This window comes from Lathyrus oleraceus, chromosome 4 (genome assembly GCF_024323335.1).
Source record: "Lathyrus oleraceus cultivar Zhongwan6 chromosome 4, CAAS_Psat_ZW6_1.0, whole genome shotgun sequence".
In the NCBI taxonomy this organism is placed as follows: Eukaryota; Viridiplantae; Streptophyta; class Magnoliopsida; order Fabales; family Fabaceae; genus Lathyrus; species Lathyrus oleraceus.
The window spans coordinates 80,310,713-80,382,801 of record NC_066582.1 but is presented as its reverse complement, the minus strand read 5'-3'; the positions used below and the strand labels follow the sequence as shown (position 1 = coordinate 80,382,801).

The window sequence follows — 72,089 nt, the reverse complement described above, 5'->3', positions numbered from 1 at the left end:
ACGACTTCCGTTGGCCTCTGCCAAAGTCTAAGGTGACACATGAACAGAAGATAATCCTAAGGACCTCATCCTGGATATAATCTTCAACTCCAATCTCTATTTGGACCCCGTTCTCCAGAAAATGTCTCAACACTTCCTTTTCTCCAGTTGAACCCCAAAATCGCGCTGATCACGTAATATCCTTAGATTTCATTTCCATCTCCATCCGACGGAAAAATCTCCTCCAGTATCGCACTACTGAGGAACATTGCTGATCTGACATCATGATGCTAAACTCCTCAGAGTAACATCTTCACCATCCGGCGGAACAAAACTTCAAGCGGTAACCACGGCTTGAATTGCGCTGATCGCATAACCTTTCCATCTCTGTCCGACGGAAAAACTTCCTCCAGTATCGCACTACTGGGGAATACCTTTGATAAAAAAAATCATGATGCTGAACTCCTCAGAGTAACACCTCTTCACCTTTGGGCAAAACCACTTCTCAAACGATAACCACGGCTTGAGACTAGCTTATGCTTGCAATGATGAATGACTTTTTCTGCGTAATGCTCCATAATTATGGAAATGCTACGCGATTTATTTTTCTATGCAACATGCTATGCTTATTCTACATGATGAATGCATAAAAAGCGTCCCCCTCAAGGGATTCTACTGGGGAGCACGAGACACTCCGTTGAGGAACTCGTCAATCTCCGATTCCACCCTGCTGGGGAATAGCACTGCTGCTGGGAAAAGGTAACCCTTGCTGGGGAAGAACCTTCTTTGTACCCAATCCGCTCGGGAAACTGCTGTGGATAAGAACCACCAACACTCTGTGGGGATACAACAGTCTTCGACTTGCTAGGGATGTCAATCCCGACTCTGCTCTGGGAAACCCTCACAGATACCTGGCGACTTCACTGAGGAAATGCTCACAGATAAATCTGCTGGGGAAACAGCAACCTCCAGGCCTGGCGACTGGGGAAGCATTGATTTGACACATGCTGGGGATAACCATCCTGACCCTGCTAGGGGAAACAAATGCTACTCCGCTGGGGACGACCCCTCCAATCCACACATAGGATACACTACTAGAGATATATTTCATTGAAACCCGCTCCACTCGGGGATAGCAACCTTCGGGCCTGGCTGCTGAGGAAACACCGTTTTCAACCTGCCAGGGATAACCATCCTGACCCTGCTAGGGGAACCATAGACCTTGGATCTGCTGGGGAGTTAGCCCTCACAACTCTGCTTGGGGACCTAGCTGGGGAAATGAGAAAAGTTGGTACAGAACACCCGTCGACTCGTCGAACCATGGTATCCGCCTCCCAATCTCGTATCAGCTTTCCACTTTTGAGAACTCCCAGACTCGTCTGGACCTTTTCTGCTCCATCATCTTGTATTCCCAACCGCTCCGCGCTCGACGGAGAGCGAACTCCCGGGGATTATACAGACTTTTCAATTTTCTGACTTTGAAGAGTCTTCTTGATTAATTCCAAAGGTCATCGTACGTCTCAACGTCTCTTCGTCGCTTCTCTACCCATTCATTCGTCCCTGATTGGACCCTGCGGGGAATTTCTACAGACTTTCCAATCTTCCGATTTTGAAGAGTCTTCTTGATTATCATTCAAGGATCATCGCACGTCTCAACGCCGCTTCATCATCCCTTCATATTCATTCGTCCCTGATTGGACCCCATGGGGATTTGTTTTACAACAGCTTCCACACCACAACCTGCAAGCGAGTGAAAAATATCTAACAGTTCCTGCAAAACAGACCGTCAGATAAAACCGTGCCCCAGGCGTGTCAAGATTTCAACACTTGGGTCACTTCCACCTTCCGAATAAGATTTCGAGATTTCAATCTTATAAACATGCATTGGAAGGGACCTGTATGTCTTAAAATGCAAAGATTCTTTATCAAAATAATCGGATGTTTTTGCAATCAAAGCGGTAATGAAAAACAAAAACAAAAATTATTTGACTGAATATGCATTTTATTGATTGAAAATTGTGTGGCTCAAATTGAGCAATACAAAGGAAGCAATTCCTGAAAAGAGGTAATTGCGCACAAAAGGAAAAATCTATCCTAATGGCAATGTGAAACCCGTGATCTCATCGAGTTCCAACTCGGTTACACCCCATATGTCCTCAAATCTCCGTGCTTTCTGCCTTCTGAACAAGACGATTCTGATTGATCCCTACCGGGTATTGCCCTGATCCTCATACCAGATGAGATACGTAGGCAGGAGGTCGCACGAGATCTCTCTGGGCACCCCTTTTTCTTTTTGTGTGTGTTTGCTTGACAGTTGCTAGGCTCGAGTTCCCGACTCCTTAGTAACTTGTTGCTTGTTTCTTCTGGTGTGTGTAGGAGATGGATGTAAGCCCAGCAATTGGCATTCCGTATCCTCTTGTTGTGTGCTTGGAGTCCGGTATAAGTCCAGCAAGTGGCGTCTGGTTTCCAGTGTGGATTTTGTTTGGTTCGGAAGCTGATGTAAGTCCAGCGATTGGCGTTCGGGTTCTATGTTTGCCTTTTTGTGCGTATGTTTGTTTCGGCGTGCATGAGCCGAACTACGGTAGCTCTGATTCTCATTCCAGATGAGATACGTAGGCATAGGATGCGATATCCTAGCGAGCCCTCTCCCCTCTTCTCCCACCTGTGGTGTGTGTGTGTGATGTTTATTTTAGCAACCTTTTTCTATTGTTTGAGCGTGGATCCCGTCGAGTACGACGGATGCGTAGGGGTGCTAATACCTTCCCTTCGCATAACCGACTCCCGATCCCATTCTCTTTGGTCGCGAGACCATGCTTTTCCCAGGTTTACTTCGAGCGTTTCCTTTCCCTCTTTTGGGATAAATAACGCACGGTGGCGGCTCTGTGTTGTTTTTGTTTCAGCCCGCCGGTTGTTTTTCGCGGATGCGACACACAAGCATAAATGGGTTACTTTTAAGGTTGAGATCTAGTTTTTATGTTTGTGTCAATTCAAAGCTTGTATTTGCAATTTCCTGTGTACTTATACTTCTATTATTCCCTATAATGGATGAATGAAGCTTCATTATGATTCACTTTGTGTGTACTTCTTTATTCTTGATTGCAACAATAAATTTTTAAGTGTTTCTCACAATAAAAAACACGATAACTAAGAGATTTGCAATAATAAAACTTAAAACAAAACAAAAATTCATGCATCATTTGCATTTTCCAAAACCAAAAACAAAAACTCATCATTCACCTTTTCTTCCATAGAAACCACTGCAATAAGCTGACTTCCCGACATAACTACTACACACGCAACAATCAGCGACCTATTATGGATCAGTTAGAGAAAAACCAAGCTGCCCTACGTGAAAAGGTATCCTAAGTGCAACTGCAAATGGGACAGTTGATGGAGACTATTCAAGCCGTCACCCATGGGGAAGAAATAATGGTCAAGATCCAAGAGGAGATGAACCAAAGTTCCCATGTCGTTATTGCCACTCCTACTGCCATTCCTATCATGGAGAATCATGTGCCTCCCCAAGGAAAATTCCAGTCCATATTCCTGTAGGAGCACCCGATGGTGTTCCTCCACCTGTTACTAACCCTCTAGTCATTCAGATCGACGATCAACAAGATGCCTTCTTTAGTCCACGAGTTGATTTTGTGTATAACACCTTTAGTCCCCCGGCCAATGAAGTAGAAAAGAAGGTCTGAGCTATTTAGGAGAAGTTGAAAGCAATAGAAAGCTTTGATGCTTTAGGTCTCGACGCCGTTGAAATGTGTCTTGTCCCCGGTGTAGTCATACCTATTGAAAAATACAAGGGAGCTAGTGACCCTGTAACACATATCAGAGCCTATTGTCGAAAGATGGTTGCTTACTTCAATGATGACAGACTATTTATGCACTTCTTTCAATATTCTTTGAATGGGGCGTCTCTAGACTGGTATATGCATTTGGAAGTAACTCATATTTGGACATGGAGGGAAATGGCCGAGGCTTTCCTGAAACACTACCAATCTAACACTGATATGGCGCCTAATCGCACCCAACTGCAAAATCTGACTCAAAAGTCCGAAGAGAATTTCAAAGAGTATGCACAACGTTTGAGAGAAATTTTCGCAAGGGTACAACCTCCATTGTTGGAGCATGAATTGGTACACATGTTCATGGGTAACCTCCAAGGCGCCAATTTGGACAGAATGGTATGAGGCATGTCCTCTTGTTTTTCTGACTTGGTCCTAGCCGGCAAAAGGATAGAAAACATGACCAATATGGATAAAATTCAAAGCTCTACTAGCACATCAGGTGTTGTGAAGAAGCCATTTGTAGGTTATAGGAATAAGTGAGAGGGTGAAACAAAGCAACTGCTTTAGTTAGAGGAAGGGCGCTAACATACCATGCACCCTACCAACAAATAATTGTCATGGCACCAATTCAGAATCAACAACCGTATACCATTCCAGTTGATCAACGGGTACAACAACAACCTGCTCCATATATATCACAATAACAACAACAACAACATTATCATCAATAACAATAACAACAAAGGCAACGATGACCCAAACTAAGGTTCGATCCAGTTCCCATGCCATACAGTCGTATACTACCTTATTTGTTACATGGCTCATTAATGCAGTTAAGGGAGTTAGGACCTCCACCTACAGTCCTTCCTCCTGGCTACGATGCAAATGCCCGATGCGAGTTTCACTCTGGAGATCCCGGTCATTCAATAACAAACTGCAAGGCTTTATAATACAAAGTTCAAGATTTGATAGACTCAAAGGCAATCACGTATGTGCCAAACAGCCTGAATGTGAACAACAATCCAATGTCTCCATATAATAAGTCGACTGTGAATATGATAGAAGTATAAGAGAATAATAAGTTGGTGTCCTGGGTGGACGGATTGAAGACCCCCCTTATTTATATTAAGAATCTTTTGATGAAGAGTAACTTATTTCTCGTATATGATTCTAATTGTGAGCATTGTTTAATCAACCCTCAAGAATGTGAAGTTTTGAAGACTGTGAGCATTTCATATGTTAGAATCATTAACTTCGGGTCCCAACAGGTCGACCCATGAGTCGACTCTTCGTTACTCAAAGTCCACTCATCTGCGTTTTTAAACAGGTATATGTCGACTCATTTCAAATTCATTTTTCTTCACTTGCATAATCAACCTCCTAGTTCTTATCTTCTCTCTCTCTCTCTCTTCCTCACACTAAACCTAAAAACCCATTACCTCAAATCTCTTCAAAACAACACTCAAATGGCTTCATCAAGAACTTCTGGAAGAAGAATCGCAAGGGGACCCTCTTCTCATATTGGTACTGCACAATCTCGCTCAAATATGTCGGTAACTACTCTCTCTTTACTCTCTGATGGTCTTACTGAATCTTTTGAAAAGAAGTTCAAAAAGAGAACAATTATGAAGCAGTATGTATACTCTTCATTAGTGGCTACTAAAGTGTACTACTAAGTGCAATGAAGTGGCTACTAAAGTGTAATGTTAAGCAGATGTTGTTAAGCGGTTAAATGTTCAAGTAATTGACTTATTCTTAAAGTGTACTACTAAGTACAATGAAGATTTGGTTAAACTATATTATACAGGTGTTGTTGGAAAATTAGAGGGTTATGAGTTTAAATATAATATTGGTAATAGGGTTCTTGAGGTTAATGATGATGTTTGGAAATCTCTATTTGAAATTTCTCCATTGTCGTCTCCTAATGATCATAAGATAACCGATAATGTATTTTCTACAAACTATGAGTTCAGGTCTGCCTTAAACTCAATGCTGAAGAGACCTTATTCTGACAATGTTGTCGCGAGTAACTCGTTCCCTACTAATGTGCCTACTGGACTTTTAAAGCCTGTCGACAGGATCTTACATTGGGTCCTTACGCATGTTATCCACACTAAGAATGGAGGTTACTCTAGAACTGACAAGGAGGAAGTACACTTGATTTATGTGTTGAAACATAAGCTGAAGGTTAATTGGCCATACTACATTGCAAGTAGGATTTTTCCCTAGAGGAGTCAGGCTGAGGCACTGCTCTTTGCTATGCTTCGTTTATTCAAAGTATTCTTAATCGGGCTGAAGTTTTTGTTGCAGGAATTCAATACACCTTTGTGTCTACTAATCAAGAATTATGTCAAAAATCACTAAGTTTAATGGGCTATATTTGGGATCCTATAGCGCGAGTATACAAGGTTCATACTCAAGCTTCAAGTTCTAGCATTCAGCATTTGGAAGATGATGATGATGATTATGATGATGATGATGATGCTGATGATGATGATGATGATGATGCTGATGATGATGATGATGATGATGAAGCGGATGAAAATGAATAAGAGAATGATGATGATGATACTCACCCCATAAAGGATGATCAATAAGTTGATGACCATGGAGATTGGCTAGGTGCTACACCTGGACAAAATCCATCTGATAACCAAGGTTGGGGAGAATGGAAACACACCGGCTGGACCAGCCAACGATCTTCCTATATGCCTCCACATCCTTCTCAACCTGATAATTCTGAAGAAATGGAACTATTGATAAAAATTCAAATTCATCATCAAAATTTCTCCACACTTCAAGAGGAGAGATTTACGGCTTTGCGGGATCAGCTTCAGATTCAAAGTGACAACTTTGCCTATTTTGCAACTCTCCAAGAGGAACGGTACTTAGCCTTAAGGGGTCAAATTCAAACCCAAAGTGACAATTTTAATTCATTTGCCTCCACAATCACGCAACGGATTGATGCTATGGGTTCCAATCATCTCTCTCTCACTGGATCTTTTAATACTCTTAACCGGAACTTCATTGAATTCACTCACCTCTATGAACAAGACAGACCTCCACGTCACCCTTTTGTTTATAGAAGCAGAAGTGACCCGTCACGGGAGAGAATAACTTATAAGATTTCTTCATTTAGCTTTCGTCCATGTAGTGCATTTCCTCTTCTTCATGTTTGCATGTTATTGTGTTTAATTTGTATGTCTTGGAACTTATGTTGAACAAATATGGCTATGTAGTGTACTAAATTTATTTTTCTAGTTTCACGTCTTATTTATGATTATATTTCTTACATTAACTTCATTTTATGTGAATGGTTGTTGATGCTAATATGTTGCAAAGTGGTTGATTCCGTTATTATGAATATATTTTGTTTTCGGTTGACCTTGTCCTTGTCTCTTTTTGATGTTGTCAAAGGGGGAGAAGCAATGGAAACACATCTTATAATTATGATAGCAGATTTTTTTAAAGGAATGCACAAAATCAGGAGGAGGATGTCTATCAAAGTACGCGATATATGAAAGATTGTGCTACGATTTGCCATCATCAAAAAGGGGGAGTATGTGAGGGCAAAGGTTCTTAGTCCTTGTTTTAATGATGTCAAACCTTTTAGTAGCTTATACTGTGTACTTTGGACGATGTCATCATATCGTAGAGTGCATTCATTCTTTAACATGCTCAAAGTATAAATTCAATGTGTCTATGCATATAGGAGCATCTCATATATGTCAATATTGCGCTTGATCATTGTTGGTACCTTAGGTCCATAAGAGAATGTTTTTTATTGACCAAAATACATCTTAAAAACTCATTTTTGACCATTTAAAAACTTTGAGTCGACTCATGCCTTGGAGCGGTCGACTCATTCATGCATGACATTTTCTGTGTAACTCACGGATCTGATCAGGTCGAGTCATAGGTCGACTCATTTCTGGAAAAACAAGATGAGTTGACTCATCTCCCTGTTGCGGTTGACTCATAACCTGTTTTATTTGAATTGTGTTGTTGTGGGTCTGAACAGGTCGAGTCATAGGTTGGATCATTTCTGGAAAAACAAGATGAGTCGACTCATCTCCTATTTGAGTCGACTCTTCGCCTAATTTATTTGAATTGTTTTGCTGCGGGTCTGAACAGGTTGAGTCTCCAATGTGAACAGGTCGAGTGGTCACTGATTTCACTCATTTTTATACTGTATATATATATATATATATATATATATATATATATATATATATATATATATATATATATATATATATATATATATATATATATATATATATATATATATATATATATATTCTAGAGTCTCTTTTTCAGCAAATCACAAGAAAAGTGAAAGATATACACTAAAGTTCCTCTTCATCTTCATTCTTCATTGCATGTTTCAACAACTACACATAATAATTTGTGTTGATCATAGTGCATTGTTGTGGTGATAAAATCCAAATAGGATTGTGTATCTTGGTTTAGGTAGAGATTTTTAGTGGGTTTTTCTTGAATAAAATCTTAGGGTTTTGTCCTCCAAGATTTGGGGGGTTTTGCACAAATCTTTGCTTCATAAATTCAGCCGAGTGAAAGGTTTGAAGAACGATAGGTTCATTCGAACGAGTTACGGTAACCGGAGGATTGGGAAGAAAGGTTTGGGTTCAAGCCTGTCTCGATAGAAATCATCCGAGCTAGAGTTTTGGAGAACTTGGAGTTCTTGCAATAACGTAGCTACAATTGGAGGTTTATTCAGAACATTTGAAGCACCTGGTTCAACTCGAACCAAGGAGAGAGAAGTGAATAGGATCTACAACAACACTTAGTTTTGCTTGGTGGTGATCATTTTTTCTCTTGTATAAACTTTGCAATTGATAATAAATATCTCAATTCTAGTTTTAGAATTTGGGGCAGACGTACCCTAAGCGAGGACGAAAGGGGAACTGCCTAAACAAATTTGGTGTTGTTCTCTCTTTCTCTAACTCTTTGATTTATGCATAAATTGAATCTTGTGTGAAACTAGTTGGTAACTTCGTCTCGCTTAATTGTTGTGCATTAAAGTTGTTCGATAAATTGTTGCAATCACTTTGGTTGTAACTAAGGAAAATTCTGCACAATCAATTCTAGTGAATTTAAGACTTGGTGTAGTGTGCACACCAAGTGTTTGATAAAATTAACTTCATACAAGTTTATCAATATCTTGCTTATTTTCTCATTGTTTTAATTCATCATTGGTGGTAGCCATATCAAGGATTTGTGTATTTGATTGATTAATTAAGATTGTTGTTGATTTGCTTTAAATTAGTCATTCCATTAGGTTTCACGCATATCTGATCTTTCCAGTAACTGATCGTTTAGACGATCGTGGTCTAGGGAGATTTCGCAACCTTTAAAAACAATTTTAAAAAGCGCTAAATTTTTAAATACCTGATCTATTCAACCCCCCCCCCCCCTTCTAGATCAGTATTATCGTCTAACATAAACCTTAAAAGTAGGAAGCGTTAAGGGCAATGAAGTACATGAAAGCTAAGGAATATGACGTTCTGGCCATCGACAACATGTTAAATGCTGATTAGCCTAAACCTATCATAGAGTATTTAGAGAATCCTACATTGGAAACAGATCATAAATTCAAATATAAGGCACTAAGTTACACTATCATGGGTAACAAATTATTCAAGAAACCCCTAGAGGGGATCCTTTTGAAATTCCTTCATGAGGATGAAGCATATTTGGAAGTTTTCGACGTCCAACATGGATCTTATGGTGCACATTAGGCACACCACAAGAGGAAGTGGCTTCTGTTTTGAGAGTGGGTCTATTGGCCAACCATGTTAAAGAATTGTATAGAGTTCGCCAATGGGTGTCAAGAATGACAAAAGCATGTCAGAATCTAACATATCCATGCTAGAGAGTTGCATTCAGTGGTAAAACCTTGGCCCTTCAGAGGATGAGCATTAGACCTGGTTGGTGAGATTTGACCATCATCTTCCAAGGGTCACAAATACATTCTTAAGGGTATTTATTACTTTACCAAGTGGATCTAAGCAATCCCGTTGGCAAAAGTCGACCAAGACAAAGTGATAAAATTCATACATAGTCATATCATTTTCATGTTTGGACTATATGAAACTTTGACCACTGACCAAGGCTTTTTGTTTACTAGGCGAAAGATGGTTGAATTCGCTTCTGAACTGGGGATAAAACTTATCACATCTAGACCTTACTATACTTAGGAGAATGGATAGGTTGAAGCAGCCAATAAAATAATAATATAATTAATTAAAAAGCATGTGGGATAGAAGCCCAAAAACCGGCACATGACATTAAATCATGCATTATGGGCTTGTTGTACGTCTCCCAAGGAAGCAATGAACACAACTCCTTTTCGAATTACCTTTGGACACGATGATGTGTTGCCTGCCAAAATATATTTGCAGTCATCAATAATCCAAAGGTATAACGAGATACCCTCTAAAAATTTATGGGATATGATGTTAGATGAGTTGGTCAATTCGGATGAAGAAAGGTTGATTGTGTTGGACATGCTCATAAGGAAAAAGGAAAGGATGGATGAAACCTACAACAAAAAGGTAAAACCTAAGGTCTTTTTTGTTAATGACCTTGTCTAAAAGGTTATTTTTCCTAAGGACAAAAAGGATAGGACCTTTGGGAAGTGATCACTTAACTGGGAAGGTCCTTTTCAAATCATTCAGGTATTCTCAAACAACTCCTATGAGATCGAAGAAACCAACCCTGAGCGTCGAACTCTGAAAATAAATCAAAAGTACTTAAAAGAGTACAAACCTATGTTGCAAGAGATTCATAATAGAGTAATCAATTTTTATATGAATTCAAATCCAATATAGTATTCATTAAAAGGGATGCCAAAATGGAAAAATGTCATTACATCAAAAGTTGAGAAAATCACATAAAAATTCATGCAAATCGAATAAAAATAAATGGCCTAAGTAAAAGTTTTCTTGAAATTTTGGAGGCGTGCTTTCAAAAGGATGACCTTATCGTCTAGCCGAGAATCATCTAACTTATCATGATCAAGTTGGATGATAGCTTCCACATATTGAATGAAAGCATCGAGACTTCCAGCTTCACTTCCTTTTTCTTAAGGTCTTCGACCTGCTAGGTCAGCTGAGTAATTTGCGCCTCGTATATAACAATTTGTCCTCTATAGGCTGACAACTGGTCTTGGTTCTTTTCAACTTTCTCCTCTAGAGAATCCACCTTTTGTTGTGATGCCACAATAAAGTCCCATTGTGTGGTCGACTTGTCATCTTTCTGGCAAAGACCATTTGGATTGTCACTTCTCTATAATAGTCTGGAAGATCTGATTGAAAAGTGGTTCGAAGTCCAACATAAAGGGAGAACTATAGACTCAAACAATTTTTGACTACTGAGTTTCTACAGTAACTTTCTGATGTCGGACTCTGCAGAGGAATCTTGTTCAAGGATTTGGAAAAGGGCATCCCTAAGGTCGTAAGCTATCAGTTGTTCAACCAAGAGGCACATGCAGTCTTCATTTAGACTACTGTCAGCACCAGAGGAGCTTGAGGAGTGATTGTCAGCACTCATGCCACGACTCTTGACCAGCCTTCTTAAAGCCTTAGCAGGGTTATGCACTATAATAGCAATGATCTCTTCTCAACTGAAGGAGGTGTTAGAAGAAGAGTCTTTGACATGTTGGTGAGTGATAGTCTCAGCCTCAAGTGACGTGGACGTGTCAGGTGGTGATTTGGAACCTAAAGCATTTGTTGCATCATTGGTTTCTCCCTGAAAACAAGAAAGAAATACACTAAGTTAAGATGGCTGAAAAGTTAAAGTAAAATTTCATCAAGGAACCATGTACTTACCATGGTTCAAACAAAAGAATCATCGAAATATAGTTTCTCTAAGACAAGTTTCCCCATTGGCGTAGGGAGGACGTTGGGTTGAACTTTGACACTCCCTCATTCAGTAGGAACAACACCCTTATCTTGAACTTTTGGCTTGGAGACAGTGCCAAAACTCAAAGAGAAGGTTTTTTTGAGTTTCCCCTTCTTCTTCTCAGTTGGTATGGTTTCAGTTTCGACAACAGGAGAAGGTTGGGATGTGAGAGTCTCTGGTGGATTTTTTTTCAAAGGCGACTTAACGTCATCCTTTTCTTCCATGATTGGGGTTTCCTGGTAGGAGGATATAAATAAGTTGAAGATCATCTTAGATAAGCCATAATTAAAGGAATATTATAGAATTCAGTCTCAAACTTGGGGATTCTTCAACGTTTTTTAGTCTTCTTTGATGGAGGAGGAGAAACTGTAATTGATGCATGCTTCCGACCTTGGAAGGGGAAATGGTAAATCAAATCACATATATAATTTTTGACAGTATAAAGGGAAAATATGAAGCATACTTGTGGTGATGCATCCTCTTCAACATTGGCACCTATTTCCTACCTTGCTTTCCCTTTGGGGGCAGCAGTAGTCGAAGCGGTCTCTTCCTTTTGACCATGTGAAAAGAAAATATATAAACTCACATTGCTTTGTCATCAAGCGAAGAAATAAGAAGTGAGCTTGACATTACTTGGGATGTCAGACCAGCTTGGTCGCTGACAGTAGCGTCCTTAGGGTTCTTCTTGAAAGGGATATCTACAAAGAAAAGTAAGATGGTTAAGCAAAAAATACTCGAAGTGAAATAAATTATAATCCAACGAACATTGATGCCTCACCATCAACAATGTCGCAAATAACTTCAATGTGATTGGTGTCGACATGAGGTTTTTAATTCATTTAAAGAACTTACACAAATGAACCATCTTGGAAATGAGGAGGAAAATGCCAGGGCCATTTCACATGAAGGTGTGTCTCCTTGTTCATTCTGACAACACTCAGACACAAGTCCTTTTTGCGTTGGAAATAAGAGCTAGGCTTGAATTGACAATGGTAGGACTGTCGAGCCACAAGATTAGGTTGATATCCAACAAATCCAAACTTGAGTTTTATTAAAAGAGTTCATAGTCAAAAGCAACCTTCGTGTGAGAAAGGCTTTCCAAATTTCGACAAATTCAGCTTGTTGAGCAGGGTTTCGAGCCGGAAATTCCCTTTGGAACCACGTAGGCTCATGGTCACGATTCACGAAAGGGGCCATAGTTTCAGTAAAGCTATATCTTTTTGCAAACACCATATAATACTTCGGGAAGCTTTCTTGTGTCAAATGAACTTTGTCAACAAGCGTAAGTAAGGCCAGGCAACTCCTTTCAATAGGCTGGTCTCAAGGATTTCTAGTAGAGTGATAGGTTTGGTTAGCTATCAAGGAGGGCTTGAAGGTGGCATTTAACCAGAGTTGAAGAAGCCATAAGGGTCCTTCCAGCAGAAGTGTGCCCTTGGGGTTCTTGGTCGAACTGAATGATTTCATGCCATGGGATGCTAAGCTTAAGTATTCATAGATTGTAGCCAAGATTAATTGGCTAAGGCAAACATTCCTCCCAACATGAAACTGATTGGCGAGAGTGACAAAATATTTTTCCACTTGTAGAGAACTCGAGCAGAAGATAAAATGGGACAACCATACAGACATGAAGGTCACGTGCTCTTCATCAGAAACTTCGTGGTGGCTTCGTCGAAGTGATCAGTAACGAAATTGGTGAAGCTAGCCTGCTTCGAATTGAACCCAATGATGTCATTCGTATCGACAAAGGGTTCAATTACTTCACCTGTTGGTCAAAGACCAATGATGGCAGCTACATCGAATAGTGTTGGGGTGAGAATGCCACAATGCAATTGGAAGGTTTTCCTTAAACCCTCCCAAAAGTGGAGTGCATTTAGCAGCATATTTTGGTTATATGTGGGGCCTACTCTAGATATTTAAATCAGGTCGAAGAGACCTTGATCCTTATTAATATGATTTGACGCTTGGTATAAGGGGCGGAGCAAAAGACGTGACTGGTCTTATAACTAAAATATAAGGTTTCTTTCATGGTTGATAAAGGTTGTGTCTAATGGTAACAAGGGAAAAATTCACTAACCCTAGCCAAATTGGTGTTTATATCAGGAAAATGATCGGGGAAAGCATGAGTAATCTCAACAATAGTAAAAGGAATCAGTACTTGTGACTTCCAAATGAGTGTTTTTTCCTCTTAAAGAGGAAGTTCAGGAACATATAGGTGTTTCCCAGTAAGAGTATGAGTAATGATGGATACAGCCATAAGGATATCTAGTTTGGAGGATGATTTGTGAACCATTTTTGTTCGAGAAAAATATGAGATTTTGCAAGAAGAAGAGTTGAAATTTTTATGGAAGATGGGATAACGTTGGAAATAAAAATGAAAATAAATGAGAAAGAAATGATTTATAGTTTTGGAGAAGCGAAACAATTCAGTTTTAGTTTTTATTGAAAAAGAAACTAAAAACAAACCTTTTGACATGTGTCATACTAAAGCTTGATGGAGTGGGAAGTTGGATCTCCAAACATGGCCAACAGTTTCCTAGGAACTCAGAGCCATGATGGCTAGGTTGGGCCTACATGTCTCGAAAATACGTTATAGGGAGTAGCCATGATGATGATGATGTCACAACACGATTTCGAACAGTGTCGGAACTTCAAAAACGCCACTTGTATCTCTCAATAGTAAAATCGAAAGTGGAATTTATGGGGGGGAGGGGGGTAAATTTGTTAGCCAAGAAATTACAAGAGGAAATTTGACAAGGAAGCCAGCTGGAATTTCTTCAAACATAGGGTAAAGTCAAGTTGTATTTCGATTGAAAGACTTATCACAAGAACAATAGGAGTCGGAGTCGAAGAGTTTGGCTAAGGACACAGAAAATTTTCAAAGAGTACAATAAGGTTAAAGTTCGACAGATCATTGGGGTCGACTAGGAACAGATTTAAAATTCAAACTGAAGTGACCGCTTTTTGTAACACCCCTTTTTCTATCCCAAAATACTTAACATATAATCAGAGTAAATAAGTACGCATATAAACAAAAGGGCGTCACATCGATGTTTTCAAAAACTAAAAGCTTTCAAAAACCAACATCATTCATCATCAATACACAATACACCTGGTCATTCAAAATAACACATTTCAATTATCATGAATATTCAAGAATATGCGTTCGCAGCGGAAAATAGTGAATACTCATGCATTTCATAAAATGATCCATGTCCCATACCATGATCATCTCTCAATAATCTCCTTAAGATAAAATAAGACCATAATCAGAATATTTGGCACTATGGCCTCTCAACAGCAATTGCAAATAAGCATGTTCACAAGTAATAACATAATACTTGTCCACATAGGATACGAGTTCAATACTACTAATCTACCCAGTGTTACATGACCAGAGCATTGACTCATTACCTAGTCTTCAAACTACAATACGGAAACTCTCCGGCTAATCTCGAATGAGCTACCTTCCACTTACTTCAGCAATACTACTCCTGAGTATCTGCGCGATACCCATGTAAAGGCAACATTCAAACAGAAAGGGTGAGAATTCAAATCATTATGAAGAATTATAATAAAGCACAATGATTAAATCAACAATTAAAGGAATTCATTACACTTCATATAACCATGTAAATAATATTAACCAACATTTATTTCACACGATTCAAAAATCCATCAAAACTCAAGGAGTATAATATTAAAATCCAATACTATATTCCCAAATATACACATAACTACAATTATCACGTAATCACATATTTTACCAAGTTATGTATCCAAACATCACCAAACTCAATTACCATATCTCATACACACATCACAATCACAACAATGCATACACTCGATGATCACATAACTCTAATGTGATTCAATGCAAGACATGTGACTCTATGCATGTGGTACCTCAATGTGAACCCAATGTTTCACCGCTTTCCGATTCAATATCTAGAATCCAAGCCACGCTTCCGATCCGGACAAGATCAAAGCCACTACGTCTATTTCCAATTAAGGATCAACGTCTACTACGTCTATTTCCAATTAAGGATCAACGTATGCTACATCTACTACGCCTATTTCCAATTAAGGATCAACGTATGCTACATCTACTACGCCTATTTCCAATTAAGGATCAACGTATGCTACGTCTATTTCCAATTAAGGATCAACATCTACCACACCTATTTCCAATTAAGGATCAACGTGTGCTACCATGTGAACCCACAGTTTCACCGCTTCCACCATGAAGCCAACCATGCCATGAATGAATGTACAAATACCAACAACATATGCAATTAAGATCATCTCTACCATCTTAACATTCCACATATCACCATAATTCAACTCTATGAATTATCCACTAATGGTACATATACACATTCATAACAAATACACCATTCACATAATATGCAATTAAGATCATCTCTACCATCTTAACATTCATAACAAATACACCATTCACATAATATGCAATTAAGATCATCTCTACCATCTTAACATTCATAACAAATACACCATTCACATAATATGCAATTAAGATCATCTCTACCATCTTAACATTCATAACAAATACACCATTCATATAATATCTATTAGAGTCACCTTTCTAATGCTTTAAACTCCAACCCAAAATGATTCACGAGTTGATAGTTATGAATAAAACCGTGCACGAAGGCGTTACTAAAAAGTTGTTGTTTTCTAAATTTTCTAACATAATTTTCATCTTCTTCAACCCCAAAAACGTCCATGAAATAATCTCCAAAATTATTTTATTCCTGAAACAAAGTTATAGCCTTCTGTTTCAAATATCCAACGCTTCAAACGGCACTCGATTTAGACTTACGGATCAAAAGTTATGACCAAAACGATTCCGACCGAAAAACATAAAAAAGGCTCGCGATTGCGACGGACAGAATGCAGAATTTTCTGCGGTTTTCATCGTTGGAGGACTTTCGGGCCTCCGTTTTCGATTCCGTAAAAAGCCAAACGTTCAGAAAATTATAACTCATACAATACTCTAAGTATATAATGTTAATTTGCAGTTTTAACACAATCAAATCACCACAAATCAAGAATACTCATCAAAACCTAACAATTTCCACAACTATACAAAATTAGGGATTTTAACCTAAACATGCTCCTACCCATTGACCCAATCATACTAACCCATAATAATAAGGATTCCCCCCTTACCTCTTCAATTTTCTGGAAACCCTAGCTCTTCTCTTTACTTTTCCTCTCCTCTTTCTCTATTGCCTTTAAATGATCAAATGAATCCTAATTCTCACTCTCCTCCCCTCTTATATACTAGTATTCTATTTGGGCTTAAAGCATGATACCTCTAATTTAATTAATAGGCCCAATAAGACCTAATATTTAAATATCTCTAATTAGTTCAATTAAATTAAACTAACACAATATACACACCAAGTTAATTAATTCAATTATTCATTATATCTCATATCAACTAAATAATTAATTAACACACCAAATTAATTAATATAATCAATTATTTTACTACCTAACCACCAATTAATTAATTAACACTCCAAATAAATAAAATAAAATATAGTAATAATAATATAAGAAATAATTACTAAAATTGGGTTGTTACACTTTTTGGTCTTATCCAAATTAGATAGGACACGTGAAAGTCGAGTCAGACTTCAGTTTGCATGCAGGAATGACGTGTTGGAAGGAGGATTATTTGAATGTTGGAAGGCAGTTAGTTATAGCATTATAAATAAAGATTCTAGTGTTAGGATCAGGAGTGGCAAAAAACATTGTAAACTTCGATTACACTCAAAGTAATCGCACATAAGAGAGAAACGAGTTTCCTGAAGAAAATATACTTGCCTACCATTTTTACATTTATGCAAATAGACATTTTGTTTATTTAAATTTCTTTTTATACTTATTTCTTTTAGCGATTAAAGGCAAATTTTGACACATTCATAATCAGTTTGCTAGTTATAATCACAACATAGTTATTTTATCGAAACACCAAATATTCATTGCAAAATATCCAACAAGATCGAAATACATACTCTCTTTTCTTAGAGACTCAACACAAACTTGTCCTAGGATTTACTAGTTTGGTCCTTCAAGTAATTAACTCAAAACTAAGTGATTGTTTACCAAGAACACCAGTGAACAAATTGGCACACTCGGTGGGACATGTTTGTGCAACTTTTGAGTTAAATTTGAAAAGTGTTTGTTTTTCGTATTTGTTGTAATTTTCTTTCATATTTGAAAAAAATTCAGCATCTGGATTTGTATGTGTTTAAGGAGTGGTAAAACTTTAGTCGAAATGGTTCATCCTATAAACAATATGTATCCCTAAATCAATGCTCTAAAGAATGAACAACCTATCTCTTCGACGGTTGGAACAACAGAGAATATTAATCCCATAGGGGCTAATGAATTTGTCCCCATCCCAGTAGCGAGTATGACACCAATGCCAGGGGTGGTGGTTGCTTTTCCCGCAGTAGCAATTATTCTGACTACTCCCATGCCAACAAGTATTCCCTTGGTGGACCTTAGGCCTTCTTATGTATCAAATTTCACGATGTTACAGGTGTAAAGAGTTTTTCCCTATGGTATGCCAATTGTAGTAATGGCAACGTTATAAAGCAATGCTTTGACATTTGCAGATAATAACGCGACAATAATGTCCTCTTTAAATCCATATGTGGCGTCAGAGTCTGCCATTACTCACCCTAGTCGAGCAATGCATCAAGGAAGGACTGCATTTTCACCCTTAAATGTGTATGCTCTTACGAAAAATTGTATGTTGTCTATTAGACAACAAATGGATGAAAGTAACCACGAGATGGTTAACATGCTTACTCAACAAATTGGTACGATGTTCAATCCCCTTATTTAGAACACCAACCAGAGTTACCAATTGTTGGCCAATCAAATAGGTTGAATAGCCTATTTCTTCACACCCCCCCCCCCACGCCCAGGAACACCCAATCCCTCAAATTGCGCCAGTCAGGCCAATTGGGATGCCCGACAATGTGGGTGTTCACCTTAATCTAGGGAAACAACAAGAGGTACCCCGACCTATTAAATCCCCTACAGTGGTGGGAGGAGAAGAACGAATAGCCCAACCATATCAAGGGATAGTCATAATGGGTAGAGGCCAAGATGCTGAAGAAGTAATGAGGAACGCTCGACAATATAATTTGAGAGGCCAGAATAATTTAGCTCAAATATCGAAACCATCCTTGCTCAGAATGCCCTAAATGTAGGGTTACATAGGCCAAAATTTGTGTCTCCCTTGACTGAATATGTTCTCCAAACAGAACTTCCCAAGGGATGAAAAGTCCTTCAATTCACTAAGTTCACAAGAGATACAAGCGAGTCGACTATTGAACATATCGCTTGATACCAAACTGAGGCGGGCTATATAGCAAACAATGAGAATTTAAAAATGAGATTTTTCCCAAATTCTCTAACGAAAAATGCTTTCACATGGTTCACTACACTCCCTCCTCATTCCATAAACAAGTGGAATCAGTTAAAGAGAGTGTTCCATGGGCAAATCTATATGGGGAAGTCGAAAATTAGTCTCAAAGAATTGACTAGTGTAAGGCGCAAGGCGCCTTAGTCGATTGGTGATTACCTAAATATATTTAGGTTGCTCAAAGAAAGGTGTTTTATCCAAGTGTTTGAGCATGAATTGGTCGAAATGACTGCTAAGGGTATAATTTATTCTATTAAAAAGAAACTAGACACTCAATACTTAAGGGATATGGCTCAGTTGGCCGACAGAGTTCGACAGGTCGAACGCCTGAAGGATGAGAAAGCCATAACGAAAAAGTTCCATAAAAAAGAGAGAGTTACCTACTTAGAGGCGGATGAGAGGGACCAGGATTATGACGTAGGATATGAGAGGGACCACTCATAAAGTGCTTAACCTCTAATTTTCCAAGCAATCTGAGATTTCTAACTCACATGTATCTCAATAATTGAGTTGACAAACTCACACTTGAGGGGGAGACTGTTGAGAAGCACATGTGAGTTGTAAGTCTCGCATTGCTTGGAAAAGTGAATGTTGGGCACTTTTTTATGGATCATCATCAAGGGAAACATTCACATTAGGTGAAAGACTCACTCAAACAAGTGAGAGAGATACCATATATTCACTTAAAATCTTAAAGAATTGTATATGAGTCATCTCACTTATAAAGTGTTCAACCTCCACTTTTCCAAACAATGTGGAACTTCTAACTTAGACTTGTATCTCAACAATTCTTGACCAATACGAATCATCCAATTTATGAAAATGGATCTCAGTGATTCATGTTTAGACTGCATAACTCTCCATTGATTATCCATTTTGATATAAATGATTCCTAATTGATTTTTTCAAATTTTGAATTGCTTCGTAAAATCTCACATTCATTTGGCGATGGGTTTGACTGATTATATCCTCAAATTATTCATGAGAAGTTTGTATAGCATTATCCAAATTCTTTGAAAAAAAAATTATAAGTTTAAGAGTCATTAATTTAAAAATGAAAGTATCAATAATAGATTATACTAAAACTAAAATAGATCTAGGTTGAAAAATAAATAAAACACAACAGAATTTGATCTATTATTAAAACAACTCCAGCAATAATACACTTTAAATAGTATAATTTCCTAAACTTAATAAACCAATACCACTTTTGAAATAGTAGAAGATAATCTAGAAAAATACAATAAAGATAGATAGAGGCAATTACTACTGCACCCCATTAATATTAATAGCAATCTCTAAATCAATCAGATTCTTTTAATCTTTCCTTTGTATTCTAAGGTTGGTCCACTAACATAAACTTATAAAAATAATAATTTAATATATTATTTAAGATATAAAATAATCAAATTAAATACATTAGTTATGCTAATGACTTGTTTGGTAGAGTTTTTTTCACCACCACCACCATACAAATACCTAGCATTTCACCGTGAAAAAAAATCAAGATGCTACCGTAAATTTTCAAAGTGATTTTTCATTTTGTGTCGCCAAACCAAACATGGTAGTAAAACAAATTTTGGATTCTTAATTCTTAACTAATGCAAAAAGTAAAAGATAAAGATAAAAGAGAGTTGAAGTACTGAGATACGAAAGTTGGAAATATTGTCTCCTATAAGACACTCAGAATCACAATGGTAGTTAATTGGTGTCAGAATATGGCCAGGATTCCAGTGATACCCTACAAACATCCCCATGAAAGGACCCATGTCTGTGTCGGTGTACCCCACACCCACACGCTTTCTTTTTCTTTCTACGATTTTATCATTTATCATTAGAATTTTCTAATCCATTCATTTCACAAAATTATTTTATCTTGATAGCCAATTTTTAAGAAAATTATTATTTATGTTGATTTTTGTTAATAAAATTTATAGTTTTTGTTTAATACAATTAGATTTTAAATTTAATAATAGTATTTTTTTAATAATTTATTATAGTCTAGTGAATATATATATATATATATATATATATATATATATATATATATATATATATATTCTCTGGTTACGATTATAAGCAATAAAAAAATTTAGATTGATCATTATTTATTTAATAAATTAAAAAACTTTTTTTCTTATTTAAGATAATTAGTCATTCAATACACTCTTAAATATTTAAATATTTGATTGTATCCTGTTTCCGATCTAATAAAGAAACAGCCAATCCTAGGACATGACTATTAATCAATTTCCACTCCAAACCGATAAACACAAACTTCCAATGATTTAGAAATAAGATTTATCGACAAAGAATAGCTTTTATGCACTTTTCAAATAGTCTAAACCCCGTTGTTTTAAATAAAGATTAGACCTAAAATTGCATTCTTTCCTTGATCAAAATCCTAAAACACCCCTAAAATCAAATGTGATAGATATGAGTGGCAAAATTGATCGGACCCGCAGGAGCGACTCGTTTGACCCTCCATATTTGGCAGGCCAGACCGTGATTTTCGACTTAGTGCTTTAAGTTGGCATGCCCCGCCAAACCCATTTTAAAAACGGGACGAGACAGATTTTGCCCGCAGACTTTTTGTTATAACTTTTTGTACTTTGAATTAAAATTAAATATTGTATTGATTTGTCCAATCCACTAATTTTTTTATTGATAAAATTAGAATTTGAATACTTACGTCTAACATCAACTTGAATTGAAAAATTTATTTTCATGTTGTTTCTCTTACATGAATGTTGGATGCAAGCTGCAACCATGAAGCTCAATAATTTATGAGATAGAAATTAAAAAATTAAGAACTAATTAAATAATAGACTTCTTTTTATTATTGTTTAGTAAAATACTAAAACTTTTTTTATATATTTTGTTATATAATGACTTTTAAAAGTGTGTATTATTATTTAGAAGGGAATGACATATGAAATCAAAAATCAATTAAATATAAAAATTTGTAAACAAAATAGAAAATGAAATTGTAAATAAAATAGTAACTAATTAAAAATAATTATAAATAAATTAGTAATTTAAACCAAAAGAATAAAAATTGACGGGCCGGTCCACCAACTCGTTAGTAAATGAGGCGGGCTTGACTTTTGAGCTCACACACTTAAGTTGGTCCGTCCGTCCCTGCCCCGTTCCACTTTTTTACGGACTTAAATGGTACAGGTCTAAACGCGGCGGACAACCCGCTTTGCCACTCCTAGTGACAGAGGCTGAAGGGGCCCCACCCACCTAATATCTCTCCATAATGAAGGAAAATCCAAAAGCATCTTTTCGTTACTTAATAGGGCGAGATTTAAAAATCTAAGATCTTCTACCCGTAAACCATATGTCATTTTAGTTTAGCATACGTTTGCCCCTTAACCTAAGCGACCTTTGCTCCTCGTTTGGAAACCCCCCCCCCCCCCCCCCCCCCCCTTTTCGAGAAAATGCCTTTGCAGGCGAACCAACTTCTTCCACATCGAGACTGGCATCTTCATGAGAGAGTATGGATAAAATTCAACATCAAATTCAGCAGGACTATCCTAACTCCAAGAGTGACAAATCTATCCTTTCAAGAAGCTACCCCTTAGAGGCTAACCTCACAAGAGGATCTCATGTTCCTTCCTTCTTTGGATTCGCATCCACCAGAAGCCCTAAATAGTTGAAAGGAAGGGTACCCACCACAAATACTCCTCAACTTGATATGAAAAAGAGCTACATGTATTAACATCAAACATACAATTCTTAGTAAAGTTTACTTTAAGATCCAAAGTAAGCTTAATTTTTTTAAAATTGTCTTTATGTTCAAAAGGTTCTCAACCGACGAAGCCCCACAAGCACCATTTTACCGGCATATTAAAGATTAAAACACCTATAACTCTTCAATACCCATCTTAAAATCTTCAAAAAATACAACAAACTCCGCTAAGCATAGCGGAGCTTGTCACTTACAAAGTTTAAGGTAGTATTAATTGTCATTTTGTCAAAATTACTCTTAGATATTCTTACAGAGAGATAAAAAGTAAAATGAATGTAATAAATAATTAATGATATTATAGATAAAATAAAAATTATTTTTTAAAAAATAACAACAATAATTATCTTTATTGATATGTGTAAAAAATAAAATAAAAAATATTTAAAAAAACAGAGGGAGTAAACATTTATCTTAACAAAGATAAATATATAATATAATTAATAAATACAAAAGTAACTTAATACCCCTCAGATCTCATTTTTAAAATTTGAATTTTTTCCACATCTACTGCTATCTATAATTAAATAAATTGTTCTCGGTTAAAAGTGGTAAAAATTCAAATTTTGTAGTCATTCCTACTTAAATTCCATTTCTTTATTTTTCATAACAAAAACTAATTAACCAAATGAGAACAAGTTTGTTATAGTCAAAATTATCTTTATCAAACAAAATAGCACGCGCAATCTAATTATGCAATAGTTGAAGAAGCCCAATCAAATCTTCCATCCACAAAACACTTGAACAAGAAATGGCCACTTAAACCTCATCTCATTCCAATGATCAAAAGAATCCATACAAAAGAAACAACATTGTTGCTATCTCTTAATAACAATGCATGAATATGCTTGTTTGTCACGTTGAATCGGCGAGTTAAGTGGTCTGAAATAGAAGTTGAAGGTTCAACTATATTGACAAAATTGCATGGAGCTAGGTAGGTTGAGTCACCCTAGGGTATAGAGAAGTGGGTTCAAATTCAAAGCATGTCTTCTATCTCTTTCTATTGATTAATTTGACTTCTGACGATAGGTACAAACAAACACACACGGTTTAGGGTTTGTTTGTCTTAATCAATGGATGATGGATGAAGATGTTCGACATGCATTCATGGTACTATTTTTTTCTTTGAGGGCACGTGCTGTCCTTGTATTTCTGTTTCAGTATGGTTGGTTGCTGAACAAAGCCTGCAGACACAAGTAAGTTATCCATACGTGAAATAATTAAAAATACCAAATTAGATTATGTAGATAGTAGGGATAAACATGACCTAGCTCAACCTAAATGGTTTGTTTTTTTACTATTATATAAAAAATATAAGAAAAAATAATATTTTTAATAAAGACAAATTATTAAAAAAAATGAAAAAACAAAAAAGAAGAGTATAAAAAATTAACAAAAAAACGGTCTAATATATCTCTCATAAAAGAATCTAGAAGAAATAAATATTTCAAGAAAGAAATTAAGTAGAAAAAAAATTCTGAAAAATTAGATTATTTTGTTTAAAAGTTTGATACAGGAATGTCAATGTAGATGATGATAATCCACTACTCCCTTTGAGACCTAAATAAGAAGTCATTTTGGCACAAAAATTTATCGCAAATTATTAATCAAATTACAATTTTAATGTAATATTAATGATATTTTTCTTAATATATTATTTATTATTTATTATTTATTTATTTTCTAATTCTTTAAATTGCTCTTTCATCTATAATAAATGAAGATCAATATTATTGTAAAGTCATGCAAAAATTTCTCTTTTTCATAATATTGATTATATTTTTTAATTTGCATGAAATGTCCAAAGTGTCTTAGAATTTGGGATGGAGGGAGGGTATGTTTTCTTATGTGGTTGGAAAAAATCTCTCTATCCAAGGTTGTCATAGATAAATACTTGAAAATATTTTCTATTATCTCTAATTTGTTATCATGTTTCCTTTCAAGGTTCTTGGAACACTGTTGACCTAATCTCAAATATTGCTTCCTTATCTTCCTCAATTTTGTCTTCCATGATATCTTCCATAGATACACACCTCCTCTTCTCTGGAATAAATGTTATTATCTCACATTAAATTGAATGCAAAACACAAAAGAACAATGAAAAAATCAAAAAAACAATAAAACAAAAAACCTTTTGCAAATGCAGTTGCTAATGTTTGTAGTATTTCACAAAGCCAATTTCTCGTCCCTTGTCTCAAATGAGACCTTTTATCCATTACAATATCATATCATAAGAAGAATACAAATTTCGACTTTAGGCTAGTAAACACAATTTCATGGAAGAATACTTTGACCTAAAGGAGAAACTCATTTGATTGTCGCTAATGTTAGAACAATCTTGCTTTTCACTAGACGACCATCGGAAAGTGGGGAATATCGTCGCTAGGAGGCTTATATTAGTTATCTATCTCATGTCTTGAAGATGTGTAAGATGCTAGATCCATAAGTTTTTGAAACCTAAATCCAGATATTCTCAAACTATTCCTTTGGTCTAAGGACTTTGTCTCATCCATTGTCAACCAAACCTCTTCACATGTGTGGGTTGGATTCATGGCCTCCCACAAGAATACTAGAAACCTAAAATCATTTTCACAATTGTAAGTAATCTAAGCACACCCATCTGCATAAATTCCACATCAAGAAAATCAACTTTTGATCGCCCTTTTGGGCATTTCGTGCGTGTTTTGGTAGATATAGACATGCATAAAGACTTAACCTACAAAATACTTGTTGAAAGAGTTGAATTTTCTTTCTTTGTTGAAATAGAATATGAAAACTACCAGAGTTCTGCTCACACTGCAATGTCATTGGTTACTCAGTTGCTGTATGTAGAAAAAGAAACACAAATATATAATAAAGTAATAAAACAAGGAACTCGGCGTTCGTCCTCACTTTGCTATAGCTATAGTAATGTATGCAAAAATGAAAAGGAGATAAGGGAAGAGTGAAGGGTGCACAGAGATATATAGTGGTTCGGTGTTCGTTCTCGCTTTGTCTACTTCACTCTTCAATGGTGTTAAAAGTTATTGAGAAATAATCATGATCTTCCTCTATTTTGATAAGTTTGATACAAGCGTTTTGATAACAACGAAATATCACACGATAATTTCCTCTATTGATGTAGATACTCAAACTGCTAACAAACACAAGATCATTAATGATCTTGATCAAATAACCTTGCTATCCTTCATAATCCTGCTTCAAGTCTTCGTATGTGGCAATCTAACTTAATCTCACAAATTTCTTGTTTGAGTGATTTCCATAGTCAAGCATTCAATTGGATAACTCTCAACTTTGTCTATGAACATTCTTTACACAACCTCATCAAAGTTAGACAACTTCCAACTCCGTCTTATGAACAGTCTGTACTCAACCACGTCAAAGTCTTCAATGGAGTATAATAAAATTCTCTTCTTGATAGATAACATACAATTCAAATTGCATTCAATAAAGATATCTACACATGTTACAAACAACAAACTTCACACAAAAACATTATATACCTTAATGTACCACTAATTTCCCTCAAACACTCAATCTTTAGAGATGAAGGTCCACAACAATGGATAAAGACTAATATTGAAGATAATGAACAGTGCAAAAGAGATCTCATACACACACACACATACATACACCATAATTCACAAGATAACAACAAGGAATATGGATACTGGTGAATGAATAACACTCAAGGTTCTCTCAAATTTCTGGATAAAATGGGTCTTGGATCTCGATGGTTATCATGAGATTGATCAAGCTTGAATCATTACAAGATTAATAAACTATCTTTCTCTGATTTTTCTCAAGAACAAATTACACACGCAGTGTAACAAAAAGGAAAGAGATGCAATCTAACATGGATTAACACTTAAGAAGTTGTTGTTCTAAACAATATAAAATAATCAATGGGCTAGAAATAGACACTGAACGTAGCTCTGAGATAAAAGGGTGAACCAGGATAAACTCTCTAAGTTTAATCTCTCTTCCCTTATCTCATTATCTTTCAACACTTATGATTGACTAGGGTTTCATTTGAAATAAATATAAAAGGTTTAAATAGGTTAATATAATTCAAACCCTTGTTTTCTTATATTTTTTTATAAACTTCACACACTTGTTTGACAAATTACGCGTCCTCCTCATCATTTTCAACTTCGATACTGTTCAAGAAATTTAGTGATGTTTTTAGTTGTTGAAAATCAAATTTTGTGTTTTATTATATACCCGTGTACTTTTCAACTCTCTTTCCTCCTACTCAAGTGACTTTAGTACCCTGCACTATTGTAAATACCTACGCATAGTCAGATAAAAATAACATAACTCTCTACTCTCTTTTTTTCTTCTGAAGTAACTTTATGACTCACCACTCTTTTTCTTCTTGCGGATCACTTAACAAATTAACTTGTTAAAGGTATCTTAATAGACTTTGTGAATTTAGTTTCTTATCTTAAGTCATAAAGATTCATTGTAGCTTACAAGTATATATAAAATTCAAGTGAAAATATATGTTTCACTATAGTAACTCAAATATCCTTGTTAGTTTTTATGATGTAATACAATACATTACAGTCATTGATCTAAGGTGAGTCGTAAAGTTACTTAAGTAAGAAGAAATAAAATGGAGAGTTTGTATAATTCTATTTAGTTATGTTTGAATATTTTGGGTAGTGGAGGATCATATATTCAATTGAATTGAAAGAAAGAGAGTTGACAATCATCGGGGTATTTAATAAAATTTGGAGTTCGAACGTCAACAACTAAAAGTATTACTAAATATGTTAAAGGAGCGTCAAATAACTTAACAAGTCAAGAAGAAGAAAATTTCAATCCAAACACGAGTTATACGTATAGGAAAAAATGGAAATAAAAGACCGATAAAAAACGAGAGATATAAGAGAAATGATAAAATATTTATAATGATAAAGAATTATAAGGAATTGATTAAATAAAGACAATAATAAATTTCTTCATCGTTAATTTGATGTCCAAAGTTTTGATTTATTCAAAATCATAAGTGAACTATCAATGACAACTATCCTAACATTTAAAGCCATGTTGTCATATAGAAATATAATACTATTATAATATATCATATTTGCCTAAGATGTTACACAAATTTCAATTATCAAACATAAATAAATTGAATACATAAACTTATATTATATATATATATATATATATATATAATATATATATATATATATATATATATATATATATATATATATATATATATATATATATATATAAAAGTTCTTAGATTCATTAGATTATATAACCAAAATATAATACATAAAATATATAAATTTAGATATACTAATAAATATAACTTAAAAAGAGTGAGATGCAGAGAAAATTAAAAAATATGTGAAAAGAGAAAAATGAAAAAAATGATGAAGATCAAGGAATGAGGAATATGACATTTGATTTATGTTTCACCACTATTGCAATGCATTTTATGAAATCGTATTCGTGAAATAAGAATTTGAGTTAAATCATTTTTATACCGTTTTTTTTATAAGAATCACAAGTAAAATTCAACATTTTTATAAAAAAGACTTCGTTGAATTTCTCATACTTTCCTAAAAACAATTAAGGGTAGAAAAAGGTTATTTTTAATAGTACTTTTCAAAAAATATAAAATGAATAAATTATTTTTTAATTTTTTAATAGATTTACACTGTTTTTTTATATGAAACCCTATAATCCCTTTAAAAAATTATAATTTATAAATGCTTTTAAATATCAATTGCACTTTTTAGAAAAAAGAATTTTCTTTTCTTTAATTTTTTAACCAATTTTTATAAAAACGTTTTTAAAGAGATATCATTAAAAATCTAAATATGTTTAGTGAGTTTGAAATATTTTTATTTTTTTTACATAATTACACTGTTGGGAGTGTGTGCGTACACATTCTAACTGAAATATTTAGTATTTCAAGAAAAGAATTTCTCCAACCTTATCAACAAGTATTAAAGGCCCACATTGTTCTTGGAGCATTCATCGAAGACAACATTTGTGCAAAGAAGCTTCAATGTATTTTCATTTGACATAGACAAGACTAAAAAGATCTAGCATTGTAAATAAAAACAAAAACAAAACATAAGAAAGCAAATCATTTAAAAAACAAATATAAAAGAGAATAAAACAATGTAGGATAATGTTCTTGTGGGAGTAGACTTATTTTAAGACAAATATTAACATGTTTAATTGAGTGGCTGAAATATCATTTAAAAATAAATGAAGTGAGATATTATAAATTCAAATTCAAATTCAAACTCTCATCTTTCATTTTCTTGTACGCCTATTAATTATGCTGAATTAATGAGACATTTACTCTAACAACAAATAGTAAATAAACTTTTTTAACCCTTGTGAACACATGATATTTAATTAATATATTTATAAAATTTTATTTTTAATTAACTAATTCAAAATTTTATATTAGCATTTTTTAAGATATACTTGTCTGTCTCATTATTAACTTCCCTTTATTACTATATTTCCATCTTATATTATTTATTATTTTAAAATAATTGAGATCATATTTGTTTATTTATTTTGTAAATAGATATTTATGCATAATTCTCATCTGGGTTGTTTTAGAACATTAATCATTTTATATATTATTAAATTATTAAAGAAACTTTTGACACCTAAAATAAGGATCACTTAATAATTTCTCATTTTTTTTGTTTTTCAATAATTAACATATTTTTATTTTAAGCTAAATTTTTTTTAACAAAAACTCCATGTTTTTTCTCCTTTTTTTTCATGTCCTTTTCATAAAAAATAAAACAGCAACTAGTTTAACACAACCATATTTCTCTGTAACACTATATGCACTTTGCATTCTGCTTTATTGTATGATATATTTAGTTTAGTAAGATAAATGGATGTCTACCCCTGCTATATGTGCGGGAATTCTATGATTTTTTTATTGTTAAATTATTGTTATTTAATCAAATAGTTTGAGAGATAATATCATTCATATTTATTTGTATTTGAGTCATATTATCTTCTCTATTATAGACTCATACATCATCCTTGTTGGGAAAGGTAACACAAAAACAAACGCCTAAAACAAGGTCGGCAGATAAATGATTATCCCTGGATCAAACTTTCCCACTATAATAACTATATAACAATAAAAATGGAACAACAAGTATATCTCCTGTTTAAAATGAATAATAACACAATGATTATTACAACTCTCACCAACAAATATGGTGGATAAACTCTCTTTTGGATATGTATCTCAAAAAAGGCTTTTCACTCTCTGATGTTAGAAAATGAAATAAAATGAAGTACTTATAATGAATATGCATGCTACAATGGTTGGCTATAATATCAAGAGAAAATTTCTCTTTCTTCCATCCATAAGTTCACCAAAAAATACTCACGTACTTTCAATTCTATTTTCTATAATTGTTAATGTTTCTCCTTCTTTCTCTCTCCAACTAAAGAGGAATTCCTTTCAATCTCCCCCTTCCGATTTAGGTGAAGGGCTCCATCAATCCAGCAGCTCTCCTGCAGAACTCGTACTTGTCCTTGGGTAAGGACTTGGTCATCATATCTGAGCAATTGTCATCAGTATGGATTTTCTCAAGCTGCAGTTGCTTGGAATCCAACATATCACGTATCCAGTGATATCTCACATCAATATGCTTTGACCTTGAGTGAAAACTTGAATTCTTGCTTAAGTGGATTGCGCTCTGACTATCACAATGCACGACATACTTCTGTTGTTCTTGTCCTAATTCATGCAAGAACTGCTTCATCCATAACATTTCCTTGCAAGCTTCTGTTGTTGCAATGAACTCTGCCTCTGTGGTAGACAAAGCAACACACTTTTGTAGCTTTGACTGCCATGATACAGCTCCCCCTGAAAATGTAATCAAGAATCCAGAAGTTGATTTCCTAGAATCAATATCTCCCGCCATATCTGCATCTGTATAGCCAATTAGTTCAGGTTCTCTACTTCCAAAACACAAACTCATTTTGGAAGTTCCTCTTAGATATCGCAAGATCCACTTCACAGCATTCCAATGCTCCTTTCCTGGATTTGCCAAGAATCTACTAACAACACCAACCGCGTGTGTTATATCTGCTCGTGTACATACCATTGCATACATCAAGCTTCCAACAGCTGAGGCATATGGCACTTTTCTCATATCCCGCCTTTCAATTTCATTTAACGGACTCTGCTTTGAACTAAGACAAAAATGACTAGCAAGTGGAGTAGCAACTGGATTTGCCTTTTCCATGTGGAACCGCTCCAACACCTTCTCGATATATTTTTCTTGTGATAGCCACAACTTCCGTTCCTTCCGATCACGACGGATGGACATACCAAGAATATATTTTGCAGGTCCCAAGTCTTTCATTGAAAAATACTTCTTCATTTCATTCTTCAATGTGCTTATCTTCTCACTATTTTGTCCTACGATCAACATATCATCAACATACAAGAGTAATATGATGAACTCACCATCATCAAATCTCTTCACAAACACACAATGATCAGAATTAGTTCTTCGGTATCCATGATCAATCATGAATGCATCAAACTTCTTGTACCATTGACGTGGTGCCTGCTTAAGTCCGTATAAACTCTTTTTCAGCTGACATACCAAGTTTTCTTTACCTTTGACTTTGAATCCCTCTGGCTGCTCCATGTAAATTTCTTCTTCTAAATCACCATGAAGAAATGCAGTCTTCACATCTAGTTGTTCCACTTCTAGATTAAGACTAGCAGCCAAACCAAGCACTACCCGGATTGATGACATCTTAACCACGGGTGAAAAAATCTCTTCAAAGTCAATGCCTTTCTTTTGACTAAATCCTTTCACGACTAACCTCGCCTTGTATCTAGGTCGTGAGTTATTCTCATCAGACTTTAACTTGTACACCCATTTATTTTTGAGTGCCCTTTTACCTTTCGGTAAATCTACCAACTTATAAGTCATGTTCTCATGCAAGGATTGCATTTCTTCCTGCATGGCTTTCAACCACTCTCCTTTGTGGTTATCCATCATGGCTTCTTCATAAGACTCTGGTTCTCCCCCATCAGTAAGTAACACAAATTCTGTTTCAGGATATTTGGTTTGCGGTTTTGGAATCCTGGATGACCTTCTTAATTGGGGCTCTTCAACCATATCTTTATTTTCATCATCAACTGCTATTTCTTCAGCTGGATCATTATCAACTGGAGGTTCATTCTCTGCATCTCCAATATCTTCTATTTCTTCTCCCTCGTAATCTTCCAAAGGAGGAGTCATATCTAAGTTGATTGGATGTTCTTCAGAAATAACAGGCTTAACTCCCTTCTGAATATCTTCAATATTCTGGTCTTCTAAGAAGATAACATCTCTGCTTCTGATAATCTTTTTCTCTACAGGATCCTATAACCTGTACCCGAATGCTTCATTACCATATCCCAAGAAGATGCATTCCTTCGACTTCGAGTCGAGTTTCGATCTCTCATCTTTTGGAATATGAACAAACGCTCTACAACCGAACACCTTCAAATGGTTGTAGGATACATCTTTACATGTCCAAAAACTATTTGGAACATCACCGTTCAATGGAGCTGAAGGGGATAGGTTGATTAAATCAACTGCAGTCATCAGAGCCTCACCCCAAAAACTCTTGGGTAACTTAGCATGAGATAACATTGTTCTCACTCTTTCAACAATAGTCCTGTTCATTCTCTCAGCTACTCCATTGTGCTGAGGCGTCTTCGGGACAGATCTTTCATGCCGAATTCCATTACTAATACAATAATGTTTGAAATCTCCCATAAACTCTCCTCCATTGTCAGTGCGAACACATTTTAACTTCTTTCCAGTTTCTCGCTCAACGCTAGCATGGAACTGTTTGAATACTACAAACACCTGATCTTTTGTTTTGAGTGGATACACCCAAACCTTCCTGGAGTGGTCATCAATAAAGGTAACAAAATACCTTGCACCTCCATGAGTACTAGTGCTCATTGGACCACAAACATCAGAATGCACCAAATCTAAAACATTTGGTCTTCTTTGTGGAGCCTTATATTGAAATGAAGCTCTATGTTGCTTTCCAGCCAAACAATGTGTACATGGCTTAAGCGACATTTCCAATCCTTTCATACCGGCCAAAATACCTCTTTTGGCTAGGATTTGAAGTCCCTTCTCACTCATATGTCCGAGCCGTTTATGCCATAGCTCGACCGAGGAGTCTTCTTTGAGAGCATTAACACACCCATTATTGACTTTGGCTTCTATCACATAAAGGGTGTTTTCTTTCTTGCCTCGGGCTATTACCAAGGAACTTTTTGACAACTTCCATTTCCTATCTCCGAACACACTAGTATAACCTTCTTCGTCTAGAAGTCCGGTTGATATTAGATTGAGACGCATGTCAGGAACATGTCTCACATCTTTCAACGTTACGCGAAAACCGCTGTTTGTTTCTAGGCAAACATCACCTTTGCCCACAATCTTGGATTTATCATCATTCCCCATCTTCACACAGCCAAAATCACCGCTTGTATAGGAATAAAAGAAATCCCTTTGTGAGGTTACATGGAATGATGCACCAGAATCCACAATCCAACATGTATCTTGTGATGTCAAATTAACATGACCGTCATCACCAACAAAGATTACCTCATTGCCTTGAAAGATGGTAGCGGCTCTGTTACTCGCATCACCATTTTCTTGTTGCTCTCTTTTGAGCTTTCTACATTCTTTCTTCATGTGACCTTTCTCGTGACAATAAAAACATTCTATGTCTTTTCTTGTCCACGACCTACCCCTGAACTTATCTCCAGAATTTCCCCTTGACTTGTCTCTAGTATTGAACTTCTTGTGGATACTTCTTCCACGATACTCAGTAACAAGCGCCTCAGACTCAGTCGTCAATCCTTGTTCCTTCCTTCTAGATTCTTCATTGAACATGCTATCTTTTACTATGTCCAATGTTAGAACACCTTGTGGTGCTGAGTTACTCAATGAAACCACAAGCGTATCCCAACTATCAGGCAAGGAACTTAGTAATAATAATGCTTGCAATTCATCTTCAAGCACCATCTTCATATTGGTGAGTTGATTTATCAATCTTTGAAAATCGCTCAAGTGTTCAGAAACACTCCTAGTTTCTCTATACTTGAGGTTCACCAATCTTCGAATAGTAGAGGCTTTATTCTGGGCTGTCTTTCTCTCGTACAAAGCTTCTAGTTTCTTCCATAATGTGTACGCAACTGTTTCTTGCGCAACATGATGAAAAACGCTTTGATCGATCCATTGTCGAATTTGTCCGACAGTTTTCCTGTTCATGATATTCCAGTCTTCATCAGACTTTCCGGTAGGCTTCGTCCCCTCATTTTGCAAAGGTTGATACAACTCTTTGCAATAGAGTATGTCTTCCATTCTGGGTTTCCAAATGGAGTAATTTGAAGAAGTTAACTTGATCATTGTTGATGATCCCACAGAGGTTGACTCGTCCATTGTAATAATAAAAGTTAAAATGTGTGGTGAGCCGAAGCTCTGATACCACTTGTTGGTGAAAGGTAACACAAAAACAAACGCCTAAAACAAGGTCGGCAGATAAATGATTATCCCTGGATCAAACTTTCCCACTATAATAACTATATAACAATAAAAATGGAACAACAAGTATATCTCCTGTTTAAAATGAATAATAACACAATGATTATTACAACTCTCACCAACAAATATGGTGGATAAACTCTCTTTTGGATATGTATCTCAAAAAAGGCTTTTCACTCTCTGATGTTAGAAAATGAAATAAAATGAAGTACTTATAATGAATATGCATGCTACAATGGTTGGCTATAATATCAAGAGAAAATTTCTCTTTCTTCCATCCATAAGTTCACCAAAAAATACTCACGTACTTTCAATTCTATTTTCTATAATTGTTAATGTTTCTCCTTCTTTCTCTCTCCAACTAAAGAGGAATTCCTTTCAATCCTTTCATTAAAAAAGTTATAAAAAAATAAGTATAATAAAAATATAAAAATTGACTAAACTTTATTATTTCTGTGTAAATCAGATGAATTTTTGTATGCAACCGGAAAAATAAATCCCTCGAATCTTGCGGGATCAGAATAGACCTTAAAATCTTTATATGAAATTTTAACATTGTTTCATTCCATAGCTCGGACTCTAACTCGAAAATTTTGATTCAACATTTAAAAAAATATTAATATACATACATAATTTATTTAATTTAAATATTATCTATCGTCAAATTCATATAGGGGATGAAATGTGTGAGATACGTCGCACCGATGTATGGGGATCTATGATCTAGTTTATTTAAATTTGATTTGATCTAATCTATTTAATAGAAATATTAAATTTAATTTTTTTTAAATTTTATTTGATTAAATAAATCTTAGGATATAATAAAAATAAAGGATTTTTTATAGTATCGGGTGAATGTCAAAGATGTTGTTTTGAAGGCAGTAGATGTTGGCAATCAATTTAAAAATGAACAAGAGTTTGAATTTCATGATCATATGCTTCAATGGATTTGTATGAAGGCCTCCAAACTGGGATTTGGTGTGGTTATCGGAAGGTTCAATAATGGTTCAGATAGAAGATGTGACTTTGTGACAATGACGTGCGAAAGAAGCTAGAAATATAGACCTCCTCTCCATAATTTTAAACGAGACGATACCGGTTCAAGAAAATGTGAGTGTCAATTTATGTTGTGTGATTATATATTGGAAAATAATAAATGGATATTTAATGTCATATGTGGTTTACATAACCAGAACTTGTGTGAAAAGTTAGTCGGCCATCCAATTATATGTCGCCTCATGCGGGAAGATAAGGAATGCATTGTTGACATGACATTGAATTTGGCTCAACCGAAAAATATACTTGCAACGTAAAAGACTCAAAAATATCTCAAAAATCAAGCAAGTGTACAATATTCGCCAAACTAATAAGACGCTGATGGGGGATAGAATTGAAATTTGAAACAGTTGGATGAGAACATTTATGTGTCTAGGTACCGAACGTGCGAGGATGGAGTTACCGTTAGAGATATATTTTGGACTCATCGTGATTCCATCGAGTTGTTCAACATGTTTCCTACTATGCTCATAATTGATTCAACGTACAAGACCAACAAGTACAAAATTCCATTATTGGAGATCGTTGGTGTTACTTCTACTGAGAAGACTTATTCTGTCGGGTTTGCATTTCTAGAGAGCAAAAAAAAGGACAATGCTACTAAGGTCTTAGAGGTGTGTCGGGAAATGTTGAATGACCAAGAAAAGATGGCTAAAGTGATTGTTATCGACCGTGATACCGTGTTGGCGAATTCGGTTGTAAAGGTATTTCATACTTCTTATGCATTACTTTATAGGTATCACATAATAAAGAATGTGAGAAGTCGGGTTAAACCCGCGGTTGAGGACTCATAAAGAATGATACACACAACTATACAGAAAGGAAAACTTTGATGCAATTTATGAGTCTTTTGTTCCTTGTCTTAGTGGACCGGCATCGGAGGAAAAATGGACGTGCTTCTCTGAAATTGGTCACCTCATAACATGTGTGTATGATAGAGTGCGTATGGATCTTACACGATACGGTTTTTCGAAAACCTTTTTCCCACCGCACATCGTCCCACCTTAAAATTCAAATGATCGTATTATGTGTCTTGGGTGACTTTCAAAATCACAACATTTTGTTCAAGTTTATTTGAAATCGGGATACCCCATACCACTTACATCGCCGAAGTGGGCAGCTAATTCAACAACAAAAGTCAAGACTTGGTCGGACCATTTTGTTGAAAGGATGCAAGAGTTCGAGAAATTGAGCAACATTGAAAGAGAATCAAATGCACAATTGTCAAAGGGGTACCACCTATAGATTTAGCAGGTGACACATGTTTATATCCGTTTTAGTTTTCTGTTTAGCCGGACAAGTAAGTGTATGTAATTGTGTCTCAATATTAATGAAGTGTAATATATACAATTTCTTAATATTTTAATACATTTTTTATCTTTGTCAAAACATTTGTTCATTTGCCAAACAAAATCTTCAATTAGGTTCTGTTTTCAAAGGTTCTGTGGTTTTCCTGTTCAGGGGTTCTGAAAATGTATCTCTGGAACAAGATAATAGGGTACAGAATCGGAGATATATCTCCGGAATTAACATGCTAGATTTTGTGAGGTTCATATTTGTCTACCGCTTCTATAAATTAAGGTGCTCTTATTTTTTATTTCACATAAACTGAAAATGTCTCAAATGTCACAAATAAACATCATTTGGTGTGTCACAAATGCTCCTTCTCCATCGTAACACCCGGGCGAAAGTTTAAGCTCAATGAGTATACCTCTCTTGCAGATCTAAAATACAATATCCATAATCTCCTTCCTTATGGAGACAATCGAAAAATTGTGAAGTTCGGGTACCGTTCATCATCGATTGACAACAGATGGGAAGATTGAATTCAACAACTTTGAGCTCAAGACGGATGCATATGTAAGGGCTATGTGGAATACATTTTTCCGTTTTAAAATAAAAGTTTCGCTCGAGTTGGAAGCGATGATTTCAAGATCGGACAAAGATATTATGAAGATTTTGAAGCGTCCCCTTGGATATTGAAGTGTAATGTTGCATTTTATGTTGAAATCATTTATGTAATGCTTATTTTATGTTATAAATATAAATTTATTTTATCAAATTACAAGTTTTGGGTTTCTGCCTCTGATAGTGTTGTGCATACGTCACGGAAATGCATCTACGAACAGATTTCGGAGATACATATTCGATTTTAAAAAAACCCAACTAATGGGGCATCACTCTAAATTGCCTATGTTGTGTGTGTATTGGATGCTTTCGGAGATGCATCACAAAAAAGTGAGTGCATTTTAGTATTTTCGCGTGGTGTGTAAGTAATATATAAGGTGTATTAAGAAATTTTTCAAAAATAAACAATGATGACGACATATATACAATACAAAATAAAATATATTAAATTAAAATTAAATAAAAAATATAATTAAACAAATAACAATTTATATTATATTTAAATAATAAAAATATTGTTTATTTTAAAATATTTTGTCATTCAATTTAAAATACCAAAAATATATAATATGATTACACTTATCTCCTTATTAAAATTTTATGGATCTCTCAAAAGTATAGGTAATTATTCAATTTTTCGGTGAAGTACCAAGTCTTTTGTTGTTTGGATGAAAAAAAATTGAATTTTTGAAAAAATATCAGATATTTTGCAAAATTGTGAAGAATTACGGGACATTTCAAAAATTATCTATAAAAATTCATGAAATTCTGCAAAATTATTGAAGAAATATTGGATATTTGAAAAATCTGATATATATATATATATATATATATATATATATATATATATATATATATATATATATATATATATTTAAAAAGTTCGGTGCAGTTATTGTTGGTGCAAAGGTAGAATATATGATGAATGGAAATATTCTTATTCAGAGAATGATGGCTACAAAAAGGATTAAAAGTTACAATGATTGACACCCTATTTATAAGCCTCTAACAAACTTAAATATGAATCAAATCTAATATTTAAATCTAATATCTAACAAACTTAAATATGAATCAAATCTAATATTTAAATCTAATATCTAACAAACTTAAATATGAATTAAATCTAATAATTAAATCTAATACCATCCCTTAATTCATATTCCATCAAAACTTGTAACACCAATTCCATCCCTTAATCTGAGAAATTGATCAGTCTTGATAGCTTTCGTCAGAACATCTGCCAACTGCTTCTGAGTGCTGCAGTGTACAACTTCTAACACTCCCCTCTGAACTTGATGTCTCAGAAAATGATACTTGGTCTCAATGTGCTTGCTTCTCCCATGCAATACTGGGTTTCTGGCAAGATTGATTGCAGACTTGTTGTCAATCATCAGCTTCAGAGGTTTGTTTACTTTAATCTTCAGATCCTGCAATAGATTCAGAATCCACACAGCTTGGCATGCAGTAACAGCACCTGCAATATATTCAGCTTCACAAGTTGACAACGCCACAACAGGTTGCTTCTTGGAACACCAAGAAATGGGACCTCCCAGAAATTTGAATAAGTACCCAGACGTACTTCTTCTGTCAACTCTGTCTCCACACCAATCAGAATCTGAATAACTCAGAAGTTCTGACTCATCCTTTTTTCCAGAAGGAAATAATACTCCATACTTCAGAGTTCCCTTGATATACCTCAGAATCCTGACTGCAGCTTGGTAATGGGACCACTTAGGTTTACTCATGAACCTACTAACCATCCCAACTGAATAGCAAATATCAGGTCTGGTATTGCACAAATACCTCAGAGAACCAACTAACTGTTTGAAGGTTGTAGCGTCCACATCCTTTCCATCAGAGTCAGAATCCAGCTTCTGATTTGTATCAGAAGGTGTGACAGCAATCTTACAATTCTCTAATTCAAATCTCTTCAGAAGTTCTAATTCATACTTGAGCTGATGCAAAATAATACCTTTCTCAGAGTATCTGAACTCCATCCCTAGAAAGTATGTCATTTTGCCTAGATCAGTCATTTCGAATTCATTCATCAGAACTTTCTTGAACTTGGCTATCTCCTGTTCAGAACTTCCAGTCAGCAGTATATCATCAACATATAAACATACCAGAGTCATATTTCCTTCAGAAGTATGCTGAACATAGACACCGTACTCCATCTCACATTTCTGAAAGCCTTGCTTCTTGAAAAAAAAATCAATCTTCTTATTCCAAGCTCTGGGCGCTTGTTTCAATCCATATAGAGCTTTGTATAATCTATACACCATCCCTTCCTGATTCTTTTTCACAAATCCAGGAGGTTGTGACACGTAAACTTCTTCTTCTAATGGACCATTCAGAAATGCAGATTTTACATCTAAATGCATCAGAGGCCAATTCCTGTTAGCAGCTATTGCAATCACCATTCTGATTGTTTCATGTCTTGCTACAGGTGCAAACACTTCAGAGTAATCCAACCCAGGTTTCTGTAGAAATCCTCTGGCTACCAACCTTGCTTTATGTTTGCCAATTGAACCGTCTGGCTTTAACTTCTGCTTGAAAACCCATCTGACGCTGATGGCTTTCTTGTCTTTTGGAAGTTCTGTCAGCTTCCAAGTCTTGTTTCTCTCTATAGCATCAAGTTCTTCTTTCATGGCCTTCAACCAGAGCTTCTGCTTAAGAGCCTCTTCTGTACTTATGGGTTCAGAGTCTACTAACATGGCACACTGAATAACTTCTCCTTCAGAGTCTACTTCAGTGTCTTGCAGCATGTCAAATTCTGCATATCTTCTGGGGATGTTTCTGACTCTTTGTGGTCTCTGAACTTGTTCAGAGTCTTCAACTTCAGAGTTTCTACCTTCAGATGGTTGACTTCCTCCAGAGCTTTGACCATCTTCAGGGGCTGGCATATTTCCAGAGTCTGAATTGCCACTAGAATCTGGATTACCATCAGAGTCTGGGTCATCAGAGTCTGGATCATCAGAGTCTGAAACATCAGAGTCTGGAACATCAGAGTCTGGAACACTATCAGAGTCAGAATCAACGTCAGAGTTTACTCCAACCTCAGAAATTCTGAACTCTGACCTTTCTTCAGAAGTTCTAACATCAGAATCAGATTGAGACTTTTCCCAATTCCAAACTTCTGATTCCTTCACAATCACATCTCTGCTGAATTCAATTTTATTGGTTTCTGGACAATAGAGCTTGTATGCACCTGTACTGTGGTACCCTATCAGAATCATCACTTTGCTTCTATCATCCAGCTTCTGTCTTCTGGCTTCTGGAACATGTTTATAGCAAACAGAACCAAACACCTTCAGATGACTAACACTTTGCTTATCTCCAGTCCACTTCTGTATTGGAACTATTTCCTTCAACTTCTTCGTAGGACATCGGTTGAGTACATACGTTGCAGTGGCAACAGCTTCTCCCCAGAGCTTCTGAGGAAGCTTCTTCTCCTTTAGCATGCTTCTCACCATATCAAGCAAAGTGCGGTTTCTTCTTTCAGCAAGACCATTGTGTTGAGGGGTATAAGGAGCAGTAACCTCATGCTCAATTCCATTCTCCTCACAGAACTTCTGGAACTCTTTGGAGTTATACTCACCTCCACCGTCAGTTCTAAGAATCTTCAACTTCTGACCACTCTGATTCTCAGCCTTCATTCTGAACTTCTTGAATTCATCAAACACCTCGTGTTTAAACTTAATAAGGGATACCCATGTCATTCTTGTGAATTCATCAACAAATAACACAAAGTATTTATTCCCTCCAATCGATGCTACTGGAAATGGACCACACACATCAGAATGTACAACTCCCAAGGCATGTTTTGCTCTTGGAGCAGTTTCTGACGCAAATGGCAATCGTGGTTGTTTTCCTTCCATGCAAACTTTGCATGACTTTTCAGGCTTCTTAATTGCAGGAATTCCATGTACCAACTTCTTTGAATTCAGATGTTTTAAGCTTCTGAAATTCAAATGACCAAATCTTCTGTGCCACAGCTCACTCTCCTTCTCAGCACTTGTTGCACTAAGACATTCTGAGTCTGCAGTTCTGACATTCACCTTGAATGTTCTATTCCTTCCCTGTTCTGACTCCATAATCAACTTCTGATTGCAGTCATACAGCTTCAGAAGATTGTCCTTCATGGTAACTGAGAAACCTTTCTCAATTAATTGTCCCACACTCATCAGATTGCTTCTGATGCCAGGTACATACCACACGTTCTGAATCAATGCTGTTTTCCCATTGTTCAGAATCACTCTGACATTTCCCATACCTTCTGCATTAAGATATTTGTCATCAGCACATCTGATCTTTGTTCTCTTTTCAGAGTCAAAGTCAACCAGCCATTTCTTGTTTCCAGTAAGATGATTTGAACAGCCAGTGTCCATATACCACCAGTCTATCAGATCCATATCATCAGATTCAGAGGCCATCAATAGCACAGATTCGTCATCAGAACTTCTGGCTATATTTGCTTCTTCTGATTTTCTCTCCTTGTTTGACCAACAGTCTCTAGCAAAGTGACCAAACTTCTTACAGCAGTAACATTGGATTTTCTTCTTGTCATACTTCTCTTTTCCCTTCTGAGCATTTTTTTGTCTATCAGAGGTTGAGCTTTCTGACTTCTGACCACCATCAGATCTTCTCCTGGCTTCTGACTGCTTCTGATACCTCCTATCAGAAGTTGCTTTCAGAGCCTGCTGCTCTACTTCCCTTTCAGAAGTTCTCTCAGTTAAACGCAACTCTTGCGCTTCTAGACTGCTCTGCAGCTCTTCAATTCTCATGGTGCTCAGATCTTTGGAATGTTCTATTGCTACCACAATGTAATCAAATTGACAGGTAAGGGATCTCAATACCTTCTCCATGATTGTTTCTTCAGAAAGAGTTTCTCCACACGCTTTCATCTCATTAGTGATCAGAATCACTCTGGAGATGTATTCAGAAACTTTCTCATTATTCTTCATGTTGAGATTCTCATATTGCTTTCTCAAGGACTGAAGCTTCACCTTCTTCACTGATGCGTCACCACCATAACATCTAACCAGTGTGTCCCACGCAGCCTTTGCTGTCGTTGAATCTGCAATCTTCTCAAACACATTTACATCAACACATTGATGAATGAAGAACAATGCTTTCTGATCCTTCTTCCTTACTTCCTTCTGCGCGTTTTTCTGTTCATCCGTCGCATCTGCTGCTACCGGAACATAACCATCAGTGACAAGATCTAGAACATCTTGAGCACCGAACAGTACACGCATTTGGATCATCCAACGATTCCAGTTTTTACCGTCAAATACTGGAAGTTTGGTGTTCATGTTGCCGTTTCCGTTCATCTTTCTACCTTGCACAGTACACTCAGATTTCTCACACAGTGTTTCCCAACCCACAGAATTAAAATTCTGATCAGATTTTGTTCAAGATTCAACACGAATCTAAGAATCAAAACCAAACACACAAGACCTCACGTTCACTTGTGTTTCCCGTGTTTCCCAATGAATCCGAACCGGAGCTCTAGATACCAATTGTTGGTGCAAAGGTAGAATATATGATGAATGGAAATATTCTTATTCAGAGAATGATGGCTACAAAAAGGATTAAAAGTTACAATGATTGACACCCTATTTATAAGCCTCTAACAAACTTAAATATGAATCAAATCTAATATTTAAATCTAATATCTAACAAACTTAAATATGAATCAAATCTAATATTTAAATCTAATATCTAACAAACTTAAATATGAATTAAATCTAATAATTAAATCTAATAGTTATACCTAATATTTTAAAAAATCCCATTAACTATTAGATTTATTGGATTTTTTTAAAAATTTGATACAAACCAAAATTTTCAAAAATTTTGAAAAATATGGTAGGCAATTGTGAGATTTAGAAATATATATATATATATATATATATATATATATATATATATATATATATATATATATATATATATATATATATATATATATATATATATATAATGCAAAAAGTGCTACAGTATCAATATAAAATAAATTACGTCGACTTCTTGACTTCCTAACACGTTTGACATATGTTGATTCTCCTGCTTTGGTACCTTCACTAAAGTTTTGTCTCCAGCGGTCTGTGACGGGAAGAAAATGACTATTGGGTTTCAACTTCACCTGAACCCAATAACTGTTGTCAACAAAGTCACCTGCAATAATTTTGTGTCTACTTAAAGCTATGCATGGAGCTATCACTAGTGGGAAGAATGTGATGTTAAGGTTCTTGGACAACGAGACCAATATGACATTGTATCTAGAAGTAATATGGAAGCTCATATCAAGAATTGCCATCCACTTCTCACGACCCTGGACACCCAAGCTAGTTACCTGCAATGCAGTTCTAACTTCTTGTACTGTGTCATATAACAACTTGGAATAAAACTAATGATGTTGATAAACTTCACCATCTAACTGCGTTTGAAACAAAGGTCAAGACTCTTTACCCCATTGAAGTAAACCTGCAATAGCACGAAAACAACAATTTCCATCTTTACCCACATCAACAATGTCATGAATGTATTGGTTTAAGAAAATAGGAAACTGAGACAAGTAAAGAAGTCTTAAAGACTGGCTAACTAGTTGGCGTTCAATTGGTTTTGTAAATGATATCTTCGTATATTGACATCCTTGCGAGCCCTTAACATACTCCCACTGTAAAGGATCACGATGCACATCACTCTCTTAACCTTTTTAGTCTTTTTATTTTCCCTCTTTGGCTAGAATTTCACTTGTGGTGGACACGGGGAAGATGTAGATCGATGTGTTAGTTCCCAAACTTTTTTCTTCATCACCTTCTGGCCTACAATATCTAGTGTACTGAAATACCTTTTCAAATCTTCACACTCTTCTTATAAATCCAACTGTGTCCCAGTATCTTCATGAGTGACCTCATGCTCTTCAATGTATAATTTCTTCCAAAATATATGAATTGATTCTAGCGGAGTAGGCTCACCTTGTATTTGAAAACCTGCAAGTCCACACTTACAAGGCAACCCATGTGTTGTTCTAATGAAGCAACCACATGCAGCTTTGTCTGAACCAACAAATTTTACCCTTTCTATTTTCTTTCCAATATGTTGTATAAATTATCTTGAAACGAAGTCGTGCAATCTAAAGTAAAATGGAGTGTTATACTGATGCTTAATATTGACAATACTTTTCTGAAATGATACTCTAATTGAACCTAATTGCAACTTCAACATGGTGTTCACAACTTCCCAACTTATACATAAATCTCCTATACTAGTTGTCAACATGTTTTTTAGTCTCTCTTGCTCGTCTTGTATGTATATCTTGCATTATACACATGTGTAACACTCGTCAGGTTTTATGGATCTCTATCTTTCAAAGCAACAATTATGTATCTAGGAGCCATGTTGTATCTAGTCATGTGATTCACAAACTTTCTTTCATTATCTTATAAACGATCTAATATGTCAGGTCATTTAAATCGTTAGCTAGTATATGATTGTGAAACTCATACCTAACCGTAATCTTCCAACCGCTTCCACTTGGCACAAATCTCACCATAAATGGATATTTCACTTTCATACTATAACAACTTTTGGACACATACTTCCTTTTATAGTTTCCTTCTATATCACGACCCATAATCAATTTATCTTTTCTTTCTCTAATCCTATTTGCGGTATCTGAACTAATAGTAACAACAATAATAACATATTTTTTACCAACAGATTGTGTCCATGCCAAAATGTCAACTCGGAAGAGAAATATCTGTCATTTACAACATATACATAATAAACTATCAATGTCAAAGATATCGTAAGCTTATTAATTTTAGAACAAGTTAAAAATTAAACATGCAAGTCAAATATACAACGTCAGTGGTGAGAATTTATGTAAAGTCTGTAGGGAAAGCATCACGATTTGGACTGCGCAAATGAAACATACTGAACCAGCGAATCTTTTGAGTTTATGCAAAAAAAATCTGAATACCATATTTTTTTAAAAAACCCAGTACTTTTCAATATTTTTTCGAATATTTTGAAATAACCGATAGAAATGTATCAAACTTTTTGAAACCTCCAATGCTAACACAAATCCAAACCCAAAAAATGTCGGATTTTTTCAAAAAATCCGATAAATCTGCAACAAAATGCTGAACTTTTCAAATAATCCAAAAAAAATTCAAGAAAATGCCAACAAGTTTTAGAAAAACCTGTAAAAACTTACAACGGATTTTTAATTTCGATAAAAATGCATAAAATAAAAATTCCCGTACAAAATATTTCGATATCATTCGAATTTTTGTTTTTACCGATTTTTAGAATAAAGTTTTTGCAGAAGAATTTTAAATTCTTAAAAAATGAATAATACGAAAGAAATTTTTGTCATTTATAATGGGATGTCAGGTCAAGAGGAGGTGGCATAATAAAATCTTAATTATAAGCTAAGGTTTTAGGCCTTAAAACTTGTGATAAGAAAACTTAAAAAATAAATTCAATTATAATTATATAATATAAGAAATTATTATATAAATATTCTTTAAGTGAATTTGTGAAGAAGAGACTCGTTTTTTTCCGATATGATTTCAATTATATAAATTACTTTAAATCTCTAAATATATATTAAATTGGCCAGAATAATGTAAATCAAATGGAGGGACTAAGTTAATGTGTGTACACATTTTGAGAGACCCAATTATATATATTTAATCGAACATCGTTTTATCTGAGTGAAGGGGAATTGACATCTTCTCCTTCCATACTAGATCTTAGATGTTTTTTTATTTTTGGTTCAAAAATTGGTGCTTAAAAGATCCTAAGATTTAGGACTCCTTTGAATGAGTTTTGCTTTTTATTTTTTAAAAATTATTTTATAAAATTGTTTTAGAAAAGTCTTTTTAAGAAGAGAATAAATAAAAAATTTGTTTGATAATTTAACTTTTCGAAACTATTTTAGAAATGAGAAATAAAAAATTCATTTGATAAGCTAATTTTCAAAAACAGTTTTAGAGATGAGAAAATAAAAAATCTCTTTGGTAGTCTATTTTTTAAGAACACTTTTATTAACAAATATATATTGAAAATATTTTTATTATAATTAATAATTAAATTTTGATCTATCAATTTGTGTTAACTACTTTACGTTATTGGGATATCTTATCTCTGGCGTTCTTTAACTAGACCTTAGTACACTCTTGTAGAATTTTTCCTCTGAACATGTTCAACTGAGTATACTTTGAAAATCTGGATCGAGTCCTCGATGCCCTTCTCTGCTGCCGTCCATGTGGCGCCTATTGTCTTCATGCCTTCCTATGATTAGGTTTTTGAGCCGTACTTTTTTTTAAATAATCTTAAGTAAATTTATCATATATAATTTGTATGTACTTACTATGTAAAACTTTTTAATCGAATCAAAATACATAGTGATACATTATTAGATTAATTTTTAGTATATTTATTTGATGTAATTTAGTTGGATGTATATGTAAAATATTTTAAAATATATATATATATATAATTTCATTAATGAAAATATAAAAAATCAAAAGAATTAAGTTATTTAAAGAGAAAAAAACAGAACTTGAATGCATGAATAAAATTAAAATGATCCGCCATTAATATTTAGGATTTAGTAATGGCTTTATACTAAACATTTATACAAATCATAATTATTATTATTATGGATTTTTTTCTTCTGAAAATTCATGGTACAATATTAATATCCTTTTTAAGTTATAAATAAAAAAATAAAAAAAAATCATAAAAATACCATTAATAAAAATTTATATTTTTTCATAAATTTTTACTTTTTGGATTTTCTTTATAAAAAAATTTGAAAATGAAAACTGAAACTACATATTAAAAACTGAAACTACCTTTACCAATTTTACTTTTTCAGTTTTTTAAACTAAAAAACAAAACTAATTTTCAAAACTACTATTTTAAAAATAGTTTATCAAACAAATTTTTTAGTTTTTATTTTTTAAAAATTAAAACAGTTTTTGAAAAGTGATTCAAACAGACACTTAGTCTAATTCCTTTTTCAACTACAACACCTTTAGATATTTATGTCTTTGAATTGAAAATTTGTAAAATAATTAATTATAAAATTAAATATTTTTGTAAAATAATGTTTATTGAACAATTTGTTAATGTGTGCATAATCTTTAAAACTACCAAAGGTCTTGAATGAGGAGGGGAGTACAGAAGAATACTAGGGCCGGTTTCTTTTAGATTTTTTTAAAATAATTTTTATAATGTTACAAATTTTAGTAAAAAAATATTTTAAAAAAAAAAATTTCATAAAAACTTCAAATAAAAATTTGGTTTGAATAATTATTTTTAAAATATTATTTTAAGTATTTTATCATTTTATCGAATTTTTTTAGAAATCAAATTTTTAAAAAATCACTTAATTTTGAAACTATTTCAAATAGATTTTCATAAAAATCATTTTAAAGATTCAACTTTTTAAAAAAATTGTGATTTTGATTATGTTTTGATCTTCAATAATGTATATTTATGTTATAGAATGAACAATTCAATCTTTTAAGTTTTAAAAAATAAATTTAAAAAAACTTTTAATAAAAATATTTTTGTAAAATCCATTTTAAAAAATACAAAGAAAAAATCTATTTTTTTAAAACTAAAACAAACTGACCCGTAGACACACGACCCCTAGACACATCAGCGGCGAACTTTGACTCAAATAGAAAGACAAAATTTCGAAATGGGTTTAATGCACTAAATCAAATCAGGAAAATGCACAATGAAGATGTTATTCATTCGTATTCAAGACTTTGTACCTAAAAAACATATGACAACTGAAAAAATATTTACAATACTTCGTCATCTTGTTGAATGTAAAACGAACCCTCATCAACCGGCAGCGATGGTGGAGTACCGGGTGGGATACGAGCTGCACCTTCCTCACCGGCACATATGGAGAGAGCCTCTGCATCCCTTAATGTTGCATCAAGGTCGATGTGACCACTTAGCTCATTTATAAACTTCAAAAGGCTGTCAAAGTCCATTTCCTCTCCCATTATTTTACTACGGTATCGTTTCAAGACAGCAACACATACATAGAGGTGCAGATGTTCCGAGGGATAATGTGTCCATAAAACCTCCCACAAGAGCATTGTTTTCTCGTACTCAAACTCCCTGAAATTTAAATCAATATTATTAGTTGTCTAGATGAATATATTGTAGATAAATGTTTCAGGTAACTCAAGAGGTAAGGCTAAACCTATTAGACTTGCAATTTGCAAATCAGAAACACTAATAACTTGATGTTTAATACTATCAAGTGCATTGGGAGAGACTTTGTCAGAAAGAGAGGCCAGACTTTAATCTTTTCAGGCACGGGTCAACAAGCCTCAGCCTCAGCCTCATCTTTTTTTTTTCAGGGGATGAGTTATCAAAAAATTCAAAATTGATTATGGGTCGGTTTTTTATCAGAGAGAGCTTGTTCTGTTCATATTTCAATACAGAATCCTTCTGATATATTGGGAGAAGTAAAGCAATATCAATTGACAGTGTTGGCAAACTAGATAACAATGTCCACAAGTCGATTATAAGTCCCAAATTAATTTTCAGAATCTGATAGAACCCAGTAAAACGAAGCAACAGTATATAATTGATGAAAAATATGAGCTCGAGAGTTCTACAATGGTGGTAACAAAAAATGAAAGGAAACCTAGAGCACCATGCTCCTAACCAGAGAAAACAATCCTCCTAAACAACTCTAAGAGTGTGATTGGATGAGGTAATTGAGAATTTTTATGGAATTTAAAATTCTAAGCAATTTAAATGATTCAATTGAAATCAATTCATTTTTAAATTCTTTATAATACCTCATCCCTCTATAATACTCCCCCTCACTAACAGCATCACATGGATCATGACACCTCGTTGGCCCCAATTTTTTCTAGAATATGCCTGGGTGTCTAGGTGTTTTACCAGAATCTTTTTAAGTTAAATAGAGGTTCATTGAATTTAAGGGGAGGCAAAATAATATCTAGCAAACAGAGGAGAAATATTATATAGTCAGGACTTGTTTTCCTACAGGGGAATCCATTTAATAACAGCATTCAACATTGCCAGCATAGTGAATCTGTTCAAAACAGTGTTACAAATGACAGATTGCTAAAAATAGAGGTCTGTTGAAATTTTGTTACAGAAAAGGGAAAAGGCCTATATCGCCACTATAGCTACTATTTGCTAACATTTTGTACTAAAATAGAACATTGCGGAACAATAGTAGTTTGTTCAAATTTGGCTATGCTATACCCCTATAGTGCCGCTATTTGACAACACTGATTCAAAAGGTACCGTGCATAAAATAACTTCATTTGAGAACAAAGAAACTCAACACTATTAACATCATATAAGCAATAAATTATTGAATTATGATCAATATTGAAAATTCAAGGAATCTAACCTTTTAAATTGAATCAAAATCCAGCGGAAACAAAAGAAGTAATTGAGGCAGTCTCGCTGCTTAAAATAGTTATGTAATGGACTATCCAACAGCTCCACCAACTGCAACGAATAAATATATGAATGGAGGAGGATAGTAAAAGCAATATATGTCAGAATGTGGAGACCAGTTACCCAGAAACAAAAAATGTCGTCGGGTGAGACAGACACATTAAAAGGTCAAATAGAAATAATTCATGAATCTCAGTTGCTGAACATAATGTATTCTTGTTGCTAAATACCGAAAATAACCATTTGTAATTCTGCACAGTAATTAATGGAAATACATGAAAACAAAACACGGCTGGAATGAAGGCCACAAGTAAATTGGTGTCAAGCATATAATTACTTCAAATTATAGTAGATCTGGTAGATTGGTATATTTTGAAGTTGTGAAACTTAAATGAGTTTCATGGTAAGATGATGAATATATGTTAGATTCAAACATGAGAGAATCCAAATCCTTTCTTTATATTCCAGAATCAGATGTTTGGGACATTAGGGAGAAAATTGAAGTGTTTTAGCAGCTACATCAGCATAGCCGGTCAGAAGAAAGGGTGTCTCCTTGTAAGGAGTAAAAACTATTGAAAAACACAACAATAACTTCAATATGCAATTGCAATCACTCAACTTATATTCCCAAATTATTTAAAGATGCCATAGATGATGTATATTAGAATGAGAGAAATTGAAGGAGAAGAGAGAAGATAGAGAGTGAATTCATTCTTTTATTTTCTTCTAACAGAATTTGCATTGATCAAAAGTTAGATACAAGAAACTCAGTTAAGAGTTTATATAGGGTAACTAACTGATGCTGACTCAGCACAGTTAGTTACTACTAAGGGATAGCCACCTCATTTAATTACACAAGCTACAAGTCCTTATAAGGACTGTTACTAAACTATACACTATTAATGTATACATAATTTGAGTACATATATACATATTAATATATAATAAAACAATGCTAGGAAAAGGCCACTGAAAACAAACAAAGGGTAAAATTGACAAACAAATATAGAACAACGCAATCGCCAAAAATCAACAATGGTATGTGTGTATGCAGCTTGTCAAGGAGAAAGAGAACAAGAGATAAACCTTAGATAATGCAAAAAGTTGAGAGTGCATGCCATTTTGGTCACGATTAAAATTGGGTCCAAGGCGTTCCATCAGAGCAACAAAACACCAAAATGCCTCTGATTCATCATCCATCACAAACAATATGGGAGACAGAAGATCACTCATTCCCTGCAAAAGAGCAAGAACGTATGAGGTTCCACAACCATGTGGTTAAACAGTCCTCAACTATAACTTTTTTTTTGGATTGGCAGAGGGGAAGAAGACAGTGCATGTATAAAAAGGACGTTGTTTTTCGTAAGTTTATAACATATTTGGTTCAGGAAGATAATAGCTATTGAGACACTCATCTCTGACTACAGTGAATACATAATTTATTTATTTTAATCAAGTAAGCAAACAGCTGCACCACATATGCATGTAAAGTAGAGCTGATAACTTCTAAAAGAAACTTCCGTGTGTACGACATATGATAATGGTAGATACTTGTTCAGAAAGGCAGTTAAGACTGGAAACACAATTGCGGACACTTATACAGATAAAGTATCAATGTGAAACAGAAAAGAGACCACATGTTAAAATTGCTCTCTAACCACTAACCACCTTATTTGAGAGACCAGCACTATCCTTCCATTTCCACTCTCAATAAAAAATACTTCCTCTCTACTCTTTGCTTCTTAATACGGAAACCAAAACGGGAAGCTTGTTGCAACGTGCTTAGGAGGTGACAAGTTGAGTCATGAAATTACTCGCAAATAAAAATAAAACTTCCTACAGCCATGATATGTCCAACCTTTTCCTAGACTTTGTATGTGGCGGGATCTTTATGCCACTGAGTTTCCCTTCTATAAATTTATTATCTCCCACTTTAACTACCTATATAACTAAATATTACAGTTGCCTACTTGAGTGTGGTTACTAATAGATATTAATAACTAGGTTTAGCCCAAACCTAGTAGAAAAAAGCTTTAATTGTAGTTATAAGATTAAGCCCAGAACCATTGCTGAGTACCTGACAATAACCAAGATCAAAGTTGTAGAATGAATATGTCAACAGGATATCTCGCAGAACATTTACATTTGGATTATCATCCCCCTCATAGAAAGTGATCGATCTATCAGTTCTCACCTTCAAATATACAAGGAAAAACAGTTAAAACTACATAAGCATCATTTATCTGTTCATCTTTAGTCATTTGGATTTAGTAGTGTTCAGCTTACCACATCTTTCTCAATAAGCCCTTTCCTTTCCCTGAATTTCGTGAATCGTTTAGCCTGAGCCGGGGAGATACTCTACAAGAAGTATATAAACAAATTTATACATTGAAAAAGACTTAGTTCAGAGCCTATAAAATTGCAGCAAAAATACAACGTCAAAAGAACTGGCAACGTCCATGATCAGAATTCATAATTACAAGAGTATTAATTAAAAATAGAAAATAAAACTAAGAAAACAAAAAATCAATGAGTATATCCATGTGCATACCATCGCATCTGTGCAACTGCAAGGTTAGGTTTAGTATTTAATCTTTTTTTATTATCATCTTCATATCTATTTTGGGATTGCACAGTCAAGAATCCAGTTTGCCGGGGGTAGCAGGAACCAAAAATAAATAGTTCTTGCCTGGTTTCGGGTGGAAAAAAAATACATGATGCTAATGCAACGCATCAAAATTGATTTCGCAATCTTCTATATAAACCCCAACTTATTTACACCCATATTTGATAATATATCAGCCTATCATCAGTGTACTTAAAAGTTCTGAAAGTGAATCCATTTCATAATGTTATTGATTTAAATATTTGACAAACTTGAAACTACGGGGCGTTGTGGATCATCTCATGATTTCAGGACAGGAAGTATCATACAAAAAACAGTGACCTCATTAAATCAGTTTCATTCAGGTTTATAGTAGGAAGGCAGAAAGAGAAGTATATCTTCGGGAGTAAATGAAAACCTGCCACTGGTTCTTTATGTTCTCGTACTCTGACTTCTTGACTGACTTCAGAAATTCTCTCTCAGCATATGTTGAGTCATACGTATAGTATCCCAAAAGCAAACCCCAGACCTATTATTTTTATTTACACGTTACATAAAAGATATATCAGAGGATAAGATTATTTCAATTCATAATCAGGATATTCAACCTGTATAACTTGTCACGGATGCAATATACAAACCTCATTTCGTAATTCGTGGTCAAGGCCACCATAAAATATTCTCTTTCTCATAGCTTCTGAGTCTGTGACTCTCCCTTCAGAATCCAAGAAGGTAATCCACTGCATATGATTGAGCCAAAATAACAATTAGAATGCAAAATCTGAAAATTTTCAGGATATAAACAACATGAATGACATCCCTCAACAATTCTCAATTATCATTTTAAAATCTGAAAATTAATGCAAGTTGTCCTCTTATAACCCCACCAGAAAGCTCCTTTATAGTGCAGTGCATGTAGATAATACAGTCATATATTTGATAATGCACCGTATCAAAATGGATAGGATAAAAATTATGCTTCTTACAAAAATATCATTTACTCTAAATTTACTGTATTTACATAAACTTGTTATGTTATATTAATTTATAGAGAAATAAATTTATTTTTGTCCAGCAAGAATGTTCTACCACTGCATACTCACCAAAAAAATATGGTTGCAGAAAAAGTCTAACAAAAATCGATATCAAATAGCCAATAAGAGATTTAAAAAATAAGTACTAAAAAATTATTTTGTTTTCACATTTTATACTTTATACATGTATCGCATATTGATTTTTTGAAGATAGAAAAACATACTTTTCTTTTCAAGTTAATTGCAATTCTCAGAGAGCTATTAAACTATCCAAAACTATTGCCATTTAAATTTTGGTTCAGTCATCACAGGAAAACCCATCCAAGTTATTTCATTTACAAAAGCAATGAGAAAACTGTACATTCCAATATCAACGATCATTGTGACAAGTGAGCATTTACTAGAGAAATTCAAGCATGTAATAATGCTGGCAGCCTATAAAAAATAAAATCTTTTATGAAACATACAGATCATACCTCTTTAGAATCTAAAGGGGGTTGTCGCGGTTTTCCCCATACTAATGACAAATTGTCAAACTGCCATAAGAGAAACAAAATAAGATGTTACTAATTATAATCATTAATGTTGTAAAAAGGTGAACAGGGGGGAAATCCACTACAAAATTGGCAGATGTGAGCAATATCCAAACCAATCATAACCATACAAGCCAAATATGACATTACCTCCATGACAATCAGATTATACCAGTCTACTACATTAATGTGGATTGACAGAGGCCACTGGGGCAGAATGTGGACAAGGCAATTAAAATTAGACAATATTTCATACAGTTTGTATCATCTTGAACAAAATCTAGTACATAGTTACCGAAATGAAAATCATGAAAATGCTGCTAACTGGCTAGATGAGATGCTAAAGATGGTAAGCTACTCTGAATTTTTAAAACCTACTCCCTCCGTCCCAAATTATAAGACGTTTTGGACATTTCATGCTAATTAAGAAACATAATCGATGTGGTATGGGAAAGAGAAATTATGCATAACTTTACAATATTGCCCTTCATTTATTACAGATGAAAGAGAAATTTAAAGAATTGAAAATGATAAAGGGTATATTGGGTAAAGTGACTTATAATTGGGGACAAAATTATTTAGCAAAGTGACTTGGAGTACATGACAGTTTTTGTTGTTGGGTTTTGTTATAACTGATATTTCACTATTTTACTCTAAGTGAATGTTGAGTTTGATTAACTCAAAAATATGGTAAACTAATCTAATTTAGGGAGAACAATAATATTTTTTCATCGTTTTCCTAATATTAATGTTTTTCTTCAATTAAGTGTGCACTTCTTGTTGCCTCTCTCTCTCTCTCTTCGGCTATCTGTAAATTCATCTCTTGCTCTAAAATTGACACGTGAAGACCTGGTAGCCAATAAAAATAATAAGCTTTATCACATCCTATATACATGACACATAATGTCGGAAGTTTAACCAACCAGACTGCCGGGTGCTGATGCAATAAAGAATCAGTATTCTATACTTCCTTCGCATATGGTGAGGCATAAATGCAGAGGCGAAGAAGAATACATGGACAAATGATTGTACAATAACCTAACCTGTTCACTGTAATGCAGGACTAATTCATTATGTATAGGTTTCATATATGCTAATGAAACACAGCCACCAAACAAAGAATCCCAACATGGCATCTTAGGAGACTTAAATGACCCCCTTCTCTAATGCATTATGTAATAGGTTTGAAACAGGTGTGTCTAAATCAATGTAAGCACTACTTTACACCCAAAAAAATGGCCTTACTATATGCGCCATATATCAACCAAGCTTACGTTGTCTACAGAATAATTTTCTAATAGCTGCCAAAAGTTTGGGCTAACGAATTGGTACAGAAATGTACACAGCCAGCAAATTAAGATATCCTAACATATTACTCATAGGATTAAAGAAATGCATAAGTAGACAAACACACTTTTGTACTGAAGTAAAAGTAGCTAAAGAACTAAAATAAAACAAACAATAACTATCTTAATGATGTGTACTATTATTCTGCAAAACTATACATAGTGGGGGACCCTTCAACATAATATGTTGATTCTACAATGTTACTCCACAATTCACTGGAAGTTAAACAATATTCAGGGTAGAATATATGAACAATAAAAGCACTAAATATCTATAAGAGTTATTTTCAATTAACAAAACAGCTTTCTATGTGAAAATCCTGAAAGCAAGCTAACGTTCACAGTATTAATACCAAAAAAAAGGAGTTACCTCCAGAGAATCTGGGACAGCAGAATTTTCGTCAGAAATTTTTCCTGCAACATTGGAAGACTTCGGTGGGTCAAGGTTAGTCTGGATTTGGGTTCTCCTCTCATTGGTACTAAATCCATTAGTCTGATTTTCTCTGAAGAGTTGTGAAGTTGTTTCACGGGCAAACTTAGTAACCAGAGAGAACTTCTCTAAAACTTGTATAGACAGGTCCCGGGCAGGATCATGAACTTTATGTCTTGGTCTCCTATGGAACTGAGGAACACTTACACTTCCATTATTTACACCACTATCATTCCTTTCTTCGTTCTCATTCAAAGTGGACTCATCCACGGACATATTTGAAGGTCCACGTGCAAGAGGAACAGCCCTGGGCAATTCCAAGGAAGACAGAGTCCTCTGATAGTCAACCAAGCATTAAAAAGTCAGCAGGCCAAAACAATGAAATAATAATATTTAATTACAAACTCAACATGTAAGCACTTTCTTTCTTCTCATCTTTCTTGGTAAGGACAAGCTATTTAACATTTGGTCTTATCATTTGCTAGATGGACAAGTTATTTTAACATTTAGAGTCCATCACAATAAAAGAAGGAAATTACTGATGATCTTGTATCACTACTGAGGTAAAACCCTCTCACTTTTTGGAAATATTTTCCTCAAAATATTTTGCTAAAGGTCAAAAGATAAACTGGACCAATGATCTGATGAGTATCCTAGCACTTAAGGAACCCTCTCTTAAAAGCAAGCTACCAAGGGGGGAGACTCAAGCCCCTAAAATACTCCATCGAGCATCTCATACTACTAAATGTAGAACTTAGGCATCCCCTAATACCCAAGTCTCTATCATATGATGCAGTTACAAAACCTAAACAAACTTCACATGAATATTGCATAGCACACACCTGCAGTGTACTCTGAAAATCATTTACTAGGAATACGTTTGCATCTTCCGCAGATCTGAAATGCATCAGAAGAAGAAATAAAAAAAGTGATATTAAACATTTGGTTTGCACTCAAGTAAAAGCTACTCAAGATGGTTTCTAAAGAAAAAGACAGTGCACAAAAAAACCGGTAGGGAGAAATTTAACAACACATGAGCTTTCTAGTAGACCTTAAAAACATATTTCATGGCAGTCATAGAGATTAAATAGAAATAGAAGTCCTTGTAACGGAACTTGCCATACGATAACCTCAACAGACAATAGAAATGGCAAACCAGTCATCAAATTCTGTTTTGTTTAAAACTTCTCTTTTGCTATATTTTGAAACCATGAAAACACCATAGAAGCTGTATGTGAATGGATTTTCAAGAGATATTATTCAGCACATCTTCCACAATAATCATAAGAAAAGACAAACATCTCTGCAAGCCAGAGTTATCGATAGCGGTGCTATCCCGGGATAGCATCCCGGAACGGTGACCCTCCGCTATGGAGGAGCAGATTGCGTCTCAGTTTGAGATCGCGGACGTGATTTGAGGTTTAGCGGGTCGCGGAGAAGAGTGCTTCTCGGCCCGGATCGGTTGCAGTCCACTATCTGTTTTGAAACAGAAATACCATATTTGCCCTTAAAAATATAACTTTGGAGGAATTTTTTGTCATTTCGCACAACTTGCCCTAATCTCAGAATATTCTTCATCGTCTTCTCACTCTTCTCACTTGTTCGCTACCTCCCTCATCCTCATTGTGTTCTCATTTCTCATGGCTTCCACCCCATTCTCTTCTCACGCCGGCCGATTCCTCCTCTCTCAGCGTTGCCGCCTTCAAAGAGGCCTCCGTTCAGGTTGGTTTTCCTCTGTTCTTCTTTTCTTATTTGCTTCTTCTTTTCTTTTCTCACCATCCTCTGTTATTCTTTTCTTATTTGCTTCTTCTTTTCTTTTCTCACCATCCTCTGTTATTCTTTTAAATCTTTGTTTTTTCTTCTCTTTAGCTATCACTATCCTCTGTTTTTTAAAGTAATAATTTTCTCACCATCCTCTGTTATTCTTTTAAATTTTTCTTTTTTCTTCTCTTTAGTTCTCACCGTCCTCTGTTTTTTAAAGTAATAATAATTTAATAACTCTTCCTCTGTTTTTTCTTCTTTTATTTGTAGTTATTATTAATATAATTTGTCTAAAAAATAGTCAAATAGCGGTTATCCTACTATCCTATTTTTGGGGTCGGTCGCCCGCTCCGCTATCTGGGATTGATAACACTGCTGTAAACAATCAGCTTTGAAAGAATGTTATTTTTTATATTTCTCTCCTGCTATGATACAACCATTTCGAGTGAGAAAGGGGAGAATCAAATAGCTCATGTTATATAGTAACTGCTCCCACGAGCTTTCTTAATTCCCAGGAAAATATCACAATTCTATAGTCTATCATCAATGTATTGGTGATTGCATTGAAAGAAATTAACTACAAAGGCAGGGAAATCAGAACCTAACCTCACAAGAAGAACATGTTGCTTTATTGTAGCAAGGAATTCTTTGACTCCACCGCTATAGAAATATAGGGGAGGATAGGCAAGTCCTGCAAGAGATTTTTTTTCATATGAGATTGAATATTAGAAATCAGAATATAAGGTATAGACCAAGTCAAATATCTAAATTGCAATCGACATAGATAGTGTCGTCAAACATACACAATCTTATTCACCAAATGAATGTAACCCAGAATACATGAAAACACTACCTCATGAATGAGCTATAACAAACTTTGAAAGAGAAGCACGCATTCACTTCAGCAATTAAAAGGAGCGGCATCATGATAGCAATTCACAATTTTTATCGATAAATTAGATCATACCGGTCAAGTTTAGAAACACGTGCTAGATATTTAAGAAATCCGGCAAGTGGAAGTTACTGGTTGATATAAAAGTTACATAATAGCTATTAACATATGAAGCACTGATGCAAAAGAAAAAGGCCAAAACATCTGAGTGGTTATATGGGATAAAGTATGACACTTTCTCAAAAACAATTTTAAAATGCATTTAACTAAAAATTAATCAACTAAAAATATAACAATTGTCAATTTGTTATTGAAATATATTTTTTAATGAAAAAGGGGCCGACACCCAACAATGGCTACAGAGAAGTTAAAGGCAGTGTAAAAACTCCCTAAACATCATCAAGTAACAACTGCCTAACCATCAGAGGGGGCTATAAGAAACAGAATTCATCGCTAAGATCACACCTCATGCTACCCAGAGCATGGGCAACATTATACACTTCACGTAACAATAATTCTTAAGCACATTACAATATAGTGTCATTCTCTAATATTCATAATAAAATTAATGGCTAAGCACTCTAAGATATATTTTTCCTATATATTACAAGTATTTGCAGTACCCTTATCCTATACTTACTTATTTTAAGGTTACTCTATCCTTGCATCCCCATGCATCACATAAATTACATGCAAATGTTAATGCCATGCATTAATCTATTACATAAAACAAACCATTTTCCGTTTATAAACTTTCATGTGCTATATAGAGACCCAATACAAACTTGGTCTGTCCTGCCAAAAAAACAGTATCGGTTTAGCTTTTCCTACATTAGGATGACATGCTTATGCCAGGTTCCCTTTAGGCTTTTGGTAGACCTATGTAAAATCAGAGCCACACAGTTTTCCAGGTCAAATTTATGAACCCTAGTTTCCAGCATTTAATAACCAGATCTCCATGCTATGCTATAACAAGCTATCTACTCGTCTGGTGTCTGCTAACTTGCACATTAAGGGAGCCTTTGAAAGAGCTTATTTACAGATTATTAGGACTGATCTCATGACATGAGAGCTTATATTAGTACTTGCATACATTTCGAAAATAGCTAATGCCCATACTTACAATCTGGTTTCAACTTGTTTCAGTAAATTTGCTCTAATAACTTATAAATAAGCACTTCAATATGTGATGTATGCAGGATCGCAAGTTAACTCTAATAACTTAAAAAGCTAACTCGTTTTGATTCAGAGATACGGCACATCTGTTTTTTTTGTTTGTTGAGAAAAACCCTAATTTTCTAAAATGGGCCTGGATCTGGGTCGGGCCATATTAAAATCCATATTTATTATTGTTTTTTAAAACGGAAATTTAGAGACACGTATGATAACTTCTTTTAAATAAAAAGCTATCAGTATTACGTAAACATGATTGCGTCCTTCCACTCTCAATAAACTCAAGCGTTACTGATGATCGCATCCTTCCACTCTCAATAAACTCAAGCGTTACCGATGATCGCATCCTTCCACTCTCAATAAACTCAACCATTACCAATGCATTGTTTCAACATAAATTATCTTCCTCGAATCATGTTTATGAATTTGTGGTTATTATCGTGAAGTTATGACTTTATGGTTATGACTGTGAACTTAATATTTTTATATATAATGATCTTTGAGCATGTGTATGTAATTATAAATATAATATATTTTTTTCTACCAGTAATAGGATCTTACGATCCGTGCTACGATCCTCGAGTTACGATTTTTAAATCCTCTACCGATTCCGCATTAACTCTCGAGTTTTTAAACATTGTCAATATGTTTCTTAAAATAGTTTATTGAATAAGCACTTAACTAAATTGACTACTCAAAAATACCCCAAATTCACGGGAATTAGTACGCATAGGTTGCTGGTAAAAACAAAGACAATAACATGAGGGAAACTTCAATTATCTACCATACAGAGAGAACATAATAATCCATTCAAGGTAGTATGTCACTGTTATGTCTAACAACATGTAAATACACCCCCTCCTCAAGAGCCCTGTTATTTTTTATAATATCATACGCATAAAACACATAAAACACATTAATAGCATAAGTTACATGGTTGATACAGAGGATGGAAGATAACAAAACCACGGAAAATTGAGAAAATAAAACACACTAAATATTAGATGCAATTGATTCAATTAAACAGCTGAAAATTCACCTGTCGATAGAACAACAATGATATATTGCCATCCAAGAGCAGGAGTATGCCTCCGGATTGACCTGATCTCAGTAAACGGCACCGCTCTAATGGTGTAAAGGTTTCTATCTAATAAACAAGAAATGAAAAAAAAAAACTTCAACACTTAGCCCCAATTTCACAAAAGCAGCAAAGCCCTCAACTCTACTCTAAATGCAAATTACCTTTATCAGACAAGCCAGTATCTGCGTTATGCCCTTTATAAGGTATCCAAGTCTACAACCAAAAAATAAAACACTAAATAAACAACAAAAAAACAAACAAAACCAAAAAGTAACAAACAAACAAAATAACCGATCATCATTCATCACCATAAACAATGAAGACCCTTGCTTAATCAACTTCAATCTCCCACTGATAGCAAACTGAGTAGGATGAATTGCAACATTTTCCTTGGAATACACAATCTCAGCACCATCAAGCTCACTGGCCGAAGAACTTTCTTTCGTACTGTCGTTACACAGCATCACGCTAGCAGATCCCTAATCAGAGACAATTCAAATTCAAAAACAATAAGACAATCGCAAAACCCTAATCGCAATCGCAAAACCCTAATTGAAAAACAATTGGATTGTGAAGTGAAAAAAAAAGGTTTATATGTCTTACTTGTTGCAGTGACGCAGCGTAATCGGCGTCGTCGGAGAGGTCGTGAATTTCGGAATCTAGCATCGGAGAATTTGGAAGTAACTGTGAAAACAAAATAGTGAAAATATAGAGAAAGGTATCTTCGAGACGAAGGAAAAGAAAATCGGTGCTGTGGGGAAATTAACAGAAACTGAGAAGGACGGAACGTGACGTTTTTTGTTTGTTAATAATAACGCGGGTGCCGTGTTCGTGTACCGCTTGATGCTTACAGGCAGCAGCCAGAATAAACGGCTGAGATCGATGAACTTATTCAATTTGATTTCCAACGCATACGAAATTTTATTTTGTGTGTATGCATTTTTGCAGCTATTCGGTGAGTTAAGTGCAATATTGGTTGTTAATTATTTTGTAATTTTATTTTATTTTAATTTATGCAATTTTGATTTTAAATGTGAAATAGTTCTTCCTCCAATGTCAAATTGGGTCGCAACATAAGTGAAATATTATATGTCTTGAATTGATTTATCAAATCTGATATGATATATAACTTTTATTTTAAATTGATGTGTGTTCTAAAAAGTCATTTCTCCGTTAAGGTTAGATTGTATGAGTTATGGGTAGTTCATTTGCGTTGTATAAATACAAATTTTAAAACTTATATTAATACTTATATTTATGTTTATGTTGTTCCACTAAAAAACACATTGTATTATCTTTGATTACGAAGAATACTCAAAGGAATGATAATAGAAATAGAAAGGTGAACAAAGATAAACTATCTTGAGAAGATTAAAGTTAGAATGAAAATGAATCAAAACAATATGGAAAATAACCGAGTGGAATGGAAGCAAGGAATTATTAAATAAGAAAATATCAGACGTATCGACACTAAATGGAATCAATCCCATTTTAGTTAGATAGCAACTTGAATTTGTAAAACCCTAATGGGTCTAACACATGGATTTATCCATCATGTAAGAAAAGCTGACAATATAATAGCTCATAGCTTAGCAAAGAAACTCATTTAGCAAAATAATAGGATTTGAATTTTTATTTTAATGGACATTTATCAAAATACCAAAAACTTTGAAGGTTTACAATTATACTTGAGATCCCTAGATTTTGTAATAATGATAATTTTACCATTCACAATATTTATCTTTTAAATTTTTACAATTCATAAAAAATTCTCTGTGTAAAAATTGGAAGAGCAACAATCTAGTACAATAAATTTTGTTAAATAGTGTTTTTATGTTTTTTTATAGGACATTTAAAATATTGATATGAGTTTTTATTGGATGTTTGTCAAAAATTCGGAAATCTCTTGAAGTTTTACTGGAGTTTTTGCAAAGATTTGGAATATGTTGAAGTTTTATTGGATTTTTTGCAAAGATTCGAAAATATTTTGCAGTTTTACCGATTTTTTAGGAAAAATCTGGATACATTTTTGTTTCGGATGTTTAGTAAACGTCCGGATACATTTTGAAGTTTTACCGGATTTTTAGGAAAAATATGGAATTTGCAATATTATAATGTTATTATTACCATAGATTTCCAAAAAAAACGATAAATTTTGTTGTATATTGGTTTTTTTTAGAAAAAAATGGTATACCGGATTTTTTGCATTAACCTAAAAATCAGGTAGTTCAGTATGTTTCAATTGTGCGGTCTTGATCCTGATGGTTCCCCTTTTTATCTAATTCAAATAGGTTTATGATATCTCTGACATTGATAATTTATTTTATATATGTTGTAAATGTCAGATACTTCTCACTCAGACTGACGTTTTGGCATGGGCACAGTCTGTTGGTAAAACATGGTATTATTGTTGTTACTATTCATTCTGATACCGTAAATAATATGAGAGGGAGGAAAGATAAATTGAGTATGGTTTGTGAAAGAGGAGGAAATTACAAGAAGAAATATGTGATTGCAGGATGTTATACTATGAAAGTGAAATGTCCATTTATGCTGAGATTTGTGCCAAGTGGAAGCGGTTGGAAGGTTACAATTAGGTGTGGGTTTCATAATCATACACTTTCTAAGAACTTAGATGGGAATGACGTATTAGGTCGTTTAGAAAATCATGAAAGAAATTTTGTGAATGGCATGCCCAAATACAACATGACTCTTAACTACATAGTTGTTGCTTTAAAAGATAGAGATCCAGAAAATCTAATGAGCATTACCCGGGTCTATAAGGCAAGATCTACACACATGACGAGTAAGAGAGGTCCGTTGACTGAAATGCAACATTTGTTGAGTCTTATTCATGAAGATAAATATATGTACTAGACAAAAAACATGAAATCTTCCAATGTTGTTGTTGGTAACTTTTGGGCTCACCCTGATTTAGTGAAGTTGTTGAACATGTTTCATCTTGTGTTGATTTTTGATTGCACATACAAAACAAACAAGTACTTCTTATTCCAATTGCTTATATTTTGATTTATTTGAATCGGAAGTTGTTGCAGACTATTATTGATTTAATGTACATATAAAACAAACAGGTATCGACTACCATTACTTGAGATTATTGGTGTTACATCCACGAAGTTGACATTTTTTGTTGGATTTGCATATATGGAACATGAAAGGTAGAAAAACTTCACGGGGGCACTAGGGAAGCTAAGAGAGTTGTTCACTTCCCAGAAGTTGCTAACAAATGTTTTGGTTACTGACTGTGAACTAGTGTTGATGAATGATGTGGAAGTTGTGTTTCCAAACTCAACTCATTTGTTGTGTATTGTTCTATATTTCAAAAAATGTTAGTATGAAATGTAAGGAGTATGTCGAATCACATGGGTGTTAACTCATAATTTTGACGTCCATTAAAGAATTACCAAAAAGGGAATCCTATGTATAGATGTTTTCGACCAGGAGGTGATGTTCAACCAGGTAGTGGTGTTTCGACTGGATAAGAGTAATAAGAGTCAGCATGCAGTTGAAACTTCAGAAATATCTCTTAAAGTGGTTGAAGACGGTTTTCGATTGGAGATTCAAAATTCAAATAAAGGAGGGAATTTTGCTCTTATCTGAAACTGTTGAAAATACACGTGGAGCATAATGGATAGTTACATCCATGCAAGACGCTATGTGTCTCGACGTGATTGAAGGGCCGTGAGAAACGGTTATTTCGATCCAGTATAAATAAAGGGTCTTAGTATTAGGATAGTGTGTGTCAAAGTGTGTACAGAGTCTGTAAATTTATCAAGTATTCGTGTGAAGAAGAATCGTAAATCACAGAATGTACGTTTGTTTACACCATTGTTAGTTATTTTAAAGCAATACAAATTTATCTTTACTTTCCTTCCAGAAATACATTTCTTTACTCCTTCATTCTAAACACTCTTCTTTTACTTCGTCATTTTACAGTCTTAAGATTTCTTTGTTTTAAACGCTTACTTTTGCCAGTTGGTTATTATCATAGTCTTTTACAATTGCTCTCTTTAATCCATATTAGCCTTTTATTGTAAAGTTTTAATCACTAGTCCCATGAGTATTGTCGAAGTTTTCATGATTACTAAAACTCATTTTCAAAAACAATTAGCACATGTTTTAGGATCAATCTGATCGATCCTGTGAGTAACCAAATTTAGAAATTTGTAATATCAGCGGTTGTTTACTAATTTTCAAGGTAAACAAATTGGCACGCCCAGTGGGACAGTGCTGGCGTTTTGAATTATTTTTAGTTCTGGTTGTTAAGTCATTTTTTTCCTTTTTTTGGGGAAAGGATTCGTTGTATGTTATTAAGAAGTGGTAAAGTAGTCATAAACAATGAACAACGACCAATGAGAGAATCCCATACGAGGATGGCAAATGTAAATGCGCCGAATAACCAAAACTCTTAAAATCCATCAACCAGTAACATAACTCCCCTTTCTTCTTTGATAGAGGCAAACACGACCACAATGCACGTGCCTGAAATAGTTCCATTTATGGTGAGTTTGGTGCCTACGCATTCGATCTTCCATACTGAACCAATTTTAACCTACATTGGGCATAGCGGACCTCCTCATACTCCCCCACCAATTAGAGGTATTCTAAACAGGCCTTTGGTACCCCCTAGTTTCTCAATACCATTTGGTAGTCGAGAAAAACCATATGGAATGTCGACTTCAGTGATGGCTAATTTACACAATGCTGGTTCTACTTTCTCAGAACCAGTGGTTAACATAAATTCTCCAGTACAAGGGTCTGGGGTTAACATGGGTCGAACTAACCAATCTTCAGGTTTGAGGCACCAGACACAACTACCTAGTCTTACCAATAACTCTGCAGCAACATGGAGGAAACAGATGGACGAAAGTAACCATGAGATTGTCCAAATGTTAACCCAAACCTTGCCATCGTATTAAATCCTCTGATTTAAAATATGGCTCAATCGAATCAACAGATGACAGCGTAGGTGTCGCGAATGTCTGAATTCCTTGGTGTACCGCAGCTCCAGCGACACCCTCCTAGGGATTGGGTAAGAGAGAATCAGGAAGCCACCTTTGAAGAAGACCTTACTATCAACCAGATCCCACAAAATCATGGGGGGGAGCAATACCCCCTAGGAACGAACCACAAATACCCAGGGAACCAAGGGTAGTAATGGTAAATAGAAACCAAAATATCGATGATATCATACGGCAAGTTCGACACGATGATTTGGCAGCAGATAATAATCTAGCAGCCATGGTCGAGAGGATTATGGTTCGAAATGGGGTAAATTTCGGCCTTTGAAGGACAAATTATACATCACCTCTGTCAGAGTATATCTTACAGGCAGAAGCACCCCTTAGAACCAAAATCCCCAAATTCACTAAGTTTGTCGGGGATACTACTGAATCCACTATCGTGCATGTGGCTAGATATTTAATTGAGGCAGGAGACATGTCAAACAATGAGAGCCTTAGGATAAAGTTTTTTCCAAGTTCGCTCACAAAGAATTCCTTTACATGGTTCACCACCTTGCCCCAAAGTTCGATCCACACTTGGAACCAACTAGAGAGAATGTTCCATGAGCAGTTTTACATGGGACAAACAAAGATAAGTCTGAAGAAATTGACTAGTATCAAACGAAAGTTTATTGAGCCAATTGATGACTATCTGAATAGGTTTTGATTGCTCAAAGTTATATGTTTTACACAAATACCAGAGCATGAACTAGTCGAAATGGCCGCTGGGGGCCTTGACTATTCCATTAGGAAGAAATTAGACACCCAATATCTAAGAGATATGACCCAACTGGCGGATATGGTTCGATAATTAGAATGTTTGAAGGAAGAAAAGACTAGGGCGAATAAAGGTAAAAGGGTAGCCTATATCGATTTCAGAAATGATGATGAAGGTTCTAGTCATGGATTTTTAGACTTCGATGATAACGAGATCGACCTTGTTGAATTAACGCAAGGGCCATCGTATGCGTGTAAAGTTTTGGCGCCTTCGAATGGAAAAAAAACCCCGTCGAACCAGAAAAGAGTGATAAATTTCCCAAGAAAACTTATACTTTCGACGTTACAAAATGTGACGAAATTTTCGACTTGTTAGTTAAGGATGGTCAAATGATAGTACCTCCGGGTGCTAAAGTATCTCCTTTAGAACAAAGAAAGAAAATAAGGTTTTGCAAATACTGTAGCGGGGTATTCGTTACCATTAGAGATATTGACTAAATCCAAGGCAAATCATACAAGTCGAGTCGCCACCGCACTTCTATTTATCCAAAGGAATGGTTAGAAAGCGAACAAAAACCTAAAAGTTTTATCGAATCAAAAACTAGTAAAAATATCAGAGATCTGGGTAAGGGGGTTGGTTATGCAATGGGAAGGTGTTAGGCACCCAAAGCATCCTAGGTACTCCTAGGGAGCCCTTTTCACATTTGTTGTAAGGTTGTTATTTTTTTTTGTGAAAATTTATTTGTGCAAACATGATTGAAGGGATGGGAAAAGAATATACAAATTTATTTACATTTTGTGTTTGAATGGATGAACCAATTGCCTACGTACCATCTAAAAAAAGATTAGGATCAAAACCTCGTAGTTCGGGGTAAAAAAATTCAAAATAAGTGAGTGGATTGATTGATCCAAAAACCTTAAGGTCTTTTGTTATAAAAGGGAGAAAACTCAACCTAAAACCACAAATCCACCATGTGAGGATAACTTCAACATGCTAGTGAGGGGTTAACCCTATAATAAGCATGGAAGACTCATTGTCCATCACTAAGGATAAAGGTGAGTATTATATCTACCTCAAGGATAACTCAAACCTAATAGCTAATGGTTATAAAAAAAGGTTTGATTAAGAAGGTGGCCATTGAAACCACAAAAAGTATTTGAATGAGTTATATTTACCAATTAAAAGTATTTACAAAAATATGGTTAAAGTGGATTAAAAGGTTCAATTCAAAATAAGTGTTATGAAAAATAAGTTTAAAAATCAAAAGCATAAGGCTTAGGTTTCTAATGTTGAAAACAAAATTTATTGTTTGCACAAAAAGTTTTGGCTTGGGTTAGAATGGGAAAAAAAAGAAGGGTTAAATTCCTAAACATACAAGAGATAAGGGAAAAGAAAATAAAACCACATTAGGAGTTCCCCTCTTGAGATCATATTGATGATCCAAGTAGCTCACATCCTTTGGAATAAGCAGTCACAAACAAATATCTCAAGCCATTAAGCACAGGTAATCGAAATAAACCTCCAGGGGGTATCCCACAAATAAAGTGGAACACCAGGCCATCTCTGCAAGAGTCATATGAGCCCTCACAAAAAAACTCAACAAACAGGTTAGAGAAAAAAAATAGGGTAATCAAGGGTTGCCCCCAAATCAAAATATAACCACATGAATCATGCCCTTTCAATTCACAAAAAGCAACCAAGGGTAGGAGGCCTAAATCCCTTGTCAAACACATGCATCAAAAGGGTACCAAATTCACCCATAATACCTCATACCCTCAGATGATTCAAATTAAGAGCATAAAATTATGGGAATAAGGCAAACCTGATTGGGGAGCTTGATTGAAATTGAGTTGCACCCGTGAGATTTGCAGAGCAATCTGAGGATTTATATGAGAGGGAATTGGTTCTTTGCCGATGAGTTCCCTTCAGCCTCTGGAGGTTGCTCTGAACTCTGTTAGCTCTTCTCTCACTTTCTTTTTCCTGCCAGGGTAATAGGAATGGCATGTCTTTTTGTTTCACTGAAACTCTGAATTTATAACCTGATTTTTGTGGACCTGTGGGCTCAAATGAGAGAGGCCCAAGTCCAAAAAAAATTTTGTTATATTTTATTTATTTATTTATATATATATATATATATATATATATATATATATATATATATATATATATATATATATATATATATATATATATATATATATATATATATATATATATTATATATATATATATATATTATATATATATATATATATATATTTTCGTTTTTTCTTTTTTTTTCTTTTTTTTCTTTCTTCTTTTTTTTTTAATTATTTTTTTTAATTATTTTTTTTTATTTTTTTAGTAAACAAAAGTAAGAGAAACAATGATGTATAATTCAAGCATGCTTGGTGATCTCAAACCAATCACAATGAGTCCCACCCAAAGGCAAAGGGAACCAAGATGCTCATGATCCTTGAGGCTGTGCAAATGCAATGTTATGATGCCATGAGGGATCTTAGGGTCAAAATTGGGGTCTTACAGATGCCCCTATTTAAGGTCATTCTAGCCGGAGAAGTGAAGGTTAAAATCTTCGTCTCGACGAGGTAGAATGGGCTTAAATAATAACAAAGAGACAAATTTTGGTCCCTAAGAGACCTCATGATGCAGATGTATGTATGCAAATAGTACGAACTCTGTGGGGATATGTGTCCACAAAGAAGAAAAGACATCTGGAGAAACTGACAATCCATATGAGAAATACACTTAATGGGACAGAGACTCTGGGGACTCTTATGGGGATATGAGAGGGAATAAAATGCGTGAGCAGGTCACGACTCAACGCTTGGGGAACAGAATTCCAAAGGGAAAATGTCCAATGAAAAGACCCGAGCTGACTCAAAGGTGCATGTATTGGGGAATATGCCAATACAGCAAAAACTATCCACAACGGATACTTCGGATAAAAATCCGGATGAAAACAATCCACTAAGGGACTTCGCTGGGGATGCCTAAAAGGACACTCCTGGGGAAGCAGCGGGACGAGGTATTACCGGTTACTGGGTAATAAGCTCAAGGAGACATATGATATGATCACTGGTATGAGGGTGAGATATAACATTCTCGGGAAGAATGAATATCTAAGACCGGTATAAGGGTGAGAGATATCAATCAACCAAATCATCTGAGGAAGACCTAAAAAGGTATATCTCAACTCAGGAAAATCTGACTCCACAGAGGACAAAAAGTCATAATAGGGAGCAGAGAGGAGGGAACACCAGGGATACCGGTTACTGGGCATATAATAGGTGACCAACTAAGGCGTGAATCGGGGAATATTCCCAAAACACTCATCATCCAAAAGAGGGCTAAAAGCAAACTCGATGATAGGATGGATATTCGACTCCGTAAAGGGGGTACGAATATTACTCGACTGGGGAAGAACAAAAGCTTCGACCAAAGAGTGCATGAGATATACTATCTATTACCGTCAGAACATAGATAATATACTCGCATGGACAATTATCCACAACCAGTTACTGGGTTAATAAAGGATAAATCGACCGAAAAGAAAAGGCATCGGGATACCGAAACTAGGTATATAATGATGACCAATCAAGGCGTGAATTGGGGAATATTCCCAAAACACTCATCATCCAAAAAGAGGGCAAAAAGCAAACTCGATTATGGGATGGACATTCGACTCCGAAAAGGGGGTACGAATCTTACTCAATTGAGCGATTATTCATTTACCACGGGGAAACAGGAAAAGAGTCTCAAGAGACCGATCTAGGATCAAACTAGATAGGCACACCAAATCAAGACTTGTCCCGGTGAGGATATAACTTAATGGGGAAAACCATCCCAGTATATGTGTTGGGAAGGAACAAAAACAATCAACATCCACGAGGATATGACCCGATGGGGAATATGGAAGAAAGGATAAACGCTTTCTGCTTATGGAGCTGACTCTATATGGAGATATCAGACACACACGTCTGCTTGGGGAAGTATATCACCAAATAGCAGGAGACAACAAACAACAATATATGGAAAAGAATGCAACATGAATACCTGAATGTTATAATTATGCATGAATATGCGTGGTTTATGTATGATGTATGCTGACAGACAGACATATCTAACACAACCAGGTCCAGGAATTAACCACCCGGTACTACATCTCAAGAGAGAAAGCCAAGTTCACTGGAGAGTATCCAATCTACTAGGGATCAGAGATACCAGGAAGCAAAGAACTCTGCAAGGGATGAATCATCAATCATTTCAGCTGGGGACGAGAGTTATCACAGACAAGGTCCACCATACCAACAACTCTACTGGGGAATCTATCCGAGGAGATAAAGGATTTATCGGGATCAACCACCAAATACCGCTCTTGCCCAAAGAGATCCAAGCTGCTGAGGAAGAAAGATTGCTACTCTGCTGAAGGGAAGAGAGGTGACTCTCAACAAGCAATCCACTTGGTAGGATAAACCACAAGGGGTTCCGGAGGGAGGAGATACAGTCATGCCAGGAATATGGACAAAAATCTTACCCTGTTAGGGATCGTACCACCCTTGGGAGAGCACTGAGGATCTCCTAAGTATCCTTTCGTCATTGTGAATGTTCACTTTGTTACAAATTATAAAAAATTTGATCGTTTAAAACAATGATATTTTCTTAATCAAAACATGCAAAACATTTGTTGAATAGAAACAGATAAGAGTGCCAATAATTGGATAAAAGACTCAAATTTATTTGATAGAATGGTAGTCTGCGAATGGCAAGACTCCATAGATCTTTACAAATTTGAAATTGGTGATATATATTGGAAAAGGGCTACATTGAACATAATGACCATTTCTCCACCAATTCTGAATCCGATGTATTTGAAGCTTTGGCTGATAATGAGTAAGGATCTCTGACGAACGACAGTTGTAGAACAAAGTCTTGTCAGGATGCAGTTACTTGCCAAATCCCTAATTTTTGCCTAGATTGCCCCAGGATGAGGTACTCAATCTAGCGGGATACATATATCATTATTATATATTTTTTGTGTCTCTAACTTTTGCCTGGACCGCCCTTTCGGGTTTTCAATCCACCGAGACGCTCATTTTTGCCTAAGCCGCCCTTTCGGGTTTTCGACTTAGCGAGCTATTCTTCTTTTTTATTTATTTATTTAGGCGAAGTATTTCTTGACTGCAACTGAATTCACAGGACGAGTGAAATCCTCCCCATCCATAGTTGTAAGTATCAAAGCACCGCCTGAAAAGGCTCTCTTAACAACATATGGACCTTCATAGTTTGGAGTCCACTTGCCCCTGGAATCGGGCGCGGAAGACAAAACTTTCTTGAGCACAAGGTCACCTTCTCGGAACACATGAGGCTTGACCTTCTTATCAAAAGCTTTCTTCATTCTTTGTTGATATAACTCAATCTCCTTGTGCATCATATCATGAAACAAGGTGGTCATAGCTCGTTGATATGTGGCTCCGGCGTTCTTCAAACCGAAGGGCATCACTCGATAACAGAATGTTCCCCAAGGTGT

General features: G+C 34.9%; 1 protein-coding gene across 1 annotated transcript; it reads right to left on the bottom strand.

Annotated features, from left to right (window-relative positions):
* Nucleotides 1-48,195: 48,195 nt before the first annotated feature.
* Nucleotides 48,196-61,724, bottom strand: LOC127073520 (uncharacterized). The gene is made up of 15 exons (XM_051014685.1): nt 61,424-61,724; nt 61,129-61,299; nt 60,982-61,033; nt 60,779-60,886; nt 58,281-58,365; nt 56,756-56,810; nt 55,854-56,249; nt 54,081-54,140; nt 53,212-53,310; nt 52,989-53,099; nt 52,252-52,323; nt 52,043-52,159; nt 51,052-51,201; nt 49,916-50,016; nt 48,196-48,636 (listed from the first exon to the last, which is right to left on the bottom strand). Exons 1-15 carry the CDS (start codon nt 61,484-61,486, stop codon nt 48,309-48,311), a joined length of 1,968 nt encoding a protein of 655 aa, XP_050870642.1. The 5' UTR covers nt 61,487-61,724; the 3' UTR covers nt 48,196-48,308.
* Between the last annotated feature and the right edge of the window lie 10,365 nt (nt 61,725-72,089).

Bases quoted from the DNA above. Each gene is read 5' to 3' on its own strand.
- LOC127073520 (XM_051014685.1), bottom strand. From the start codon at position 61,486: ATGCTAGATTCCGAAATTCACGACCTCTCCGACGACGCCGATTACGCT. The intron at 54,141-55,853 runs GTAACTCCTTTT...CTCTTATGGCAG, and splicing joins CTGTCCCAGATTCTCTGGAG to TTTGACAATTTGTCATTAGT. The intron at 52,324-52,988 runs GTTTTCATTTAC...TACTTCTTGTAG, and splicing joins ACATAAAGAACCAGTGGCAG to AGTATCTCCCCGGCTCAGGC.